Consider the following 72089-nt stretch of genomic DNA (forward strand, 5'->3'; position numbering starts at 1 on the left):
TTATTACAAGTTGAAGAAGAACTGTAATTTGTCTACATATAGTCATATGTTCATCTCTACAAAATGAATAACAAGAGACAGATGCAAATTTTGACTGCAATTCCACATTTCCATATCGTTCTGGTAGCAGAATAGAAGGCAGAACACTGGTAATTCTTCAGAAGAAATGTTCAAACAAATAAAACTATCACTGTAATATGAATTTCTAATGATTAAATATTTTCTTGTGAAATAATTAAATATCAGTAAGACAAAAATGATTTCAGAAATCTAGATTATTCAGTGTTTACAGTAACATTTCAGACTGAATTTTATTTAATATATGATAACAAGAGGATTTTCTTCCAAAAGCCACTTATTGTTTTTCAAATAATATAAATATACTCTACAGTAAGTATGATTATTCTCACAAGTGTGACTTTGCTTCATTTTACTATGGTCCAGAACAAAATTTAAATCAGTAAACACATAATGGTATGCATTTATTTCCAGTTACAAAGTTAGCTTTTTCTTCATTAAAAATTATAATTTTCATCCAGAAAAATTAATTTCCACATAGCCTTTAGTATCCCTGTTCTTTTGTCTTTATAGTAGTATTTTAAAAGGCCTATTCAACCATTTCCAAAAGTGTCCATTCACCATTCCTACTTCAGAAGACCTAGCATTATACCCACAGCAGTAGAACACGAGTTCTACATTTTAGAAAATGCAGTTTTTCATTTCCTAAAATTACAGTACCAAGTAAGTAAATGTTTATCTTTCTTGGTTAGAGACATGTCCCTGGTACTATTTTTCCTTCTTTTCTGGGGCATATTCTCACTTGTTTATTTTTTTTTAATGTAGTATAGGTTAATCTATGTTACTTCTTATCACTAGCTATGGTAGGAAGTACAGATCCTGTCAAAAAATTTCCAGTTACATGTAACCGAGGTTGCAAACATGTATAAGCATCATATAAGCTTTAAATTGGTACTGATGAGACAGCTTCATTATTTTCTCTTTGTACGTCCTTCTCTTAGGCCTCACTCTACTCATTTTCCTCGTTACTGGAACTTTGAGCAGGTAAATTGCTTGCACAGCTTAGTCTGACTTGGCAAGGATTTTCTCCTAGCACCTTGAAAGCTTGTACTCCTTCTTGCAGCCAACATTTGCAGTAGTCATTTGGTATTTAGAAGCTGGGACAAGGCTGAGTGGCAGACATATTTGATTCTCTCAGTTACTGAAGTAGTTCTGTGTAACATGGAGACTTTTTGCTAAAGTATGCTCTCTTCTAGATAAATATAGACTTTTTTCTTGGCCTAAGTAGTATGTGAGCTCTCAACACAAATGTATGGCAAATTTTAAATGATTGTATAAAACTAAAAGAAAGAATCACAGTGAGATATAACAGGACTTTTAAAATTAAAAGCAATAATTAGAACAGTGTTCATGTATTATCAATGTCTTACATTTTGTTTCAGACTTAGCAGTAATTTCTACACAACTTTAGCAGGATATACATGTTTTTATTTGCCTCCTGAGGACCAATTCTTCTTTATAAAACTGTCAGCATAAACAATCTCACATATTCTTGTAAATAAGCATATATTCCAGTAGTTCATGCATACCTTAAATAGATTCCACATCTATATATTCCCTTAAGCCTATTTAAAACCGCAAAGTGCTCAGAGGTACAATTAACCTAATGGTCACTTTTGGGTTTGAATTAAATTTAGAGTTCAATTTGAAAAGAAAGCCTGTCTAAATTTTCTTTATGGGTCCCTATGCAAGGCAATGTCTTCTGCATGCAGTGGGCTTATAAACTTCAGTTCAGGCCATTTGGATCAGTGAGGTCTTTAATTAACACAGAAAAGGTCATGTGAGTGCCCAGGAGCTGCCCATAGCAGATGCTTAAGCTAATCATTATTGAATCCAATCATTATTAATCACTTAAGTTTCATTAGGTTTTATAAGAGTTGAAAGGAAACAGCAAGTTTTTGCATACAGTCCATTGAAGACATTCTCTCTCTCTCTCTCTCTCTCTCTCTCTCTCTCTCTCTCTCTCTTCATTAACACTTATTAGGTCATCAATTCTAATGCTATCTCGTGAGGCCCACCTATTGTTCTTTCTGTGCTCCTTGTGTTTGTGGAGTTTTCATATGCTTGCATGGAATACAGCATATATTAGTATTCCTTAGTCTTCACTAAGGAAAATATTCCCATTTGTCATGACAGAAAAAAGCATGTCAAACCCAGCACCTGGGGAATTAAATATATAGCTCAGTTTGAGTGAGCTCCTTTTCTCTCCAAAGTAATGGCTATAAAATATTACCAAATTTGGATACAGTCATAAAAACTTTTCTCTATTTCCCTTATTTAAGTTTGAAAAAACACCTGGCTAAAATTATAGTTGGTCTTTTTATATTCCTTAAGGTAATGTGTGTATTAGTTTATTACCTTTAAATGTATATGAAAAAGCCTTTAATCAAAAGTTGCAGAATTGAGGCAAATTTAGTTACTTAGTTCTGGTCCAAAAAAAAATCTGTGGATGATTGAAGGCAGACAATATTAGAGTCTCATTTGCCTAAACTAGATTTTGAGTTAGAAGAATGTTGACAATTAAACAATGGCTATGCTGACCTCATTTCTTCTCCCCTGGCATATAATCTAATCAAGCATATATTTAATCAGTTACTCATTTTGTATCAACTTGTTAGCCAATATCTTTATTCTATGTATTACTTGTTTTATGGCTATACCAGCCAAGTCCAAAGAATTCCAAAACTATCAATGAGTTGTAAGCCAATATTGAAGTAACACATTACAAAAATTAAGCAAAGAAAAAAAAAAATACAAGCATTTTGTGTTTAAGAACAACAGCAAAATAAAAGATTATAAAAACATTAAACCTCACCAGGAAAAAAATCTTATAGAAAATATTTGTTAATTTGTGTTAAGTGATTTAACAGCAAATTGCTTGTCCTACATGAAGGATGATTTTTACATGCAGCAGAGTAAAATGCTTTAGCAGGCCTTTTAAAGTCACTGTGCTTCAGCTGTTAGAATTTAAGTCTTTACATTCATAGTATAGGAGGATATAAATTTAAAATTTTAAGATCAGTTAGCCAGAATAAATATATATGATATAATATGTAATAGAACACCAAATCAAAGTTAAAAAGAGAGTGAAAAATTATTTTGTTGTTGTTTGAGTTTTGTATGACAGAGTATCACTTTGTAGCCCTGGATGTCCTAGAAATTACTCTTGCAATCATGCTGGCCTTGAACTCATAGAGATCTGCCTGCCTTTGCCTCCTGAGTGATGGAATTAAAGTGTGCTTTACCATGCCCTACCAAGAATAAAGGATAAGAGAAGATTTTAAAAAGTAATGGATTTTGGTATAAGAGAATTAATAACAGATATATTGAAAAAGTACCCTTTATCCACAGAAAATTATTTACATGTGAAGTGAAGGTACGTTTCTAGTTCAGTGGGAGAAATTTAGATCTAAATTTCATATAGAAATTTAGTCTTTCATATAAAGACTATTTTTTTCTGATTTAGTGTTTTACAATTCTATGACTATTAGAAAAGCAGAAATTTATAAAGGATGCCTTACACACTCATCTGCTAACCTCACAGTAAAAAGTGATGTAAGGAGGGTAAAAAACCACCATAAACTGCTTGATTGAAGTTAATTATAAATTGGTGAAAAGTGAAGAGTGTGCTATTTTAAAAACTTATTGACTTTCTTAATCAAAGTCACTCAGTAGAAATTAAGGAGGAAAATTAGCCACATCAAGACATTGGGATTGAGTTAATGGTTGTCTTAGTTTGTATTCTGTTGTGATAATCTATTCTGACAAAGGTAATTTAAGAGAGAAAGGGTTTTCTTGGTACAAAATCAAGATTACCTTTTATCATATCAGGGAAGGGACAATAGTGGGATTTTGTGATAACTGATCACATAGCATTTTGTTGACTAGAGAAGAGAGTAGTGAACTAATGTAGGCTGGTGCTCAGATGGCTTTTTTCAGTCTTATAGAATCCCCAATCCCCTGCCCACAGAATAGTGCAACCCACCATGAACAAACCCTTCTCACTTCAATTAAAAGACATATCAAGCTGATATAGACAAGTCTTCCTTACTGAGACTCCAGATGAATCTAGAGCTTGTCAAGTTGATTATTAAAATTGTTTGTTCATCACAGTAGTAAAATAATAGAACAATTTCAAAAGTTTCAGTGGAAAGGTAGGATAAAGTCAATGAAAGGTTAATTTCTCTGAGTTTCTTATCTATAAATTGAGTACACTGTAACCTAGACTAAAAAGGTATTATAAGGACTAGAGAGAAACTAATGAACTATTAAGAATGGATTTACATTTGTTTTCAAGTTACTGAATTCAATCATCTGTCTATCCATGATTATCAACAACTTCTTATGCTCTTTTTGCGCCTTCCTTTTCCAGCAGCAGGCTAGCTCAGCAAGATGCTAATTAAGTCTGTTTGACTACAATGATTCCATTGGCTTCTTAGTTACTACTAGTGAGCATTTGAGATCCTGACTATTCAGGTGGATGATGCTCACTTGGCCAATATATACAGGTACATACACAGACACATACATATACGTATACATTTCAATAATTTTATTATATTAGATATTGGAATTCATTCTAAGACTGGATCTGTCAACTTATTCCTCTGTGTACTGTAACTGAGCTTTTTGCAGGTAAAAGATGAAGCATAAAGTACACACAAAGTAATGCAGTTTGCAGAATTAATTTTTCCTCTTCAGTGTTTGACAGGTACCAATCTAGGTGGAGATACTTGGTTCCCAGTATCCTTGCTACTTTGAGTGATATGTAGTTTGTTTGGAATTATAAATCTTTTCATTATTGTTTTTTACCCAGATATTTTTTTTTATGCTAGCGATTTTTTACTCCCTTAGGTAAACTGATAATGGAGCCCTTCACTACTGAATTAATACTTCTCAGAATTAATCAAGGAGTTTGAATTTCATCCAAATTTAGAATCATGTGTTATTGGATGTTCCATAAGTAAAGTCCTCTTTCCTGGATTTGGTGACAACTCTGTGATTTTTTTTTCATAATTCTGCACATCAAACAAGATAATGACAATCTTTAGTTGCCAAATTCTCATTAAGGATGTCTGTATAATAACCACCTTGGAAGATCAGGAATTCTTTTTCTTTAAAATATGCAAAACAATCTCTCCTCATTTTTCTCCAGGTTCTAGAAATTACCTAGCTTTCTTGGCTGATGGCCAATATTCTCTAATCTTTAAGCAAGAAAAAAGAACATTTTCTAAGTTACCACATCCACATGTAGGAATCATTCCCTCTGTGTATATATATATCAAAACATCATTCATCAAGCCTATATAGTTAATCTACAGTAATCTCTCCATATCAAAATCTTGCACTTAATCATATCTCTAATAGATATTCTGTTATATAACAATGATTTTATAGTTTCTGGGAATACAGGATTGGATATTTTGGAAGAAGAACATTATTCTGCTATGGGAATTGTGTGTGGTTGTGTGTTTGTGTGTGTGTGTGTGTGTGAGTGAGTATGTGTGTGTGTGTGTGTGTGTGTGTGTGTGTTTAAAATGTACCTCCAATGAAACTGGAACATCCTCTACTTCAACCAGTTATATTTCAATCAGATTCTCAAGTCAATATCCTTACAATTTTGCATATATTCAACATTTTAGTTATGCTGCTCATAGACTGATAAGTTTCCTCAGTCTCTAAGTTCAATGATGAACCAAGATTATGAATTTATATGTTGTCACTACAACTACTGAGCATAAGTTTGAACAATGAACTTGATATTTTTTTTCTAGAATTATGACATATTTATATGTTCCAGAATACATGGAGTATAGGAAGTTACATGAAGATCAATATCATCTCTTCTATACTGAAAGAAAAAATGCAACAGCCGTAGCCATAGCTACACTTTGATAGTAAGATGTACTATAGTTTTCCATTTATTTTGGACAATACTATAAATTTTATAATGATTTAGTAATTCGTTCCTATCTCTTCCCTTACCCCCTTACCTCTTCTACTTGTACTCCTCTTCTAAATGTGATTCCCATCCTACTTTCAAGTATTCTTCCACTGAGTTTAATTAAGGATACCTGCTCAAGCATCGATGAAGTTGTTGTTTTTTAGTGTTTGATACTCCAACACTTTTTCAATGTCTTATCTATCTAAAACCTGATTCTGGTTTGTTACTTTCTAATTTATGGTCATTTGGACATGGGTATGATATATAATGCAATAGATCTCTACAGCATCGGTGATGTGGATATGATGTCCTGTAACAGAGAATGAAATCTCTGTAGCAAGCATGACAGAAAACATAAGTATGTAATCTATTTTAGTTATCTTTTAGACATCATTCATCAAACACTTTCTTGTGGCAGCTTTATAGGCTTTTCAGTCTTTCCTGAAGGTTGTAAGCAGTATGGTGGCAAGATATCTTTAGATGATCCATTTTCATTGTCATCACCATATGGGATTTGTCATCCAAGAGTGGGCTGGAAAGTATGAAAAGAAAAAAATAAATTATTCTTTTTCATTGAATCTGCCAAGATCTTGATAAAATGTGTCTTTCCTTACTACTTTAATTTGCCTGGCTTGTTTTAAACACACGGTAAACTTGAAGATGTGAAGTTATAGCAAGATAACTAAAGGTGTAAAGAAAGAGTAGCAATAAGATTACTTTCTCCTTCTATTATTATTGGGTTTGCTTGAGCCAGAGATTTATAATAAGCAAGATAGAGGAACAAAAGCATTCTTTGAATTGAACTGCAGTGAGATCTTCAAAATTAATTTCTTTTTGATGTGAGGAAAATGAACCTTCTAAATGTGCTAGTGTTATATAAATGATTTTTTAAGATGAAAAGGAAAGAAACCTTTTCACCTGCAACCTTATTCATGCTAAATAGTTTAAATGAATGCAAATTATCATTGTTGATATTCAAGAACTATCTATAGAGCATATGCAAATGAAAAAACAGTGATGAAAAAGTAGATCATAAAACTATCATTTGAATGAGTACCTTGTTTTAGTTCATATTCCTAACCTTAACATTACTGATATTTGAATTAGACAATACCCTATTGTGAGGACCTATCCTTCTATGTATAGAATATCAGTAAAGTCTTGGCTCTCTTCTAGTTAAATATGAGTAGAAAACTTCCTCCTCAAGTGATGACCACTACAACTGCACTCAGACATGATAAAATGTCCTTTGGTGGATAAAATAGCATACAATTGAGAATTTTAGAATTTTAGAACTTGATGATTTTCTGAAGCATTTCCCTATATTTTGTCTAATTCTAAAGTCATATGAATCACTAGAGAAGTTAAAATCAGTTACAAGTGAAGAAAATTAATCATGGGAAAGTAAACTATTCAAATAACAACTATTTAGCAGTGTAATTATGGCTGTGATACAATTAATCTTCAAAATAATTTTTGTTTATTCCTGCTGATTTTTAATTTTTTTGTGTACCAGAATCAACATTATATATCACAATACCCCAGGATGCTAACAAAAGTATGTAATTCCAAAGGTCTAGAGTCCAATGATTGTTTTCTACCAAACTCCTTGGAGATGTTGCTTTTGCTGCCGTAGAGAAAATATATAAAAATTATAAAGAACCAGAGAATATTTGGTTAACATTTTGAATTTGTATAATCCATGTAAAATAACAAAACATTTTCATGGTTCTAGATAAATTCCAGAATTGACATATTATTTTGTTACTCCTGTTGAAGAGAAAATGATGTTGTGATAAAAGCAGTTGATGAGTCTAGAAGATAAAATATCAAAATCAGATTTCAAATACTCCACTCAAGCACTTCTTTGCAATATCTATTATAAAAAATGGTCTATATTCTACTACCACTGAGGCATGTTACTGTATTGAAATTAGGATGAAAATGACAATGATATCTTATAGTTTTCTTCTCAGATTCCTGAGTCCTGTGACTCAATAGAACATAACCATCAGTAAATTTTAGTTTCTTCTGCAAAAATCTGAGCTCTTGACTTCATTGTCAAGTTGGAAAGTTTAATTTCTCATCTTTTGAACTAGTATGTTCTAGTTCTACAATCCCTCAGACCACAGACTGTTTCACCATTTAATACTTGGTCAACCATGTAAAATAGTCAAATTTTTACCATGTAAGACTTGATAAATAATAATAGATTTTCTTCTTTTCCTTGGCAGAAATAAAAGAAAAAATAATTTTAAAAAAGAGCTGCATTCTTTGTCTATATATAAGTATGATTCTTTCAATATCTTTCCAATGTAAAACATCTCTGTTTTTGCCTGAATATAACATTAGAAACAATTTTTGTAGTTTTGCAAATCTCTAGCAGCCTTTGTGAGTCAGTTAACCATAAAAATGGAAAATCTAATCATTTAATAGATCAAGAAATTCTCATGGGTTTATGTTTGTCCTTCACTGTGACTCATAATGAGTAATTTTTTTTTAAAGGAAAATACCGTACATAAAAAAAGGGGTCTCAGAGCAATGAAGTGTCAGAAATTGTGAGAAGACCATTACTAAACTTTCTGGAAGATAAATGCGAATTGTTAGCTTCTTTTGTAAATTATCATTTATCTCTCTAGTGTAGACATGTCACAATTAGCCACAATAGGTTTCAATTTCAGGAAGATATTACCTAGAAAAATGGCAGATAGCACAAGTGAGAAAACATAAAATGATAGCATTATTATCTTGTGGGTTCTTTATAGTCATCAGTACTATGTTCATTGAAAGTATCGCTAAGATAATGTTTAGTTACATATAATATGGGCATTTTGAAGAACAGTGGTCAGCAGTGCTGACTATAAGGCCATAAATGACTCAGACACGTCCTAGCATTGCCACACATACTTTGTCTGACATAGAACAAACATTATTTTTGTTTTCTCATCTTAATCTTTTAATTTGTAAACTGCAGAGAAGATATATTTGTACTTACCTCTTAGCTAATGTGTTACACATGAAGAAGCTGTTCATCATCTTATAGGATACATTCTGTTTCTAAATAAATACTGTGTGTGTGTGCGTGTATACAGCAATCGAAAACAGTTTGTCTTATACTATTATCCAGGCTTAGGGTTAATACGTAATCAATAGCAAATGATATATTCATGGTGTTATACAGTTTCCAACTTCTAGGCAGGGTTTTTTGTTGTTGTTTTTTTGGTTTTTTTGGTTTTTTTTTTAGATGTGAATCATTTCTGTAAGCTTTCCTTTGGTATACTCTATATGCCTACTACAATGCTGCATGTTTTAAAGACAAAAATATGATGCATATCTTGCAGAAATATCAATAAATAAAGTTATCCAGGTTTAAAGTAATAATCTCATGCTTAAAGTGGTAATTATATAATCTATATAGTCTATTTTATAATCAGAAGAATTTTTATAATGCATGGGTTTATTAATTCATTTAAGATAAAATTTTCAGTGTCTAAATATTAAATACAATTCTACTGTATAACTTGAAGTATAAAACAAAGGTTACATATAAAAAGATTATGATAATAAAAAGAAATATGTGCTTAATTTATATCACAGAAAATAGGACTGAAAATTTCTAGTTCTGTCTCAGACATGTGGATGTTTCTTTAATCATAGTCAATGTTGTCAACGGATTGTCAGCTTTGACTGTATATTTTCCTATTTTCTCATGACAGATATTACTGATAATAGGGTTTTGGTAAGAAAGAATTTGGTTATAAGACTGTTTAATTGGGGGGAAAAGTTCCTGAACAGAAAACCAATGGCTTATGCTCTAAGATCAAGAATTGACAAATGGGACCTCATAAAACTGCAAAGCTTCTGTAAAGCCAAGGACATTGTCAGTAGGACAAAGAGGCAAACAACACATTGGAAAAGATCTTTACATCTGATAGAGGGCTAATATCCAAGGTATAAAAAAATGAAGAAATTAGATTGTAGACAATCAAATAACCTGATTAAAATGGGGTACAGAGCTAAACAAACAATTCTCAACTGAAGAAATTCAAAAGGTTGAAAATCACCTAAAGAAGTGTTTAACATCCTTAGTCATTAGGGAAAGGCAAATCAAAACAACCCTGAGGGTCCATCTCACACCAGTCAGAATGGCTAAGATCAAAAACTCAGATGACAGCAGATGTTGGTGCGGACACGGAAAAAGAGGAACACTCCTCCATTGTGGGTGGAATTGTAAGCTGGTACAACCATGATGGAAGGCAGTCTGGCGGTTCCTCAGAAAATTGAATATCATATTACCTAAGGACCCAGCTATACCACTCCTGGGCATATACCCAAAAGATGCTGCAACATACAACAGGGACACATTCTACACTATGTTCATAGCAGCCTTAAGCTGGAAAGAACCCAGATATTCAACAAAGGAAAGGATACAGAAAATGTGGTACATGTACACAATGGAGTACTACTCAGCTATTAAAAACAATGAGTTTATAAAACTCTTAGGCAAATGGATGAAACTGGGAGATATCATCCTCAGTGAGGTAACCCAATCACAAAAGAACATTCATGGATTCACTCACTGATAAGTGGATATTAGCCCAAAAGCTCACAATACCTAAGATCAACACATAGACCAACACATAGCTCAAGGAGAAGGAAGACCAAAGTGTGAGTGCTTTGGTCCTTCTTAGAAGGAGTAACAAAATACCCAACCGGAGCTTCCAGGGTCTGAACCTCCAGCCTGGGAACACAAAGGGAAGGACTCAGGGCTCCACTTTTATAGGTAGCTGAGGATGGCCTTGTCAGGCATCAGTGAAAGAGGAGGGCCTTGGTTCCTCAAAGTTTGGATGCCCTAGTGTTGAGGAGTTCGAGCGTAGGGAGGCAGGAATAGGTGAATGGGTGGGGGCACACTCTTATACAAGTAGAAGGAGGGGTTTTGCGGGGAATGGAAAAGGGAATAACATTTGAAAGGTAAATAAATAAATAAAATATCCAATAAAAAACAGATAATGGATCTGACAATTGTAGTCGAGCAGTTGAGACTTTTTGTGAACAGTTTATTATGGGGATTCCTTATAATCCTAAAGGACAAGGTATTGTGGAAGTGGCCCATGGAACTTTAAAACAATATCTTCATAAAATAAATAAGGAAATTAAAAAAATTATCTGATCCTAATACAAAGGCCTATACTCAACAAAATTGGAAAATCTGGAGGAAATGGACAATTTTCTAGATAGATACCAGGTACCAAAGTTAAATGAGGAGCAGATAAATTATCTAAACAGTCCCTTAATGCCTAAAGAAATAGACACAGTCATTAAAAATCTTCCCACCAAAAAATGTCCGGGGCCAGATGGTTTCAGTGCAGAATTCTTTCAGACATTCAAGAAAGACCTAATACCAATCCTCTTCAAGCTATTCCATCGGATAGAAACAGAAGGAACACTACCCAATTCATTCTATGAAGCTACCATTACACTCATACCTAAACCACAGAAAGACCCAACAAAGAAAGAGAACTACAGACCAATCTCTCTTATGAATATTGATGTAGAAATACTCAATAAAATTCTCGCAAACTGAATCCAACAACACATCAAAACAATTATCCATCAAGATCAAGTAGGCTTTATCCCAGGAATGCAGGGATGGTTCAATATTCGGAAATCCATCAATGTAATCCACTACATAAATAAACTCAAAGAGAAAAACCACATGGTCATCTCACTAGACGCTGAGAAAGCATTTGACAAAATTCAACATCCCTTCATGTTAAACATCTTGGAAAGATGAGGAATTCAAGGCCCATATCTAAACATAGTAAAAGCAATATACAGCAAGCCAGTAGCCAACATCAAACTAAATGGAGAGAAACTTGAAGCAATCCCACTAAGATCAGGGACTAGGAAAGGCTGCCCACTCTCACCTTACCTATTCAACATAGTACTGGAAGTCTTAGCTAGAGCAATTAGACAACAAAAGGAAGTCAAAGGGATACAAATAGGAAAGGAAGAAGTAAAAATTTCACTATTTGCAGATGATATGATAGTATACTTAAGTGAACCTAAAACTTCCAGCAGAGAACTCCTAAACCTGATAAACAACTTTAGCAATGTGGCTGGATATAAAATCAACTCAAACAAATCAGTAGCCTTCTTCTATTCAAAGGATAAACAGGCTGAGAAAGAAATTAGGGAAATGACACCCTTCACCATAGCCACAAATAAAATAAATTATCTTAGAGTGAATCTAACAAAGCAAGTGAAAGATCTGTATGACAAGAACTTCAAGTCTCTGAAGAAAGAAATTGAAGAAGATCTCAGAAGATGGAAAAATCTCCCATGCTCCTGGATTGGCAGGATTAACTTAGTAAAAATTTCTATCCTGCCAAAAGCAATCTACAGATTCAATGCAATACCCATCAAAATTCCAAATTAATTCTTCATAGAGATAGAAAGAGCAATTTACAAATTCATTTGGAATAATAAAAAAACCTAGGATAGCGAGAACTATTCTCAACAATAAAAAAACCTCTGGGGGAATCACCATTCTGGACCTCAAACTGTACTACAGAGCAGTAGTAATAAAAAACTGCATGGTATTGGTACAGAGACAGACAGGATGATCAATGGAATAGAATTGAAGACCCAGAAATGAACCCGCACACCTATGTTCACTTGATCTTTGACAAGGGAGCTAAATCCATCCAGTGGAAAAAGGACAGCATTTTCAACAAGTGGTGCTGGCTCAACTGGAGGTCAACATGTAGAAGAATGCAAATTAATCCATTCTTATCCCCTTGCACAAAGCTCAACTCCAAGTGGATAAAGGACCTTCACATAAAGTCAGATACACTGAAACTATTAGAAGAGAAGTTGACGAAAACCCTCGAATACCTAGGCACAGGGGAAAAGTTCCTGAACAGAACACCAATGGCTTATGCTCTAAGATCAAGAATCGACAAATGGGACCTCATCAAATTGCAAAGCTTCTGTAAGGCAAAGGACACTGTCAACTTGACAAAATGTCAACCAACAGATTGGGAAAAGATCATTACCAATCCTATATCCTATAGGGGGCTAATATCGAATATTTACAAAGAACTCAAGAAATTAGATGCCAAACAACAAAATAACCCCATTAAAAAATGGGGTACAGAGCTAAGCAAAGAATTCTCAACTGAGGAAACTTGAATGGTGGAGAAGCACCTTAAGAACTGCTCAACATCCTTAGTCATCAGGGAAATGCAAATCAAAACAACACTGAGATACCACCTCACACCAGTCAGAATGGCTAAGATCAAAAACTCAGGTGATAGTAGATACTGGTGAGGATGTGAAGAAAGAGGAACACTCCTGCATTGTTGGTGGGGTTGCAAGCTGGTACAACCACTTTGGAAGTCAGTCTGGTGGTTACTCAGAAAATTGGACATAGCACTACCTAAGGACCCAGCTATACCACTCCTGGGCATATACCCAGAAAATGCCCCAACAAATAACAAAGACATATGCTCCACTATGTTCATAGCAGCCTTATTTATAATAGCCAGAAGCTGGAAAGAACCCAGATGTCCTTCAACAGAGGAATGGATACAAAAAAATGTGGTACATTTACACAATGGAATATTACTCAGCTATTAAAAATAATGAATTCAAGAAATTCTTAGGTAAATGGATGGAACTAGAAAATATCATCCTGAGTGAGGTAACCCAATCACAAAAGAACACACATGGTATTTACTCACTGATAAGTGGAGATTAGCCCAAAAATTTGAAACAACAAAGATTCAACTACCAGACGACATGAAGCTCATGAAGAAGAAAGAACAAGTGAGGATGCCTAGGTCTTTCTTAGAAGGAGTAACTAAATACCCAAGGGAGCAAATATGGAGACAAAGTGTGAGACAGAATCTGAAGGGGGTGTTGTAGGGAGACCATTCCATCTGGGTATTCATTCCATGGGCAGTCACCAAAAATAGACGCTGATAGGGATGTCAGGATGGGAAAGCTGACAGCAGCCTGAGAAGTCTGTCTCCTTAGAGGTCCCCCAGAGTTGGACATACCCAGAGACAGATACCCACAGCTATCCATTAATCTGATCAAAGGTTCCCAATGGAGGAGTTAGAGAGTAAATTGAAGGAACCTTAAGTGCTGGTGGCCCCGTGAGGAGAGCAACAATACCAACCAGCCAGAGCTCCCCAGGGTCTAAACCACCAGCCTAGGAGCACATATGGAGAGACACATAACTCCAGCTATATATGTAGGGGAGGATGGCCTTCTTGGGCATAGGTGGGAGACAAAGTCATTGGTACCCTGAAGGCTGAGCACTGAGGGGGGGAATCTGAGGGTGGGGAGGGGGGTTGGGGGTAGGTGAGTAAACACCTTCATAGAAGCAGGAGGAGGGGGGATGGGATAAGGGGTTCCTGGGTGGTGGGGGAAATATGGTAAGGGGATAAAATTTGAAATGTAAATATTATATCCAATAAAAGAGGGGAAAAAAATTGAAAAGCGGTTAGAACCAACATTCTTAATAAAATGTCAGCCCTCTTAAAAAAAACTATTTTGATACTAAAATTTGTTTTGAGAATTGTATATTGCAAAATGATCAGCCTTGGTGTATCTACTCAACAAGCAAGCTGGGCAGACCTGTTCAAACCTCTGAGGTCCGGGAATTTCATCTGGAGGCAGCAAAGACACAGCATCAGAGGATTGTCAATTTGCTCCCCCCCCCCACTCCTCTTCTAATATCTCAACGCCCATAATCAGCTTGAAGAAGCTAATGATGAGTCAGCGCCCCTATTCCCTGGGCTTGGGGACTAAGGTGGTAAATGGTGGGCTGTCTCTCTAGGGGAAAGTAGTGGTTTTGTGGGAATAGAGAGGATTAGCTAGGGTTTATTGCATAGCCATAACCTATTAGTAGAAATCTGTATAATTAATATTAAGATGAAGATATAAATTCTTAAATAGCACCAATTTACTTTGTTTACAAATTTTAAGGTTTTCATTGGCATGAGCTTCTTAGTGATATAAGAGTGAGATGAATATTGTTACTTTCATAGGCATTGTACCAGTATAACACATTTAGGAATACAAAGCTTAGACCGAGTCCTTCTTTAACTTTTGTTAACTGATTTGAGATGGTCAGCCTGTGAGTTAAGGGACTATAGCAAATTCATGACTTGGAGTTTATTATAAGGGTGTTCTCTATGTTTTATTTAGAAATAGCTGAGTGGAGTTAATAGGCAACAGTCTGGATTACCTTACATGGATAGCTGGTTTTTAAAACATCAGAAATCCTTAGAATTGACATGACAAACATTTCAGTATTAATGTTCATTTTCATTAGAGACCTGTCTGCTCCGGACAGCTTCCTATATTGAATTCTAAGAAGAAATTGAGCATCCTTGGAGTTACTCCAGTTGTGGTGAGACAGCCACTAGGCAAGAATTGCCACTTTCCTACTACAGAGAAATTACTGTCCAGAAAAGGACACACTTACAGAATAGTCGACTGATTATATCTGCCTAGACAAAGTAATCAGCCCTTAATAATTCTGCAGCACTAAGGTCTGTCAGATGATCCTGGGCCAGAAGGCAGAAGGACAGATGATCCAACGTTCTGAAGTAGAGGGAGTGTCCAGGTGTTCAGAGGTCTCTATAAATTGGCTAAGTTTTAGAAACTATGATTTGTGCTTCCCACAATTATAGTCAACTCAGTCATTCTGGATTTCTGATGGGGTTGAAAACATATAGCTATTGACTTTAAGAGAAAAGATTTGAGTGGATGGTCGTCAGCTGACATTCATCCTAAAGCCAGGTTCAGAACTAAATGTTTTAGTTAGAATAGATGACAGAGGAGCTGGTTAGTCAACAAAAGGATGGACTGGGTATTAGGACTATCCTGTACCTCACTGGTACAAATTGGCATAGTTATGCTCTAATTGTATTTTGAGAGAAAAGTTTCATTTTAACAGGAAGGGTGATGTGTAGGAGGAGCTAAGGTAGGAGGAGTACTGAGAGGAAGAAAAGGAGTAAGAAGAGGAGAAGAGGAAGGAGAGGAGAAGCTAGGTGATGAAAGAGAAAGAAGGGGGAGACAGGGAGGCAGATATTCGTGTATCTCCACCAGTCAAAGATAGTTGTTATATCTAGGTTGGTCAGTGGGTTACATCTCTGATTGAGCAATTCCAAACTTATAAAGCCTATGATTAACATTATTTTAAAAAAATGTATAAATGCAAAAAGGGGGCATGTGATAGGGGTTTCCTAAGGGACGTGGGGGGAATGGGGATAGGGGATGCCATCTGAAGTGTAAATAAAATATCTAATAAAAAAACAAAAAAAGAAGAACTAAAATATTATTTAGAATTAAAGGAGGGTTAGAAGGGTAGGATAGCTATACCTCATAATATTTTGTCTTCTATTTTATATTCTTTAAATTTTAAAAAAATTGGATAACGATGGTTTTACAACTGTGGAACCTTTTTGGGCCCCTCTGAAACAATTCAGGGTTACAGTTCTGTGGAGGGATGTTATGTCTAAGAGCATTGAAAAGTGAATGTGACTGGGATGCGTTAAATGAAATTCACAAATAAGCAATAAAAATATTTTGGAACAATTAAATAAATAAATAAATAAATAAATAAATAAATAAGGGAGATGTATACACCAGAACATCACAAATTTATTTTAATATTACTCTTTTTATTTTAAATTAGAAAAATTGGATGCCAAGGTACTTTCTAATGAGTGTCTATGGCACCCTTCAACTAGGCATACTTATGCCTAGGTGAAAAGGAAGGATCCACTTACAGGCATATGGCATGATCCCGATCAGGTATCTAATATGGGGAAGAGGGCATGTTTGTGTTTTCTCTGCTGGATGCTATAGGAACATGATGGCTGCCAGTGATTGGTGTGATATGCTGTTGCTGAGACAAAGAATGATTCTGACCTGTGAGCTTGCTGAGTGCCCTGACAAGAGTGATTGGGGAGCTGTATTGGACATATGTTCCTGACCCACCTTTGCTTGACTATATCCCAGATGGGACAAGCTGCCTTGCCTCTAGTTTTTAGACCTTGTGGGACAGAGAATCAAAAAGAGAAATTATAAGGTCTCTTGTATTTTTTCTTAAAGGTGCCCATCTATTAGGATTCAATCATGTAATGGTCTAGAAATCAACACAATATTGAAAATAAAAGTCTACATTTGGAAGGCTGTATCTGGACTTTATCAGTGATATATTTGAAAGTTAGCTGCAGTTCTCTATGATGTTATGATAGCCGGAGATAAAGTTGGGACAGGATCTGGATTTCAAACAAGGGTTAGTGCCTGTTTAAGGCTCTTTTAAGTGTCAAGCTAAACTTGGTTTTATCTCTTCTATAGTATTTATTGTAAGTTGCATTGATTGTATACTTGATAATTGTGTTAGTGTGTTGAAACCTGGCATGTCTGTTATGGGGGTCTATCAAGCAGCTTTTGTCTTACTGCCCTGAATATTAGAAAACATTGATTCTCTGAAAGAAGCTTGAAAGTTCTGGAAGAAGTGAGTTAGGCTTTAATCAGAAGCAAGAGAGTAGTGGGATTAATTATTGCTGGTATAACAGCTTTAATTTCATTAACTGCTAGCACTACTGTTTCTGCAATAAAATTGACACAGTTAATATAATTATTTTTGTTAACCATCTAGCCAAAGTATGTTACTAATGTATTGAGTATATGAAAGGGTTTATATAGTTGTCTGGAACAATGGATTGATGCTTATAACCTATTCAAATCATCTGAAGGAGGTTCAGGGTTCAAAAGTTAGGAGCCATCTCAAGTGTTATAACAAATATCATTGGAGTAGTGTTACTTCTAAAATTTACAATGATTGGCATTATAATTAGAAAAAAGTTTAAAGACATCTGTAGGATATTTGGCAAACTACTAACACCTCTCTGGGTGTTTTATCTTGCATCGTGAGATTATGAATTTAATGAATGCTGCTGTGTTGAGCTTTGATGCTGCAGATAATGGTCTGAGGTCAGTATTTCCATTTTGGTCAAATCTCAGGAATGGCATATAGCTTGATCATGCTAGCCCTTCTTGTCCTGGGAATACTTTAGTTCTTGCTCAATGTTAAAGCTTGTCTTTAACAACATCAACATGTTGGCAGCCAAAGTACATGACTTGAAACTGAAAATGGACTCCCAGACAGAGTTATTAATTTAACAGGATTGCAAGCCAAGACTGGTAAGATTCTGTATAGAGACTTACCAACCTAAGTCGAAAGTGCATTGCTCATGATAATGCATATTCCATGATGGGTAAGAAAGGCTTTTTTGTCAGAACGACCTAAGATAAGCTCAGTCTAATTTAATAAAATGGGGGAGATGTGGAGAGCTTTTGGGGCTGCCTGGCAAAAATCTGACATTGGCCAAGGACAAGGAAATGGACTGCAGGCAGAAATCTAATATTAGGTTGGAACATAAAAGTAATTTCAGGTAGAAATCTAAATCCTAGGATAGAACAAGGGAGAAATTTCATGCAAGAAACCTAAATATTAGGCTAGAACAGAGAAGTAATTATAGGCAAAAATCTAAATCTTAAGTTAGAACAAAGAAGTAGGCTTCTGGCATGAAAATGACTTTGGGCTAGGACAGGGAAGTAGGCTCAGATACTTTGGTCATCTTGATAAGCTCTTAGAAATAGTGATCACAGGAGCAATCATGGGACTCTGTTTATTGTACTGCATGTTCTTTGACTATCTGGATTTATATTCTTGCTTGTTCCTTGACTATTTGCATCTATTGTATTGCTAGCTTCTCAACCTACAACTGACCTTAATACATGCATATAATTTAAACAGTATAAAGGCAAAAAAGGAGGAGGAGAGATAGGATAGGGGTCTTGTGGGGGGGATGACGAAGGGGGCTGGCATCTGAATGTAAATAAGTAAAATATCAAATAAAAACATTTTGCAAATAAAATATAACTCATTGAAATAAAAAAAGGACTTTTAATTGGGCTGAAGAGATGGCTCAGTGTTTCAGAGCATATGCTTTACTTCTATTTAACACATATTCTGTTCACAGCATCTATAATTGACAGCTTACAACAATATGTAACTCCAGTTATAGAAGATACAACTAAAATCCTCTTCTAGAGACTGTAGATACCCGACAAGTATGTGATGAGTATACATGCAGGAATATTACCCATATAATATTGAAGCAAAGAAACCTTTAAAGAAAGAATGTTTTACTGATTAGGTAATGTAGCTCAAACATAGTCTTTCCTCATTTTGTAACTGTGATTGATTTTGTAATGGCAGAAATTCTTTTCCCATAGGTGACACATAGAAAAGAGAATATTTGAAATTAATACCAGACCTGAGGGTCATAAAAAAGAACCAATATTTAAGTTCAAGTGTGTCACATTCTAAAACCTGGAATAATAACATATTTTTGTACAATTATAGGGACACATGATGTTTATTCATACATGTTATATTTCTAAAGGATAAAGCATTTATTATGAAAGTGATTAGAAGTTTTGAGATACTTAAAAATGACTCTGAAATCTAATTTTTGAAATGACAGGTCTAGAAATTATGACCTTGAATAATGTACCCTAAATAAACTTAGGATCTCTTTTCTGATGGTGACCTAGCAAGAAACTTGGAGGACTCTGAAAGGAGGGAGACAAAGTTCCCATACAAAACAGTTTTGAGACTGACTTTCAAGATTAGCAATTGAACCTGTTAAGGAAATAAAAGAGAAATGTAGATCAGTTAAAGATTAAAAGCAAGATTAATGACAGTTATTTGTGTATTGATCTACATTTGCTTTAGAAAGGTGTTTTAAAACATATTCTAGCGATTTAGTGCTTCTTTGCATAATGTTCACATCCAGTATGTACTTTGAAAATTTATTATTTACTTACTTATTTTACATTCCAATATCAGCCCTACCTCTCCTACCAGTACACCTCCACATAGATTCTACCCCTTGCCATATCCAGTACTTATAAGAACAGAGAATGGACTGTTTGAGTGGAAACTAAAACAGGAAGCTATGTCTATTGGCTTCTGCTACTCTCTCTTCTCAGCATTAGGTCTTAGACAAGTGGTATTTTATCATTGAATATGACTGCCTGCCCTTGAAATTTTTGTGATGACAGGTGGGATTTGGAGACAGGAAGTAGGGAGAAACCACTCTGGTTACTTTGTAGCTGATATAGTTTCTATGACTATGTCTTCTACTTTTTATCACTTGACATTTTATCCTAATCAGCTACACTAAGCACATGGTATGTCAAAGTTGCAAAGTTGACAGAATAAACAAACCACCATTTTGACATATTTAAATCCTCTTTACAGTTTCATTTTTGCTTTCTTTCCTTCACCTTCGACAGTCAAGGGTTCCAAAATGAAAATATTTGTGGAATAATTTAAGAAGAAATTGCAGAAATAAGGATGAATCATAGAAGAATAAACAGGATTAAATTTGTTTCTAATTACAATCAAACAATATATGCAAGCCGTGTGTGTGTGTGTTTTCACACTTGTGCACGATATTTGAATGATGCCTCCTGTCCAGTACATGCAAACAATGTTATTTGTCTATTCTTTTAATCCTTGTATGTCAGAGCATAGTAAATTTTCAACACTCTGAATTCAAAGATTAGCTAATTTGTATTAAATTCAATGTTTTCCTTTTAACATAGACAATTCTGAGAAAGAATAACTGTGTTTATTTCTATCTTTTTCTCACTAACGTGATAATTAATTATTTTGTACTATATTATTGAATTACAGTGTTCACTACCTTTGTGTACATATTTATAAATTAGGATGAGTTACATTCAGTGTGGAGATAAAGGAGGCAACTAAAAATTTTAGATTTACCAGGAATTTTTATGATGATAGTCATACTTTGGATGAGTTTTGTGCAAATTTATTGCATTCTTCTCATGGAAGTACTTAATGTGTAAATTGTAAAAGATGCCGAAATTATAGAGCCATCATTCACTGGAGATGGGAAAAGTAAATCAACAAATAAATGTTCAATGGTCTATTTCATTCCTAGTTTAGGAGAATGACAACTACTTATAATTTTTTGGCTCAGACATTTATGGAGAGGCATGAATACCTGAGCAGATGACTTTGTGGTAGTGATGAACTCTTGGTGATTTATTCAATCTATATTTATTTGGATATAAAACAATTATTATATATTATTTAAAAAGTCAAATTTCATTCATCATAATTTAAAAATACGAAGATTTAAGAGACCACATGTGAACATTATAGACTGAGGAGGCCAATATACTTAAGGACTATAATTGATAACAGCTACATTCACAAATTATTCAATTTAAAAATAAAACCAAGAAAATGTCATTAGTGTCCCACATGACAAGGTGATCTAATATTTCATGTATTATTAAAGCATCACCAACATAATATTTAAGAACCATGTTAATTTAGAATCAAATTGAATGACTTAATTTATAAACTATATAAGTTAAACTGATTCGGTTCTGTGAAATGCTTTTCTTTGTCTAGTATTTTCTTGAAGACCTGAAATAAAAATATTTTTAAAAAACTTTCATTACTGTAGAAGATCACCAAAAAATGGTTGTCAGTTTAATTATCCATTTACCTATCAAAATAGCTAAGAAATATAAAAACATATGGAGAGTACGTTATACTAACATGATCTGAAGGAATTTCCTCAACACAGTGATAAGATATATTTTCCTAATGCTGCCTGGAAACTTAACCCAATTGTTTGTGAAATAGATTTTTAAGGTTTTACTCATTTGCCTGTCTTTTTCTCCTTTATTTCACAATCTTATGCTCCTTCAAAGATTAACTGGTGAGTAAATGGAAGATATATTATATGACATTTTTAATATACTTATGGATTTATTATATACAACTTTATTTTTAAGAAACTCTGTTCATAACCGAGGTAACAGGAAATGCTAAATCAAACATTGGATTGAATAATCAAAGCTCACAGCTACTGTTCTGTCCTTGATTTGTTCATGTCTGTATTTTACCTGACCTGAAGTGGTGGCCAACATTTGTCTTCACAATTTAATGGGTTATCAGAAGAATATGAACATAACATTTTTGGCAAGTTCAGCTTACATTTTCCAGAGTTATTCTTATTCAGATCCCTTTCCTTAGGGAAAGGGGTGAGCTTCAAAATTTTCACCTGAGAAATGTTTTTCAGTTGGGCTTAAGGGGAAAATGGTTTGTTTGGCTTCTCTCTACAACACTCTCAGTTATCCAGTTGTGCATTTTGGTATACTGAATTGTGCCCTACTATCTCTATACCAAATGGCTGTCAAGATGTTAACATCCTTATCTTATGATATGAATTTCATATATGAGACACTTTAGAGTGATCTCATTAGTGTGGATAATTTATACACACAGTAGAACAAATTTAAAACAAAAACATATACAGAATTTGTCTATCCTTTAGCTCTCTACAGAGATATGATCCATAACCTTCAACCAATATCTACCAGTTTACTGAATCTGGATTTACAATCTCAAGAAATCCTTGTTATTAAACCATTCTGTACATGATACTTCAGAATGGCTATCTTTGCATCTGAAGTTACATATGAATATGTGTGTATATATGTGTGTGTAATATAAATGTCTGTATCAATTTTTACAAATATATTTATTTATTTACATATTTTACCCATTTTCATTAGACACTTGTGCTTCATTCAGCAAACAACTGGTACATTTCTAGGATGTTCTGTTTTTTAACTATTTCCATTACATACAGATACACACACATACAGACACACAGAAAACCCTACACAGATAACTAAATTCCCTTCTTATAAAATTTTCATTTAGATAGTCTTTCACTTGTTTTCTAGCTAATCAGAATGTTCTTTTTTGTTAATAACATTATTGTCATTGAATAAGTAACTCTCTAATGGTAGTAGAAAATTTATTAGAAATGGGACATAGTACAAGGTGAACTGATTGCTGGTCTTTGAATGGATATCTCTCGAAAGTAATAGAAAATGTATTTATTACAAAGGGAAAAATATCTCAGGATAAATATTACTATCTTGGCCTTTGCTATTCTTAGACAAATTGTATAACTTTCTCATTTCAGTGGCTTTATCTGAACCAAAACAACGACAACAACAACACAAAAATGTTTTTGAGAATTCCAATAATATCACTACTAAATTAAGCAATTTTTATGCATCTGATGATTTATAACCCTGCTTTTTCACCTGTAGATATACTTGGTTGCTATATACATATTTGTTTTAACATGTCCTATAAGCTCCATATATTACCTTGATAACCTCATAAAACCTGCACAGGCTGTTTCTTTCCTTCACATTTTATTTGGTTAATGCCAACAGCATTTATTTGCTTTCCTAAGGCTAGAAACTTAACAATCCTTGCTGAATAATCCTTTGTTTACTATAGAACTGATTCATTGTTAAATCTGATGACCTTTCTCAATTTTCACTCAAATACATTCACAAGTTTTGTGTTTACCATCATTAAGGTTAACCATTAGACCCTAATCACCTTTTCTTATACTTGACATTCCTAGTTCATCTTATATGTCTGTGAGCAGAGATGAGTTAAATGTGTGCTCATTTGCTTTCCCCTCATTCTTTGGATAGAAACAACAACCTTAAGAAACATTTCTGGCCTACAAAATGGACAGAAGAAACATAAGTAAGGGCGTCTTTAACACACAGTCAACTGTAAATTTTTGTATCCTCTTGTCTCATTTGGGAAGATTTCTGAAGACAGGACAAATGGTGGATAGAACCCACACCACAACAACCAACCTCACATGATGTAGTCTGATTTCCATTACAGGAACATGCACATGCTTGTTAGCTACCATTTTCTATTAAGATAATTAAGATAAAACTCGAAAAGCCTTGTTTTAAAATTTGACCTGCTTTTAAATATTGTCTCTGGTTTACATTTTCTTCCCTACTTTAATAAGCTATGATCCACAAATTTCTGTTATTTCTTAATGAAATAAATTTATTTTTTTCTTCAAGAGAATAGTTTATTCTTTCAAATATAAATACTCTTTTCCTTTTAATCTTATCCTTAATGAGTGCAAATTCAGTTATTATATTTTGAGAAAAATTATATGCTCTGTTATTTTGATTACATGTTATCTATTTTTACTTTTTTTCAGAACTGGGCACATCATGTATAAGAAATCAGGAACTAGGTACTTTGTCCTCTTATTCCCAAACAGTTCAGTGGTTGATGGACAGTTGACCTTTAATAAATATTTGCTAAATTAATGTTGAATGAGTAAGATGTTATATCAACACAAACAACTCCAGAGAGGATATGTGGAGAAATAAATTTCTGATGAATTTAGAATGAATATTTTTCAGGGTTACTCAACATTATTTCTTGCCAAAGTAACCCACCAGTTTGTGTATCTTAAATAACTGTTATCTCTTCTAGTCTATTCTGAAGTGACCAATTGCTTTGTTAAATAACTTCTTATAGATCATCCCAGTCTCTTTGGTTCCACTCCCAAGTTAAATCATTTAGTGAAACACAAGGAGACATTCATCCGTTGGCAATCACAGAAAATATGTGTGATCTCAAGGGCACCTCTTGATGCTGTGCACGTCCATGCTTATTCAGACAATTATTTCTGTTTAAACTTTCAATCACACTTGCTAAATCCAAGGAAAGGGTGACCTACTGCACTATTCTCACCTGTTTTGTTGTTGTTTGCTGTGCTTTGTATTGTTTGTTTTTCAGTTGTTTCTTTAGAGCTCTTGTATTCCTGCAGAGAAATTGCTCGTCAAATGGAAGAAGAGCATGGAGACTCCAGTGTCATATACACATATTTACTGTCCAGGAAAGTCCCAAAGTCATCAAAGGTTAGAACCAAAGCTGACAGCTATAAAAGATTATCCTGCTTGGAGAGGAAAAGGCACCGAGGTCATAAAGAAAATGAGCATGGAAAATATTTTTATTTGACATGAGATAATAGAGCAGCAAATGTGGTAGAGAGGAAGGAAGGGCTTTTATTTGTATCTTTCAAGACTGCAGCAGGCTTGTATGAGATATTAACATCCCCCAACTGTAAAAGTTTCTTGAGTAGCTCTGGGAATTGGGAAGTCTGCAATTTACAACTTCTTTCTCCTGTTCTTATAAGCAATTTAGCTGAGCTCGAGATAGCAAGAGCCACTTATGCAACAGAAATCCTGTAGGAGAATTTTAAGCCCATAGTAAAGACAATACAATCCTCATGAATAAAAACAAAGTATTATTAATGCTGTGTTGCTCGTGAAGTCTCATTTCACAACTGATGTAACTTTCTATATTAAATCAGTCCCACAAGCACTGGGAAGAGCCAGGTTTGAGCATCATTTATCACTAGCCACTTTTGGCTTACCAACCATACAGCCAGCCCTCAGTTTGACCCTTCGAAGAGCTTGCCCCTTGTATGTGTGTGGAGATTTTATCCGTAGGAAGGCTGATCTTTTTCAGGATTCAAATTTATTTTCTTGACAAGGTTCATGGCTCCTGTCTGTAGGTGCTTGTGCTTTAAAGTGAGAGCATGCCACTGCAAGGCACCTCCCACAGCTGATCATATCTCTCTGGCAATTTGTAGCACTGGCTCCTTTTCAACTCTTAAATCTCAGGTAATAACTTAATTGTTTGAATATTGAATAATTAGTTGAGTTGCTGATTTCTCCTTTTGAGAAATCACTGAGTAATCCATGTCATGAAAACATGGTAGTGCATTGGATGACAATTTACTGGTTGATAGGCATAGGTTTGGATTTTATCTTGTTCTTATAGTTGTTTTTGCAAATCAGAGGACGAGTCCTTTATCTCCCAGATGGGTGCCTACACTGAAACAGACACTATTGTAGGCTTTCCTTCTTTTTTCTTTTGCTTTGTTATATACAATTCTTGATTTTGCTTTTCAAAAATAAATCGTTTTGTAGAAAGTAGAAATATGGAGACTGAGAAGCAAGATTTTTGCTCATAAACAGAAAAATACTCTTCAGAGTGTTTTGTGTAAATGACAGTTCTCTATTTTAGGCAATGGACGATTCATACAAATATATGAGATCATCTATTTTGACTATGTGTGCCAACTCAGATTTTTCAAATTAATTTACCCATTTATAAATGATTAGTTACCACTACATGTTTGGCAAGTACCTATATATAGGGGCAAAGAAAACAAACTATATAGAGATTTAAATATAAATTTTATTTTAAACTTTGTAATAAAAGCACATTAGAAGTAAAAAATAATCATACTTCAAAATTAAACACATACAAAGAATATATAACTCAATGAACAGCTATACCCTTGGAATAGAGTACTGAAAGTTTTCTTTCTTATGCTTTCAAGTTATATTTATCAGACTACATTATGATTACTCTATTGATGTGATGAAATATCATGACCCAGGAATTTATTGAAATGAAGCTTTAATTGGAGGCTTGCTCACAGTTTCAGATGGTTAGTCCATTATCACCATGGCAGGAGGCAGACAGGTATGTCACTTGAATAGTAATGGAAAGCTTTACATCCTAATCCACAGGCAGCAGATACACTGAACCAGACATGGGTTTTGAAACTTAAAGTTGATCTCAGTGACATTTCACCTCCAACAAGGACATACATACTCCAACAAAGCTACATGTACAAATTCTTCCCAAAGTGTTTCAATAACTGCAGATGAGGCACTCAAAAATATGAGGAGTCATTCTCATTCAAACTACCACACCACAAGGATTTTTCGAACACGATTAGGTAATAGTTTTCACATGACTTTTGGCTCCATACTACTTTCTGTAAAGAGCTTGTCATATAATGATGAAGACCCAAGTTCTTTTTTAGTATCAAAAAACTCGCTATGTTGTGAATTATACTTACAATCTTTTTTTATTAATCATTCTGTTCATTTACATCTTAAATGACATCCACCTTCCCAGTTACCCCCTCCACCAATCCCTTCCCATGATATCCCACTTTCTGGTTACCCCTTCACTAGCCCCCAGTCCCACATATCCCCTCACTTTTGCCTCTATGAGGGTGCTCCTCAAAGCTAGAGCATCCTGGTAAGCTCATCTTGCCTATTATGGAAGCCCTAACTCTCAATGAGAGACTATCTCAAAACACAAAATGAATCTTTTCTTTTTTATTTTTTTATTGGATATTATATTTACATTTCAGATTTTATCCTTTTACTCCATTCCCCCCACCACCGAGGAACCTCCTCTCCCATCCCCCCTTCTCCTACTTCTATGAGTATGTGCCCCCACCTACCCTGCCACACGCTCGAATTTCTCCACACTAGGTATTGAGCCTTCATGTGACCAAAGATCTCCTCTCCCACCTATGCCCAACAAGGCCATCCTCCCCTACATATACAGATGAAGTCATGAGTCCCTCCCTATGTGCTCCCAGGCTGGTAGTTTAGACTCTGGGGAGCTCTGGTTGGTTGATATTGTTGCTCTCCTAATGGGGCCACCAACTCTTTCAGCTCCTTCAGTCTTCTCTTTAACTTCTCAATTGGGAAACCCTTGATCAGATCAATGGTTACCTATAAGCATCTGCCTCTGAATAAGTCAGACTCTGGAAGAATTCCAAGGAGATAGCTTTATCAGGCTCTTGTCAGCATGCACATCCTGACATCCACATCAGTGTCTACCTTTGGTGACTGCACATCGGATGGATACCCAGGTGGGATGGTCTCCAGATGGCCCCTCCCTTCAATTTCTGTCCCACACTTTGTCTCCACATTTTCTTCATTGAGTATTTTGTTATTCTTTCTAAGTGGGACCGAGGCTTCCACACCTGGTCTTCTTTCTTCATGAGCTTCATGATGTCTGTGAATTGAATCTTGGCTATTTCAAGCTTTTGGGCTAATATCTGCTTATCAGTGAGTAAATACCATGTGTGTTCCTTGGTCATTGGGTTAACTCACTCAGGATGATATTTTCTAGTTCCATCCATTTACCTAAGAATTTCTCAAATTTATTATTTTTAATAGCTGAGTAATACTCCATTATGTAAATGTACCACATTTTTTGTATCTATTCCTCTGTTGAAGGACATCTGGGTTCTTTCCAGCTTCTGGCTATTATAAATAAAGATGCTATGAACATAGTGGAGCATATGTCCTTGTTATATGTTGGAGCATCATCTGAGTATATGCCCAGGAGTGGTAGAGCTGGATCCTCAGGTAATGCTATGTCCAATTTTCTGAGGAACCACCAGACTGATTTCCAGAGCGTTTGTACCAGCTTGCAATCGCACCAACAATGGAGGAGTGTTCCTCTTTCTCCATATCCTCGCCAGCATCTACTATCACCTGAGTTTTTGATCTTAGTCATTCTGACTGGTGTGAGGTGGTATCTCAGGGTTGTTTTGATTTGTAATTCCTGGATGACTAAGGATGTTGAGCATTTCTTAAGGTGCTTCTCGGCCATTCGAGTTTCCTCAGTTAAGAATTCTTTGTTTAGGCCCTAATGTATCTTACAGGCAGGGTAGCATTGCCAATCAGAGGGTTAGAGGGTTTGTAGCTGGGTTGGTGTTTGCACTTCTCTGGTAGCATCTAAGGCATCTTCTAGCAACATGATGTCTAGTAATGATATGGGAGGAAGGCTCTAGGTAGGTGCAAGCTTGACTTCTCTGTGTTTAATGTTTTGTGTAGAAATGGTCTTCAGCAATAGGGTCTTATCATAAGTTGTGGAGAGCAAACAATATCCCTAGAAATAGCCTGGTTTGTTCTTGAATGTTTATGAAATGCTTTTGACTAACAACTGAATTATATGAAAGCCATCCCTGGAATTGGAGGCTTGATTTAGTTAAAAGTATATACAGTGGAGCTCCATCTCCCTAGTCTTTTCAGTCTGGGTTACCTCATTTAAGATGTTTGGTTTTTGTTTGTTTGTTTTTAACTCCATCCATTTATTAAGAGCAGTTAATATTTAAAAAAAGAATTTTTTGTTTAGCTCTGTACCCCATCTTTAATAGGGTTATTTGGTTGTCTGGAGTATAATTTCTTAAGATCTTTGTATATATTGGATATTAGTCTTCTCTTGAATGTCGGATTGGTAAAGATCTTTTTCCAATCTGTTGTTTGCCATTTTGTCTTATTGACAGTGTCTTTTGCCTTACAAAAGCTTTGAAATTTTATGAGGTCCCATTTGTCAATTCTTGATCTTAGAGCATAAGCCATTGGTGTTTTCTTCAGGAACTTTTCCCCTGTGCCTAGGTATTCAAGGGTTTTCTCCATCTTCTCTTAGTTTTAGTATATCTGGTTTTATGTGAATGTCCTTTATCCACTTGGACTTGAACTTTGTACAAGGGGATAGGAATGGATTGATTTGCATTCTTCTACATGGTAACCTCCAGTTGAGCCAGCACCATTTTTTGAAAATGCTGTCCTTTTTCCACTGGATGATTTTAGCTCCTTCTTACAAACAACATCCAGACTGGAATTGTGGTTTATTCCTGTTCTTTGTAGTGTGCGGCTCATGACAAACCACACCATGTGATACAGCTTCACATGAGGTTTATTCAGGAGGTTTATTCAGGGCAAAGGTGATGGCAAGAAGAGGGGGTAGTGAGAGAGAGAGGTCAGGAGGCTCTGGCAGTTGCCTTGGCAATGATGTGGATGTCGCCTAGATGTGATATCACTGGGTTTAAAGCCTGAAACCAACCTAACACATATTCTTATGTCAATGCAACTCCATACTTGTGTATATCCTTATCCTAATGAATATATCTGCAAACACATATCCACATGATTTTCAATATATCATAAAATGTATAAAATGCATCAAAGTTATATATCAAGTTCACATACTTAAAGCCTGGTTTTTAAAATATATATATGTATATATATGTAAATATATATATGTGTGTATATATATGTGTGTATACACACACACACACACATATATATATATATATATATATATATATATATATATATATATATATAATGGTATTTTTAAAATTACCTGAAATTTAAAATTAAGACTTAAAATTTGATTTAATGGTTTTTCAAGACAGAATTAGTTTAGTGTAGTCCGGAAACTATTTTTTCTTCTTTCTGTTATCTTGCTAGCTACAAGATTGCTCATATATACTTTATATATACTCATCTGAAAAACTGAAGGTTATATGAACTCTGTCATTTCTACAAACAACCCTGTATCAAGAAGAGATTCTTCATCATGAGCTGTAGGATAATAACAATTGTATCTACTTATATCTAACATCTCATTGCCAAAATATCTTAAAAAGATATTTTGGTTTCTAAGAAAAAAAATAGAATGTTAAAACACATTTACATATTTCACTGTATACAAATATCAATACACAATCTTAGCATCTCATTAATGTGAAGTATGTTTATGTTATTTATGTATAAATTTAAAAAGCAGATGTCTGTTTCAAAATGACTGCTACCACTAGTGGAACCAATAGACTTACACTCAAGGGTCTCTTCTTTCAGGCCTGAGAATTAGCTGATATGTAAAAAAAAAAAATGAAACCACTTTCTACATTTGTTATTATATCTTGTGGTTAGAGACAGATAGTTTTCCTCTGAGAACTGGGGGAAGCCATCACTGTGTTTACATCAAATGCCAAACTCCATAAAATTACTCATCTTTTGATTTTAATTTCATGCTTTCACAGAGGTGCACTCTCAGGAAAACTAGTTTATTCCACTTATCAAAGTGAGATGAATGGGTGAGACTTAACAGGAGTTTGATGAATGAATGAACAGATACGTATGACATTAACATACTTAAAACTCAGGCTTTTTCCTCATGATCTACCACATCTTCTGGTGATTTTTGACTTATTACAAGCCATATTTTAAATCTTAGGATGATCACAGGAATGCTAAATAAAGTGTACTTAAAAGGTGTATTGTTCAGTGTTCAACGGGCATACACAAAAAAAAAGAGAATCTGAAATATATAGAAAGTAAATATCAAAACTATAGCAAAAATGATGACAAAAATAAGGGACTTTTCTTGAAAATTAGTAAGAGTTACAAAAAATATATAGTAATACTACAATCTAACATTGAAATGTCAATGTACTACGGGAAAGAAGAAAAATAGCCAGACTGGGAAAGAAGATACATTGCCTTTAATTTCAGACAGCATGATCATCTTGTAAAAAAAATATGAAGAAATGTAGTCATAACGTAGATACAAATGTGTATTCATTACAAACACAATAGATAAATTAGTTTAACAACTTCATATAGGGCCAAGCAAGAACGAAGTCTCTATATGATAAGGACATATGTCCAAGCTGAAACTGAAAAGATCATTCCATTTTGCAATAACAAAAAAGCAAAGTGCTTCAAAATATATTGAACTGAAGTCAACACAGTCACTGATGTTTAAGTACTCTTCTAAGTAAGCTTTCAGGTATCTCTTATAAGGGCTGGCATTGTATGCGTGATGGCCCCACTTTCATACACAATTTTCTCCTAAAGTGCAAGCCAATTAACTAAGCTATTCCAGTGGTACTATGATTTCAATATACAAAATTTGAAATGTATGATTCCATTCCTTATCTGAACCCACATTTTTTAAAAGAATCTAAGTGGCCAGTAATAACATGACTAATTATAAGTAAATGTAAACTAAGATAAAATGAGATAAATCTTTTTGCTTTAATAAAAATGGGGGCAGTAGTAATTGCTAGAGATTATGAGGATAAAATAAAAATTTCATATGTTTATTTGAAGGAAGACAAAGTTAGGCAAATTACATAGCCACTTTGTAGAGAAGCTTCATAATTTTGTATACGTTAAGAAAGTTAATTTAGTAGATATCCTGTTCATTTATGACCTAATACTTATTCCACAAGAAATTATTCCAGAAAATCTATTGTATTTAAATGCATTGTGATGATCTTCATGATAGCCCTAGCCCGGAAATACCCAAATAACTATTAATTGATGGATAGGAAGGCAAGTATGAGTTGAATCATACTACTTAATATTCAGAAATTAAAAATGTAGACCTCAAGATAAATGTCTGTCTAGCATGTGATAAAAGGGAGATGTCAGCTATAAGCTACTCCATACTTTAGAATTCCAATGTTATACTCAGGAAGAAATAGCATATAAAGACAGGGGCCCAAGGAAATTTCTATAGCAAGAAAACTATTACACATTTTGTTTGCAGCAATAGTGGATAATAAGTTCAAATGATTTCAATTAATTGTACAACTTCACTTTTAAAACATAAGTTATATTGAGGTAGAATACTTATTTACATTAAGCCTTCCATGTGACAAAATGGCTTTGTGATAAAATTTCTATATTCTCCAAGTTCTTATGTCTACTGAATTAGATTATTAGTGTTTACATCTTTAAGGTAAGTATCACAGCAGATATTACTTGTATTGCTTATCTTGAAGAATTTACATGAATCTTGATTTCTGTAGCAAGGGAAAAATAAAGAAAGAAACAAAACTTTTTAGAAGTAAATGAAAATCAATGAAGAACATACCCAAACTTTTGGAAAATAATAAAAATGATGCTAAGAGGAAAGGTCATACCACTGTGTGCTTTCATAAAGAAATTGGTGAGACCTCATACTAGTAAATCAACAGCATACTTGAAAGCTCTAGAACAAAATGAAGCAAACATAGCCAAAAGTATTAGGCTAAAGAAAATAATCAAAATCAGGGCTGAAAAATCAATAAAATAGAAGCAAAGAGAATAATCAAAAAAAAGAAACAAGAAAGCAAAGAGTTGCTTCTTTGAGAGAATCAACAAACCATGACCAAATTAACTAAAAGTGATATAGACTATTCAAATTAAGACAATAAAGGATGAAAAGGGGAATATAACAATAGACACCATGGTAATCCAAAGAATCATTAGGTCTTACTTTAAAAGTATGTGCTAAAAACAATGGACAGTTCTTGATTGATTCCACTTACCAAGCTTAAAACAAGTTAGGTAAAAAGTGTAAATAGACCTGTAACCCTTAAGGAAATAGGATCAGTCATGAAAAGTATCCCACCCCACCCGCTAAAAAAATCCAGGAACAAAGGGTTTTCGTCTGAATTTTATTAGACTGTCGAAGAAGAGCTATGCCAGTACTCTTCTATTCTATTTTATTCCAAAAGTTAGAAACAGAAGGAACAGTATGAAAATTATTTTATGAGACCAGTCACCCTGATATTGAAACAAAACAAAGACTCAACAAAGAAAGAGATTTTAAGCCAAATTTCCTCATGAATTGTGGGTCTTCTGTTCTTCATTGGTCATTGGCCACCTTTATGTGAGAGTGAGGAGAGCTGAGGTGAGGTGAGGGGGGAGGGGTTGGACTGAGACTAGTAACAACAGCCACAAATAGCAATAGATTAACTTTCAGGATCAGCTTCAGTGAGATAGTTCAACGTTACTGTTCCAGGAATAGGCTATATAAGGGCACTAAAGGGTATGATGGAAAGGGCTAATTGATCATAATACAGAACCTAATTATGCAGGTGGAAGCCAGAGTGGGTGCTGAGTTAAGTAGCTCTGCACAAGGATATTGTTTAGATAAGACTGAACCCCTGTGTTCAGGGACACTCTCTAGTCAGGAAGAAAAAGGGAAGCCCTGATGAGGAAGGGAGTGCTCCATTTTTGACTGGGCTCAGAAAGCCATCTAGTCATGGGTACTGTGATCTTAATAGCAGGGTTCTTCTGCTATTTTGCATCAATGAACATATGCTTATCCCATTACATGCTGAAAAGAACCTTTTTAAAAATTCCAATATTTTTTCATAATAAAAGTCTTATAGAGTTCAGGACATACCTAACCATAATAAAGGCAATATACTGCTAGCCAACAACCAACATCAACAAAATAAAGAAAAATTTAAAGCAATTCCACTAAATTCAGGGACCAGATAAGGATGGAAATGCCTCTGTATCTATTCCATATGGTACTTGTTTTAGCAAGAACCAAACAACAACTAAAGGAGATCAAAGAGGATACAAATAAGAAAGGAAGAAGTCAATATAACACTATTTGCAGATGATATGATAATTTATATAAGTGACTACTAAAATTCTATCAAGGAATTCCTGCAGGTGATAAACAGCTTCAGCAAAGGAGCAGTATACAAAATTACCTAAAAATATTAGTAGCTTTTATCAATACAAATGGTAAAGGGGTAGAGAAAGAAATCAGGAAAACAACACCCTTAACAATAGCCACAAATATTATAAAATATCTTGGTATAACTCTAGATCCATATCCATCATTCTGCACAAAACTTAAGTCTAAGTGGATCAAAGACCTCAAAATAAAACCAGATATTCTAAACTTGATATAAGAAAAAGTGGGGGATAATCTTGAATGAATTGGCACAGGAGACAGATAAACAATATATGGGACCTGATGAACCTGAAAAGCTTCTCTAAGGCAAAGAACACATTGAAAAGAACAAAAGAACAGCCTCAAAAATGAGAAAAGATCTTCATCCATCTCATATAAGACAGAGGGATGATGTCCAAAATTTATAAAGAACTCAAGAAAATATTGAAGTAAACCAATTGAATATCTAAACAGAGAATCCTAAACAGAAGAATCTTTAATGGCTGAGAAGCATGTAAAGAAATGTTCAACATCCTTAGAGTAAGATTGGCCAAAGGATGTAATATGCTAATTATAATAACACAGTTTTATGCTCATGTGTCTTCTTGTACATCTTGGTGTTATAACTAGTGAACATATATTTGAAAAAGTATTGAGATTTCTTCTTTCACAACATAATTTCCACAACAAAAAATGATAACTGTATGAAGAAATGCATAGTTACCTGCATTTAGTCACAACATAGAATACATATTCTGGAAACTATCTTGTACACAATGAGTAAAATTTTATTTGTTATTTAAAATGAGAGATTGTTTGAAAAGTTAAAATGTTTTCTTCAAATACTATAACTCTGAATGTTCATGAATGTTTCTTGAAAAGAAAATTGAAGTTTCATTAACAAGGAGTTTGGTCTTCAAATCCAAAAGGTGGTTCAGTGTGTCACAAAGAGTTTTTAGAAGATATTTATCACGTGTAAATCTTCAGTTATGCAGGATAAATAAAAAAAGACTCTAAGCCCACAGTATCATATTGTGTCTATAGTTCAGATGCTTTATGTTGATTAAGATAATTTATTCAGAGGGCTTATTTCATGCTAAATATTCTCAACATAAAATAAGTTAATAAATACATATGTAAATAAAAAATTTGTTAATAAACTGCAATGGTTCTTGGTTTTCCCTTCTTAGATCTCAGAAAACACAAAAAGATAGCAGTGCTTTTGACACAAAGACTTTACTTTCTTTAGATTTGTGAGTGATTTCAGGGATACTTGATGCAGTCTTTTAAGCTGCCCATGAAGGTATCACTAAGTAGAACTAAAGGAAACAATTTCCCAATGTCAAGATGTCACGTTTTACCAATTTTAACTGATTTCTATATACCATGGCAAGTTAAATTTCTAACTAAACTTAATTGAGCCACCCACTAGCAGAAATTGTGTTTCTTTGGAATGCTGAGGTCATTTTTTTTAAGATCTCAAAAAAAATACATTTGAGAAGAAAAAGATGCCTGCAAATGCAATTATGAGATAAAAATACAAAAATTAACCCTCCTGAGATAATAGCAAAACTTATGTGTTTTATTGAACCTAAGGTGGTACATTTATGTTACTGATATGTGCTTACAGTTTTTCCGGAATTGAAGAGTTTTTTTTTTTTTTTTATAATATATGACAGGTCCAGGTTCTCCGCAATGGCTATGAAAGGCTCTGGTTGCACACTCTGAGATAGATATAAATATATGCTGACTATCTTCATGTGGATTACATAATTATTTTAAGCTCCTCTTTTAGTATGTTTTAGAATAGTGCCCACAAGAAATAAATATTTATAAATTGTGCCAAATTTGCTTACTCAAAATATTTACTCCAAGTTATTTTGTTTAAGCAGAGACAGGAGCAAATAACAGATAAGAAATGCTTTTGTGATGAAGAATATCATTTATAGTGAGTTCCTTAATAAATTATTTTAATTCAACTTTTGAAAAATACAAGGTAAACATGGCAACACAATAAAAATACAAATATATAAAACAAATAAAATAATAGTCTGTTAAATTTAATTTTAAGCACAATAAAATAGGAAGGTTTAAAATGGAAATTATATAAACTTGTATCTAACACAGAACCCAGAGGAAGCGGGCCTTCCAGGAGCTCTAACCTGGGCAGTTTCTTAGGTAAGGGGAAAGCAACACAGGCCCCAAACAGGAAGTAAATGGGACCCACTAGGTCCCAGGATTTTACTCCTGGCCCAGAGCACTGATTCCTTCCTGTGGGCCCCAGCTCTAACCACAGTAGTGACACCCACCCCACACAGTTCTGATAACAACCGAAATAATAGAAAAGACAAGCTCCAGTCAGAGACAGGACAGGTAGCACTAAGGAGATTCAGATGGCGAAAGGCAAGTGCAAGAATATAAGCATCAGAAACCCAGGGTAATTTGTATCATTAGAACCTAGTTCTTCCACACAAGAAACTCCTGAATTCCCCATATCTAAAGGAAAGCAAGATTCATATTTAAAATCACTTCAAATGATGATGATAGAGGACTTTAAGAAGGACATAGATAACACTCTCAAAGAATTTGAGAAGAACACAGGTAAACAGGTAGAAGCCCTTAAAGAGGAAGCACAAAAATCTCTTAAAAAATTACAATAGAACACAATCAAACAGGTGAAGGAATTGAACAAAATCATCCAGGACATAAAAATGGAAGTGGAAACAATAAAAAATCACTAAGGGAGACTACCCTGGAGATAGAAAACCTAGGAAAGAAATCAGAAGTCATAGATGCAAGCATCACCAACAGAATTCAAGAGATAGAAGAGAGAATCTCAGGTGCAGAAAATACCATAGAAAATATTGACACAACTGTCAAAGAAAACACAAAATGCAAAAAGTTCTTAACACAAAATATCCATGAAAATTCTAGACACAATGAGAAGACCAAACCTAAGGATAATAGGTATAGATAAGAGTGAAGATTCCCAACTTAAAGGGCCAATAAATATCTTCAACAAAATTATAGAAGTAAACTTTCCTAATCTAAAGAACAAGATGCCCATAAACATATAATGTTAGGAGCCGCGGTGAGCGTGACAATATTCGCCATTACAAGATGGCTCGGGCATCCTGTGCTCCCACAAGTAAACAACTAACTGCGCAGGTGCAAAAGGCAAAAGCGCGCCAAAGTCACTGCCCATCTCAGGGCACAACATGGGGTGATGAGTGAACAGCCAATTAGAAGTGAACACACCACTCTAGGGTACATATAGCAGTGCCTTTCCCGGGCTTGGGGTCTTCCGCTTCTGCTGATACAAGAATAAAGCCTCCCTGTAGTACCTACCCGAACACTGCCTCATGTGTCTCTTTTGCGGGCGAAGGGGACTCGGAAGGGGCGCGGAACAATATAAGAAGCCTATAGAATACCAAATAGACTAGACCAGAAAAGAAATACCTCCCATCACATAATAATCAAAACACCAAATGCACAAAACAAAGAAAGAATATTAAATATAGTAAGGGAAACAGGCCAAGTAACATATAAAGGCAAACCTATCAGAATTACACCAGACTTCTCACCAGATACTATAGAAGCGAGAAGATCCTGGACAGATGTCATACAGACCATAAGAGAACACAAATGCCAGCCCAGGCTACTATACCCAGCAAAAGTCTCAATTACTATAGATAGAGAAACCAAAGATATTCCACAGCAAAGTGAAATTTACACAATATCTTTCCACAAACCCAGCACTACAAAGGATAATAGCCAAAAAGCTCCAATACAAGGAGGGAAATTATACCCTAGAAAGAGCAAGAAAGCAATCCTCTTCCAACAGATTCAATAGAATATAGCCACAAAATAATTCCACCTCTAGTAACAAAAATAACAGGAAGCAACAATCACGATTCTTTAATATCTCTTAAAATCAATGGACTCAATTCCCCAATTAAAATACATAGGCTAATTGACAGAATAGATAAACAGGACCCAGCATTTTGCCGCATACAGGTAACCCACCTCAGTGACAAAGACAGACTTTACCTTAGAGTAAAAGGCTGGAAAACAATTTTTCAACCAAATGGTCTTAAGAAACGAGTTGGAGTAGCCATTCTAAAATTTCCAGCCAGGGAACACAAAGAAAGGGCCTCATGACTCCACCTATATAGGTAGTTGAGGGTGGCCTTGCCAGGCATCAGTGGAAGTAGATAGCCTTGGTGCCTGAAAGTTTGGATTCCCTAGTGTTTGGGAATTTTGAGAGCAGGGAAGTGGGAATGGGAGGATGGTAGGAGTACACCCTCATAGTAATTGGAGGAGGAGGGATGGGGTAAGAGGTTAGGCATCAGTAGAAGTGGACAACAGCCTTGGTGCATGAAAGTTTGGATTCCCTAGTGTTGGGGAGTTCCAGAGCAGGAAGGCAGGAATGGAAGGATGGAAGAAACACACCCTCAGAGAAACTCCCAGAATTATATGCATTAGACATGACAGAGGCAGGCCGCCAGAAGACTAGATTCCAGAATTCAAACAAAAAGTTATCTTGATACTAAAATTTGTTTTGAGAATTGTATATTGCAGAATACACAGCCTTGGTGTATCTACTCATCAAGCAAGCTGAGCAGACCTGCTCAAACCTCTGATGTCCTGGAATTCCAGCTGGATGCAATGAAGACACATCATCAGAAGCTTATCAATTTACCCTTCCTCCTGCCCCTCTTCTAATATCTCTTTTTTTCTTCTTCTTTTTCTCTTCTAATATCTCAACACCCATAATCAGCTTGAAGAAGTTAATGAAGAGTCAGTGCCAGTATTCCCTGGCCTTGGAGACTGAGGTGGTTAATATTGGGCTGTCTTTCTAGGGAAAAGTAGTGGTTTTGTTGGAACAGGGAAGATTAGCTATGACTTATTGCATAGCCATAACCTATTGGTAGAAATAAGTATAACTGTTATTACGATGAAGTTATAATTTCTTAAATGGTACAAAATTTACTTTGATTTCAAATTTAAGGGCTTGATTGGCATGAGCTTCTTATTAATATAAAAGGGAGATTAATATTGTTACTCTCATAGGCATTGTGCCTATATAACACATTTAGGTATGCAAGGCTTAGACCCAGTCCTTCTGCAACTTTTCTAACTGATTTGAGATGTTTAGCCTATGAGTTAAGGGCCTATAGCAAATTCATGGCTCTGAGTTTATTGTTAGGGTGTTTTCTATATTTTATTTAGAAATAGCTGAGAGGAGTTAACTGAAAACAGTCCAGATTGCCTTACATGAATAGTTGGTTTTCAAAACTTCAGAAGTCCACAGAATTGAAGTTACAAACATTTCTGTATTAATGTTCATTTTGATTAGAGACATGTCTGCTCCTAACACCTTCCTGTCTTGGATTCTAAGAAGAAATTGAGCATCTTTGGAGTTACTCTAGTTGTGGTGAGACAGCCACTAGGCAAGAATTGCCTCTTTACATCTACAGACAAATCACTGTCCACAAAAGGACACACTTACACAATAGTCAACTGATTATATCTGCCAAGACAGAGTAATCAGCCCTTAACAATTCTGCATCACTAGGTCTGTCAGATGATCCTGGGCCAGAAGGCTGAAGATCAGCTGCTCCAATGTTTTGTAGTATAGGGAGTGTCCAGGTGTTCAGCAGTCTCTATAATTTGGCTAAATTTTAGAAGCTATGTTTTGTGCTTCTCATAATTTCAGTTAACTCAGTCATTCTGGATTTCTGACGGGGTTGAAGACTTATAGTCTCATAGCCAATATCAGCTATTTACTTTGAGAGAAAAGATTTAAGAGGATGGTTTTCAACTGAAATTCATTCTAAAGCCAAGAAAAAAAAAAAAAAAAAGCCAAGTTCAGAACTAAGTGTTTTAGTTAGGAGGGATGACAGAGGTTCTGGTTAGTCAACAGAACAATGGACTGGGTATTAGATCTAGCTTGTACCTTACTGACCCAAATTGGTATAGTTATGTTCTAATTTTATTTTAAGAGAAAAGTTTTATTTTAACAGGAAGGGTGATATGTAGCAGGAGCTAAGGTGGGAGGAGTAAGGAGAGGAAGAGAAGGAGTAAGGAGAGGAGGAGGAGAAGGAGAAGAGGAGCTAGGTTGCAAGAGAGAGAGAAAGGGGTCAGGGAGTGGGGACATGGAGGCAGATGTTCGAGTGCCTCAGCCAGTCAAAGGTAGTTGGTATATCTAGGTTGGGTAACACTTCTGATTGCAAGGGCATCTGGTTATTGAGCATTACCAAACTTATAAAGCCTTTGATTAACATTAAAAAATGGTATAAAAGCTAAAGCTAAAGGGAGAAAGGGGATTGGATAACAGTTTTTTAAGGAGGGGAAATGGGGAAAGGGGATGGCATCTGAAATGTAAATAAAATATCCAATATAGAAAAAATAAAAACTTTAAATAAAATAAAGGCACATATTAATTGCAAAAAATTAAAGAAAGAAATGTCCAACTCAATATAGATCGCTGAAGTTTTAAATATTGAAATTTAAATTTGAACAAAGGCAATTAACCTGTAGATTCAATCTTGATTTCATAATTTCTTATTTAGAAGACAAACCACTGGGCCACAAAATATCAAATAATTATGAGATCTCACAATTATAAGGAACATACTTACTTTAGGAGAAAAATAGTCAGTTTCTCTGGTAACAAAGAGGAGAGGAAATTCAAACTGTTACAAATAAATCCACAATCTGAAGAATTACTGCTAATATTCCTATTTCAAGACACAGTTATTCTGTGTACCTTGACTTTCCTGTAACTAGCTGTGTAGATCAGGTTGGCCTCCATCCTTCAATAACATAGATAATGTGAAAAATTAGGAAAACCATTATTGATTATACTAATACAAACTTAAAACAGTAAATAGCAGGACACAATTTGTAACATTGCTTTTTTATTGTTTCCAACCCATTATCTTAGTGCATAAAGAACTTTCTTTTCACTAAGCTATTATTTATTTTTACAACTTTGGTTGAATGTCAAAGAAAACTGTTTAAAGCTATGGATAGAAAAATCCTTCAAATCATTGTAAACACTTTGGAAATGACAAATGTTCAACCAGTTGCTAACCGATTGGGTATTGTATTACACTTCTAATTTTATGGGCATCTTGTAATTTGAGCATTACCAAACTTATAAAGCCTTTGATTAACATTTTAAAAAATTGTATAAAAGCAAAAAGGAGAAGGGGTGATGGGATAGGTGTTTCCCAGGGAGGGGAAATGGGGAAAGGGAATGGCATCTGAAATGTAAATAAAATATCCAATAAAAAAGTTTTAAAAAATTAAAAAAATAAACTTGTATCTAAATTTATTCTTGTGCATGAAAATTTACTAAGTTTTCTTGCTATTAATTTACTGGTCATTAAATAAATATATTTATGACTCATTAATGTGAAGAATAATAGATATATTTTCTTTTGTAGTTAAATATCTAGAGAAATATATATATATATATATATATATATACTTTAGAAATCATTCAAATCAAAATATTAAATTTTGAGTGTATGCGAAATTATAAATATAATAAATATTGGCTCAACAAGCATTATTTCTTTTTCTGAGATAGTATCTCACCATGTACCTCTCGCTGGTTCAGAATCATGACATAGAGAAGACTAGTCTTGAACTAACAGCTATCCACCTGCCCTTGCATCTGCAGTACTTAGATTAAAGATGTAAAATAACATGACTGGTCACAAAGAACGAATGTCTTAGTTTTCCTTTTTTTTTTTTTTTTTTTTGGAGTTAAAAAATATCTCATGAGTATATGAGATATTAGACACCTAGTCTAATTTCTTTGTATTAACTTTTTAAATGTTGAGTTTATGTGTTTATCCCACAAAAGTTTGTGATTTCCACTCATTAAAACATAGGCACAGAAAGAATGATCACTTGCCAAGGTGTACTTCTGAAATGCATTCTTCTCACTCCAGCCTTCACTGTGTGCTTCATCAGTAGGTCCTAAAATTCACACACATGGTGCACATTTCCACAAGGGCTTTTATCCAGATCCTAAAATATTCTTTTTATACCTGTCAGCTGCTTGTTTTCCTAGATTTCTTCTAATCTGACATACATTTCACCTGACCCTTGAATGTACACAGTATATGAAAGGGAGATGTTTTCCCCTTATCTTCCAGGCTTCCACTGTTTTCTCCATATAGCTTTCCACAATCTCTCTCTCTTACACTTAGAAAAATATCTGGATTTAGGAGCTCGAAGCTTTCAGTATTTTTAAATGTTGACACATTTATGTCTATAAAAACTTGACAAGTTAGGTGCTATAAATTTTCTAGTTTTACAGATTCCTTTCTTCATTCAGAATGTAATAAAGCATGTCTACTGATCTCATGACCTTCAATGTCATGTCATTTTTTTCTTTTTTTTAACTAATAATTTTATTTATTTACATTCCAGTTGTTGCCTCTTACTCCCACAGTTCCTCACCCCATTTCCCCTCCCCCTTGACTCCAAGGGGGTGCTTCCCCCCAGGCATTCCCCTTCCCTGGGGCCTCAAGTTTCACATCTTTTCCCACTTAGGCCAGTCCAGATAGTCTTCAGGGGCTTGGACCAGCTCATGTGTGCTACCTGGCTGGTAGCTCACTCTCTGAAAACTTCCAGAAGTTCAGGTTAGTTGAGACTCCTGATCTTCTTATGGGGTCTCACTCCTCAGTTTCTTTCATCCTTCCCAACTTCAGTCCAATGACTGGGCTTAAAGTGTCTGCATGTGTCTCAATCTGTTTGTAAGGCCTCTCAGGGGACAACCATGCCAGGCTCGTGTCTATAAGTACATCATGCCATCAATAATAGTGTGAGACCTTGGTGTTGCCACTTCTCTCACCATGAGATAGATCCCAAGTCAGGCTGGTCACTGGGCAGCATTTTCTTCAGTCTCTTCTCCATTTTTGGCCCAGCATTTCTTTTTGACAGCCACAAGTCTATGTCAAAACTTTTGTCTGTGGGTTGCTTTTAAATTAATATTTTCACTTAATTTGCTTTCTATATTTTATTTAAAGTCCATTTGTTACAGATGGTTCATGTTGTGTTTGGCCCATCATACATACCTTGCATATCTTCTTATCCCTAATACGCATTTTAAAAACAACAACGAAACAAGAAATTGCTCTTATGCTTGTGGTGGCTGTGTTTTATGAAGAAAGAAAGAAAGAAAAAAAAGGACATTACAAAAACTGGAGAGCCAGGAAAGGCCTATCAAAGGAGACGACTTGTTTGTTCAGGACCGTTTCTTCCCTAGGAAGAAAATAACATGACCAAAGAAGCAAACACCAAACCATCATAATAACATGATATAGAAGAGAGCCTGGTGTCTAAATCTAATACACTTATTTAGTGTTCTGTTTGGAGAGCTGTGACAGCACCAGCACTGCCAGGGTACTGAGCTCGGGTGTAGGCCTGGGGGATTAAAGAAAGACTCAGACTCAGGTCATTCCTTATGTGAGAATGCCAAAGTTTTGTTTGAGCAGGTTCAATATATATACCAAGCCAGGGAAAGAAAAACACAAACTCAAGGAAAAACAGGAACTCAACTGAGGGGCAATGGGATGTCAAGTGTAAATTCCTTCCTGGGGCACCATGACTACATCAGGATTTTTTGATCTTAGAGAAACCTCAGGATGTTTCTTAGTAAACAGCAGTACACTGAAAGTCTCAGCTAGGGCATGACAGCCCTTCAGGGTCCTACAGAGCTGAGCTTAAATATGCATTTAAACAAAACTAATCTTGTGTATAGCATATCTTCTAGTATGACCATGATTAATGAATAAGTTTTGAAAATGTTAACTTGGAGTCATCAGTCTCTTGTTTAAAGATCTGAGCTGGGAAAACACACATGCTAAGTTTTAAAAAATGGTGACCTGCCAGGACACATAGAGTTGATGGAAGAAAATGTCTTTATACTTTTATGTATCTGTTATCACTCTGTTTTCAAAAACGTTTGTATTCTTTTTAATATCATTTCCATTTAGTAGCAGAGTACCACCTATGTTCTCCTACTGTATAGACTCATTAGACCTATAGACTGATAGAGATATTTTTAATATTCTTATGGTGCCTGTTTGATTATTCTCTGAGGATAGGGAAAATTATGATAGTTTGTATAATCATTGGCAAGAATGTGAACAAATAAAAAAAAAGAAGAAAAAAAGAGAGAAAAACTCAGCTCTTTCTATTTTCTCTGTACTGTTGTAGTGCAAGGTTATGAATACATGTTACCTCACTAGAATAAGGAAATAGCAATGCAGTATGAACTGGAATAGAAATGGATACTAACATGATGTGAGATGAATTGTGTTTTTATGTTTCTATAAAGTGCTATATGCATTTATGAAATGCCATAAACAATGTCAATATGAGCTTGATAGATTCAACAACTGCTCTTCCCTTAGAGGCTCAGTTTGACCCGGTTTTTATATCAGAAAAAAATGATAGCGATGCAAAACACTTTGTCAGAACTGCACAGAACTATAAATGTGAGTGCTGAGGAGAGAGGTAGGTCATTCCAAGAAAAAAAAAAAAAGGTGAAAGATTAAAAGTATTAAACTGAAGGAGGGGCTTGAATAGACCAAAATGAATCTTGGTGACTGAAAGCTGATTCAATATAAATGGAGGTAATTAAACACATTGGAGACATCCAAGCAAAAGTAACTGGATTATCAACAAATAATTTGTTTCCATGGAAGATTTTTTATCTGCACATCTGTAATATTTCATTCTCATCATTTGTTTTCTAAAAGAATCTCCTCAAAACTCAGTTAATCCCTCATATGATCTTTGTAATTAAGTTATTTTGAAGAGATAGGCACTGAATTTTTATCCAGAAACAACATCCAAACCCTCATTTTAATTACAAAGGACACATTATTTTTGCTGCCTTTGTAATGGCTCTTTAAGAAGAATATTGCTTTCTAGGTTTCCAGTGAGCATAAACCCAAGTTTAATAACTTTGATAGCTTCAAATAATGACCACTAATCTAGGTGTTGCTATGACTTACACCAATTAAACATTTGATGCTTCAAGCAGACTTTCATCAGATTCCAACTTTGTATCAACTTTTAAATAAAAATCATTTTTGTTTGTTTATTCTGCTTTGCAGTACATATTAAACATTGTACAGTTGTTACTGTTTCCACAGTCAACATTATGAGTATGAAATATGTAAAAAGGCAGTCAAATTAAATTATGGAAGTCACCTGGAATTCAATCAGCTATCATTATGAATAAACTGTTAAGTATTATGTTCCTATATGACTACTATAGATCAAAAGGTTTATTAATTAAGTTCCAGAGCTAATAAGGGCAAAGCAAAAGTATTTATTTCTGAAAATAGTTGGAGGTAATGGTATCGATCTGTCATCACAGGAGTATAGGGGCTGATCCAGAATGAGTACAAATTTTAGGATAGCTTTGGATGTACAATAAGACTTTTTTATTTCTTTTGTGGATCTTATGCATTAAATAGATCATAAAATCCTATAGGATATAAACTAGATGTGACATTATGGGAAGAAATAGCAATAACAGGACTAGGAGTAGGAGTAGGAGGGAAAGAAAAGAGGTTGAATTTGACCAAAAAGTGTGATATATTTGTTTGGAAAATTATCTTTATAAAACTCATTGTTATGTACAAGGGCTAGATCCCAATTAAAGATAAATCAACAACATATGAGAAAACTGAAAGGTCTTACACACAGACACACATACACACATACACACATATCAGTGAGAGAGAGAGAGAGAGAGAGAGAGAGAGAGAGAGAGAGAGAGAGAGAGAGTCAGAGAGAGAGACAGAGACAGACTTAGACAGATAGGGAGAGTCTGAAAGAGAGAAAAAGATAAGTATGCACATATAAAATGTATACCATAGTACTTGGTATGTGGATTATTGATTTATAGTATTTGGAGTTTAATTAATAACATGTATTTCCTTCAGTGTGTAAATTTTGTTGTTATAAATTGTGGCAAAAGTCACTTAAGGATCAGAAAGTACTGTATCTGGGAATTCTGTGTGTTTGCTTTATTTGAGGCACTCTGTGTGTGTGTGTGTGTGTGTGTGTGTGTGTGTGTGTGTGTGTGTGTGTATTTACATGGACATGTTGGAGAGTTTACATTGGCAAAAAGTAAAATGTGTGTCATACTCAGTTACTGTTCATTTGACAATTTATTTGTCTGATTTGCCAGCACATCCTAGGGATCTCTACCTCTGAATGTTTGACACAAGTGATATGTACCTACCACACATACATTTTTTTTATTTCATCCCATCAATTCTGCAGGCCTAAGTTAGTTCCTCTTGCCTGCAAAGCAAACACTTGAACAATTGAGACATCTCTCCAGCTCCAGTGATTTTTTTTCATTTTTTTATTTTCTTTTTGTCTTTCTTTCTTTCTTTCTTTCTTTCTTTCTTTCTTTCTTTCTTTCTTTCTTTCTTTCTTCCTTTCTCTCTCTCTCTCTCTCTCTCTCTCTCTCTCTCTCTCTCTCTCTCTCTCTTTTTAATTTTTGAAATAAGGAATTATATTACTCTCAAATAGGTGATAAAAACTGGGTAGGCAGTTTTAAGGATCAGCACTTTGAAACCAAGCAGTTCTGATTATTGTCCATGCCCAGAAGGACCCCTGGAAAGTCTACTTGGGTCTTTACTGGAGAGAGTCTAGATATTGCAGAAGTATGTAGTGCTCTGAATGCTTGTTTTGTTAAAGAATCATAACTGTTTGGAAGGTGGGCCTGGTGACACGTGATGTGGGTAGGATAAGAGTACTCTGCAACATTATGCTTCCCAGGTCCTCAATATAGGAAAGCCTTCTAATTCCTAGATGGGGACCTTTACTTGTCCCCATTCAACTCACTATTGGGTTCCAGTCTTGCTTTACAAGATCTTTTTCATTCCTTCCTTCTTCCCATCCTTTTTGCTTCCTTCCTTCCTTCCTTCATTCCTTTATTTCTTTATTCCTTCCTCCTCCTTTTTCCTTCCTGCAAACTGTCTTTATCTCTCTCTCTATTTCTCTCTATATATCTCTCTCTTTGTCTCTCTCTCCTCTCACCTATGGTCATATACTAAACTCTTTTCTAGAAAAACACTCAGTCTTTTTCTGGAATCTTCATTTTCCAAGTTTTCAGAAGCCACTGAGTCTTAGCTGTCTTAGTATCTAATAATTTTCCAGAGCCATGCCCTTCTACAAACCCCAGCTATTATTGCTCACCTGATGCAGGTAATCAGTACAATTTTTACATCTACACTTTACTCTCATCAGTACCAATATGTAGAATATCTCCTGTAACCTAAAGATACAATTTACTTAAGTTACATTTTATTTTTCATCAATACAATGATAATTGTGCATATTTCTGAAATATCATTTGATTTTTAATTTGTAGACACCATGTGTAATGACCAAATTTGAGTACTTAGCATTTCATTTACTTTAAGTCTTTATTTTTTCTTACTGGTTAAATACTAAAAAGATTCTCTAAAACAGTGTCATTTTGATGTTTCACTAGTGCTTGAAGCCTTTGTTCTGAAGAAGAACCAGTGATGCATTAGGCTATATAAGGGTAAATCTATATGCTTATTTAGGAAAAAATTATTACATAAGAATAAAGACATTTGAGGAAGTGGGGTAAGGGGATAAAATCTGAAATGTAAATATAATACCAAATTTTAAAAAATAGATAAAAAAAAAGAAAAAAAGAGAAAAAAGAAAAAAGATAGAAAAAAGGAAAAATAAGAGATTTAATAACACAAAGGGAATGATTTAAAAATTTAGGAGGCAGTTTATGTTAACGGAAACAGCATCATAGAAACAGGAAAATCACACTCTCATAGAAGCAAAAGAAGGGGGGATGGGATAAGGGGTTCCTGGGTGGTGGGGGAAATGGGGTAAGGGAATAAAATTTGAAATGCAAATATTATAACCAATTTTTTAAAAAAGGGAAAAAAGAGAAAAGTTGTTAGAACCAACACCTTTAATAAAATGTCAACCTTCTAAAAAATTATCTTGATATTAAAACTTGTTTTGAGAATTGTATATTGCAGAATACACAGCCTTGGTGTATCTACTCATCAAGCAAACTGAGCAGACCTGCTCAGACCTCTGATATCCTGGAATTCCATCTGGATGCAGTGAAGACACAGCATCAGAGGCTTATCAATTTACTCTTCCCCCCACCCCTCTTCTGATATCTCAACGCCCTTAATCAGCTTGAAGAAGTTAATGAAGAGTCAGCGCCCCTATTCCATAGGCTTGGGGACTAAGGTGGTTAATATTGGGCTGTCTTTCTAGGGGAAAGTAGTGGTTTTATTGGAACAGGGAAGATTAGCTATGACTTATTGCATAGCCATAACCTATTGGTAGAAATCTGTATAATTAATATCAAGATGAGGTTATAATTTCTTAAATGGTACAAAATTTACTTTGATTTCAAATTTAAGGTTTTCATTGGTATTAGCTTCTTATTGATATAAAAGGGAGATGAATATTGATACTCTCATGGGCAGTGTGCCTGTATAACACATTTAGGAATACAAGGCTTAGATCCAGTCCTTCTTTAACTTTTCTAACTGATTTGGGATGGTTAGCCTGTGAGTTAAGGGACTATAGCAAATTCATGGCTTTGAGTTTATTGTTAGGGTGTTTTCTATACTCTATTTAGAAATAGCTGAGAGGAGTTAACAGACAACAGTCCAGATTACCTTACACGGATAGTTGGTTTTCAAAATGTCAGAACTCCACAGAATTGAAGTTACAAACATTTCTATATTAATGTTCATTTTGATTAGAGACCTGTTTGCTCCTGACAGCTTCCTGCCTTGGATTCTAAGAAGAAATTGAGCATCTTTGGAGTTACTCCAGTTGTGGTGAGACAGCCACTAGGCAAGAATTGCCTCTTTTCATCTACAGACAAGTTGCTGTCCAGAAAAGGACACACTTGCAGAATAGTTGACTGATTATATCTGCCTAGACAGAGTAATCAGCCCTTAATAACTCTCCATCACTAAGGTCTGTCAGATGATTCTGGGCCAGAAGGCTGAAGATTGAATGCTCTGACATTCTGTAATATAGGGACTGTCCAGCTGTTCAGCGATCTCTATAAATGGGCTGTTTTAGAAGCTATGCTTCGTGCTCCCCATAATTTTAGTTAACGCAGTCATTCTGGATTTCTGACTGGGTTGAAAACCTATAGTCTCATAGCCAATCCTTGCTATTCAATTTGAGAGAAAAGATCTGAGTGGATGGTTTTCAGCTGACATTCATTCTAAAACCAAGAAAAAAGCCAGGTTCAGAACTAAGTGTTTTAGGTAGGAGAGAAGACAGAGGTTCTGGTTAGTCAACAAAATGATGGACTTGGTATTAGGACTATCTCGTACCTCACTGATACAAATAGGCATAATTATGCTCTAATTGTATTTAGAAAGAAAAGTTTTATTTTTAACAGGAGGGGTGATATGTAGGAGGAGCCAAGGAAGAAGGAGTACCGAGAGGAAGAGAAGAAGTAAGGAGAGGAGAAGAAGAAGGAGAGGAGAGGAGAAGCTAGGTGATGAGAGAGAGATAGAGAAAGAGGAAGTGGCATGGAGGCAGATGTTCGTGTGTCTCCACCAGTCAAAGATAGTTAATATATCTAGGTTGGGTATTCGGATACACTTCTGATTGAGCATTATCAAACTTATAAAGCCTTTGATTAACATTTTTAAAAAATTGTATAAAAGCAAAAAGGAAAAAGGGGCATAAGATAGGGGTTTTCTAGGGAGGGGAAATGGGGAAAGGGGATGGCATCTGAAATGTAAATAAAATATCCAATAAAAATTTAATGGAGATAGGATTTATATAAATAAAATGCATACATTAAAAAGACATTTGAATGTTGATAAATATTCTATAACTTCTATTTAAAATTTTAGGTCAAAGGCTTTTTTTTTTCTTTTCTATCTTTTTCCCTTTCTTAAGTATATGTTGTTTGTGGAGGTAGAGACATAGCTCACCAGTTAAGTACATTTGCTGCTGTTTCAGAGAACCTGGATCCTCTCCCCAGCATCCACAAGAAATTTCACAATTGCCTGTCATTTCAGATCCAGGGATGCTTACACTGTTCTCTGTATTTGGCTGGCACCAGATATGTTTGTGGTTTGTGTGCATATATGCAGGCACTCACACTTAAAATCAAGTAAATCTTAAGTAATACATTAATATCTTTTGTGGTTTTTTTCCCTTAATTTTTTCCTTGTTTTATAAAATTTAGTCAAATAAATTTGAAATTGCAGCTGTAAAGATCTTTTACCACAGGTATTGAGATGGTGGTTTTATACAAGTGTGAGATTTCTCTTCATTTTGAGAGAGTCTTTCGGATGGAGTCAGTAACTATCTGCTGAGGAAATGAAGTATATTAGAAGGGAACAGAACTCTCTTTCTTAAGGAACAGACAAAACACTAGGCTCTGCTTCTATCCAGTTTTCTCAGTAATAGCTATCCCTGTTTTAATGATAACAAATACAATTATGTATAAGTGATTGTAAGGTCACAAAGTAGTCAGCACAGGATGTATATCCCAGATCTGAGACCAGAATCTTTCTTCCTGCTCATCGAGTGAGGGTACATGAAAAGAAATCACAAAGTTCAATTTACTACCTTGAAAGAACTTTAGGCAAAACAATCAAAACAAAACAAACACAAACAAAGAAACAAACAAATCATCTTTATGTTGCCTTTGTAATTGAATTTATTATGACAATGCTATATATAGAGTCTTGAAATGTGTATTATTATGTGTATCATTATTATGGTATGATGCTTGATTATTTTACTCATGTATACATGAGTTAATTTTACTCATATTTTTCCATGCAACTCATTATTTTACACTTTATTTTTGTTATGTGGTGTTAAATAGAATAAGAACTTTCCTTTATCATTTACTGAAATATGTGAAAACAATGCCCAGAGCTAAATTTATTTGCTTTCAAAGAAAGAATAATTTTAATGTCAAGTATAAGTGTTTTCCCCTTAGGATCTGTTTTAATGACCCTATCATTAGGTAATTCATGACTTTTCAATCCAAAATAAAATAAGCTGCCACCCCTACACCAGTATATGAATCCAATCATCCAGGAGAGGCCAATAGGAAAATCCAGATTAAGGATGGTTGCACAGATTGAGAGGAGGTCTAAATTACTTCCTTGGAGAGAAATATATTTTCTCAAATAGTTTTTTTACTGGCATTTAAGAGGAGGTGAAATTGCTTTCTCAATTTGTTACCAGTTGTTTCAGTGGAAAAAACAAAAACCAATAAAACAGCAAAAAGTACTAATACCTGCTTCTATGATTGCAAGTCTTCTTAAATATAATCCATACTTTATTTGTCTCAATAAAACACATATTTTAACTGCATTTTACTTATTTCTTTTCTCACACATAATGCTTTCATGAATGCTTTTTCTAATTATTATTAATGTTTTGCCCATGTATAAAAGAGAGAGCTCTTTTAACAGTTATGTTACTCCCATTACTAATTTTTCCATAAAATTCGTGAGAATAAATACAGATTCAAGAAAGGGGTGATAGACTGTTCAACTGGAAGGCAGATCTTTGGGTAGCACTTTGATCTTTCAGAGAATTATGCACTTAGAAAAAAATTATTGCTTCTTGGAGGCAGCTTTTATGAAATGCAACTTTGAGGACAGAGAGAAATCTGGGGATATGGATATTATCAGATACTGTAGCAGTGGAAGAACTTAAACTTGACAGAGAATAGCCCCTGACCATTTACAGCCTGAAACTGAGGGTGTAATCAAGAGTGCTTGTCCATTTGTTTCCAGATTAACTAAAACTTGAAGGCTCTTACAGGGGGAAACAAAACTTACAATAATGGGCAATGCTGATTGATGCATTCTGAAACATAATTGGGAGGCAAAGGAAAATTATCAGACTTTAGAGGAGAGGGTGACTCTCCTTATCCTACAGTTTCTTAAAAAAGATTAAAGAATTCTAGCACCATGACATAATCCACAGATCCAAATATGTCAAATAACAAGAAAGGCCCAAGGAAGGAGGGTTAAATCTCTCTCAAAAGGGGAAATAAAATAGATATTGGAGGTGGATGGAAAGAAGAGTAGCTCTATGGGGATCAACTATAGCAAAAGCATAGGAGAAAGACACGAAATTAGCTGAGGGGATGGTGGCAATCTCTAGGACCTGGGATGGGGGGCAGGGAGTCCCCTAGATGTCAACTGAGGCAACTCTAGCTGAGATTCCTAGCACTGTGTCAAATAAATTCTGAAGTGGCCACTTCCTGTAGCCAGGCAGGACTCCCTGTGGATGAATATGGACAGTGACCCACCTCCAAAACCTTCCACACAAAATGTGTCCTCCCTAAAAGATGCACAGGGATAAAGATAGAGCATAGACAGAGAGAATGGCCAACCATTGACTGGCCAAAATTAAGACCCATCTTATAGGCAAAGACCAATTCCCAAGATTACTAGTGATACAGAAAATGATAAACAGATAGAAATCCAGCATAACTGTCTTATGAAAAACTCTACATTGCAGCCAATGGAAGCAGATGCATAAACCCACAACCAAACATTAGATGGAGCTCAGGAGAATCTTATGGGAGGGTTAGGGGAAGGATTGAGGGACCCAAAGGGATCAGAGACTCCACAAAAACATCAACAAAGTAAACTAGTCTGGACACTTGGGAGCCCTGAGAGACTGAACCACCCACCAAAGAGCAGAGGCTGGACTTACCCCTTACTCCCTGCCACTTATGTAGCAGATGTGCTGCTTATTCTTCATGTGAATCCCCCTACAACTAGAGCAAGGACTATCTCTGAATCTGTTACCTGCTTGTAAATCCAGTTTTCTTAGCTAAGCTCCCTTGTCTGGCCTCAGTGAGAAAGAACATTTCTTGTCCTGCAGTAACTTGATGTGTGGTTGGGTATGGTATGATAGGGCTGTGGAGGTTGCAGAGTAGGAGTGTGTGTTGAGGGTGGGGGTTAGAGTGATAAGACCCTCAGGGTGGCTTCCCTTTCTCAGAGGAGAAGGGGAGGTCAGAATTGGGGAAGAATCTTCACGAAGGAATACGGGGAAAAGAAGCAAGGCTGATATTAAAACATAAAGTAAATGAAGAAATAAATAAATTAAAATAATAAAAATTCAAATGAATGAAATTTAACTGCTTCCCAATTGGAACAAGTGATTTAGAGCAGCCTTAATGTGTGCTTGAATGGTACAGTGATTTAGATCCTCTCTGCACATCTTACTTCCCTTGATCTGAGAACTACATTTTGTCTCTACACTCACCTATTTAGTACTGGTCATAGTTATGAAACAAGTCACTGTGATCCAATGTGTGGTTGATTTTTATCATTTTACAGGGATACTTCCTTCCCTGAATTTTTTTTTTGGTTATTTATTTATTTATTTATTTACACTCCAGATTTTATCCCATCCCCCATCTACCCTCAACCTGTTCCACATCCCATACCACTACCTGAACCCATACCTCCAGGAGAATGTCCCCACCAACCACCCAACCAGACCTCTAAACTCACTGGGGCCTCCAGTCTCTTGATGGTTAGGTGCATATTCTCTGATTGAATCCAGATTTGGTGGCAGTCCTCTGCTATATATGTGTTGAGGGCTCATATCAGCTGGTATATGCTACCTGGTTGTTGACCTAGTGTTTGAGAGATCTCAGGAGTCAAGGTTAATAATGACTGACAGTCCTCCTACAGAGTTACCCTCCACCTTGGCTTCTTCCAGCCTTTTTATAATTCAACCACACAGGTCAGCAGCTTTTTTCCATTGGTTGGGTGCAAATATCTGCATCTGTCTCTTTCAGCACTTTTGGGGTTTTCTGGAGTCCAGTCATGATAGGTTCCTTTCTGTAAGTGCTCCATAGTCTCAACAATAGTGTCAGGCCTTGGGACCTAACCTTGAGCTGGATCTCACTTTGGCTCTGTTGCTGGGCCTCCTTTTTCTCATGCTCCTCTCTGTTTCCATTCCTGCAGATTTTTTTTTCTAAAAGGAAGATCAAGAATTAATAAATAAGACCTCAGAAAACTGGAAAACTTCTGTAAGGCAAAGAATATAGTCAATAAGACACACTGGCAACCTACAGAATGGGAAAAAATCTTCACTAACCCCACATCCAATAGAGTGCTAATATCCAAAATATACAAAGAACTCAAGAAGCTAACCAACAAAAATCTAAACAACCAAATCAAAAAATTGGGTATAGATCTAAACTGAGAATTTACAACAGAGGAATCTAGAATAATTGAGAAGTACATAAAGAAATGTTCAAAGTCCTTAGTGATCAGAGAAATGCAAATCAAAACAACCCTGAGATTTTCCCTTACATCAATCAGAATGGCTAAGATCAAAACCTCAGGTGACAACACATGATGGGAGGATGTGGAGAAATAGAAACACTTCTCCATTGCTGGTGGGAGTGTAAACTTGTACAACTGCTCTGGAAATCAATCCAGAGGTTCCTCAGAAAATTGGAAATAGATCTACCTCAAGACTCAGCAATACCACTCTTGGGAATATACCCCCAAAATGCCCCAACATGCCACAGGGTCACATGTTTCTATATTTATCGTGTGCTTATTTGTGATAGCCAGGAGCTGGAAACAACACAGATGTCCCAAAACAGAAGAATGGATACAAAAAAAAAAATGTGGTTTATTTACACAATGGAATACTACTCAGCTATCAAGTACATGGACACCCTGAGTTATGCAGGCAAATGGATGGAAATAGAAAATATCACCCTAATGAGGCAACTCAGACCCAAAAGAATATACATGGTATGTATTCACTAAAAAGTGGATATTAGCCAAAAAAAAGTATAGAATATCCAAGACTCAGTCCACAGAACTCAAATAGTTCAACATGTAGAAGGACCCAATTGAGGACACCCCAGCCCCACTTGGGAGGGAAATAAAAAGCAATCAGAAATGAGGAGGGAGGGAGGGATCTGGGAGTAAAAGTGCACAGGGGGAATGGGAGGGAGAGAGAGGAACCTGATCTAGTATTGGGTGAAGGAAAAGGACCGAAGTCCTGAGGTCTAGCAGAAAGAATGAAAACAAGCAACCTCAGGAGATAGGAGGAAGTGGGAACCCTTCAGAATGTACCAGAGACCTGGGAGATGAGAGACTCTCGGGACTCAAAAGGAGGGCCCTTATAGGAAATGCCCAACAGTATGGAGAGGGAACTTATAGAAACCACCTCCAGCAGGAAGATAGGGCATTAAGTGAGGGAGGGGGTTGTTATCCCACAGTCAAAACTCTGATCCATAAATTTTCCTTCCCTGTATGTTGCATCTTTTTCTGGTATGTATGAATGTATGTATGTATGTATGTATGTATGTATTTTGAGCATCATTTAATTACTATATGTGAAGCACACTAGCAGTTTCACATAATTCTCATCTTAGTAGAATTAATTTGCCTTGTGTTTTCTTAGACACAAAGTCAATTATAAAATATTTTTATTTCTAAGTCTGTGCTGAAGAGAAGATAATTATTACCCTATTGAAAAAATAAGCTGATTTTATCTAGGCAGTAGACATTCCAACTTTTGTTAAAGCTTAATAATGGTTTTAGATGATATCTAAATCAGTAAAGAGCTTGCCTGGCAAACAAAACAACTTTGTTAGTTTAACAAAAAGTTGAATATACTATTATGAGCTCTTAACCACAGTATTGAGAAGAAAGGGCAGAGGAAGCAGTCAAGCTACTATATTCAAAAATATTCAGAAAGGCAAGTGACTCTAAACTAATAAACAAACAAGCTAACAAGAAAAGGCTGGTGGCACCTCTTCTGAAGAACAAGAGTTAAAGTTATCCTCAAAAAGAAAAAAGAAATAAAAATTATAGATGGTAGACTAGATAGATGATATATAGATATATAGATAAATACATAGGTATGATTGATAGATACATAGATAAATGCAGGTTATATACATAGGTAGCAGACAAATAGGGGACATAGATAGATAGATAGATAGATAGATAGATAGATAGATAGATAGATATAATAGCAAAATATGTTAAAATGTTAATAAGTAACCTGCTACAGTGTGCATACCTAAAGTCCCAGATACTCAGGAGGCTGAGGCAGGATGACTCCTTTAGCACATGAGTTTGAAACCAACTATCAGTATAATCATATTGTGTGCCAACATAAAAAAGAAAGGAGAGGAAGTTGGATCATGAGAAGGAAAAAGAATCAAATGTTCCTTTGAGGGTGTTTATATTTTCTTCCATATTTTTTATAAACTTGAATATATTAAAAATTAAATTTATAGAGAAGCCAATGTATTGTTATCACCACCTTCTCTAACTTTCAGAAATCATTTATTATTTATTGACAATAGTATATCTTATGATATAATATTGGGCAGATGTAGAAAATTCTATAGGCAAAATGTAAAGAGGAACCTCCTGAGATCTGTAGAAATATTGCCTTGGATCTGAAATTATTCTTTATCCAGAATGATGATTTGTCTCAAAAGCTGAATGTACTAGCTTGAGCCCTTGATGAAAAGAATTTCTGCCAAGTAATTTCACTTCTTGTGCTAGAAATTATTCTAGTCTTCTGGTCACCATATAATATATGTGATTTATGGCACTGATATTTAGACAAAGGGAAAAGAGTAAGCAACTATTAAGTGCTCATCATTAAGTAGGACATCTATATTATTTCCTCTATGGCTCAGGGGACATAATAGGTGAAAGGGTAGAAAGACTCTCAAGAGCCACAGGAAGGGGGTGTAGTATTGGCAAACAATGTGTTTCAAGCATGGCATAGCATTGCACTCTTGAATTCACATCAGTTAAGTAACTGCACAAAACCTGACAAAGAATGAATATCCCAACATCCTGTCACAGAAGAGGGAAGGATTCTGGAAGTTTCACCATTCCCTGAGAATCTGTAGCCTGTTAAAAGTCTCTGATATAGAGTTAAACATTTTTTCTAGTGGCATAAATATAAGTAAGATTTCTGTAGGCAACCATATTGAAATTAATTGTGATACCAAATGTAATAGCAAGAAAATAAGAAAGGGAATAGTTGGGAAAAGAAAAATGACTGGTATAATAAAACAGAAGATGGCAGTTAGGGTTGTCCATTGACCTCCTCACATAAATTCTTTGGCAATAGACCTATATTTATATATCATGTATATGTACATGCATGGTGATAATTTTTAAAAATTTTTATTGGATATTTTAGTTATTTACAATAAAGATGTCATCCCATTTAACCATTTTCCCTCCCTAGAACCCTCTATACCTTCTCTTTCTTTGTGCTTTTATACCATTTTGATTACATGCATGTATTAAAGTCAGTTTTAGGTTGAGAGTCTAGCAATACAATAGATGCAAATAGCCAAGGAACAAGCAATACGATAAACACAAATAGTCAAAGAAAAAGCAAGGCATCAAAGCCAATTACAAGAACAGTGCTGTGATCACTGTTTCTAAAGGCTTATCAAGATGAGCAAAGTATCTGAGCCTACTTTTCTATCCTAACCCAAGGTCATTTTTATGTCTGAAGCCTACATCCTTGTTCTAGCCTAAAATTTAGATTCCTGTCTGAAATTACTTCTTTGTTCTGCAATAATATTTAGATTCCTTCCTGAGATTTCTTCTTTGTTGTAGCCTATGATTTAGACTCCTACCAGGAATTACTTCTTTGTTCTTGTCTAATGCCAGATTCCTGTTTGAAACCTATTTTCTTGTCCTTGGCCAATGTCATATTCCTGCCAAGCAGCCCCTTTCCTTGTCCTTCGCCCATGTAAGTTTCTTGCCAAGCAGCCCTAAAGATTCTCCACCTCTACCCCTTTTTTCTTACATTAACAAGACTAGGTCTGTCTTAGGTTGTTCTGACAAGAATGCTTTTCTTACCTGTCTAGGAATATGCATCATCAAAGGCAATGCACTTCTGCTTAGGTTGGTAAGACTGTGTAGAATCTTACCCATCCTTGGCTTGTCAGCCTGTTAATTTAGTAACTCTGTCAGGGTGTCCATTTTCAGGTTTAAGCCATGTACTTTGACTGCCAACATGTTGATGTTGTTAAAGATAAGCTTTAATACTCTGGTCTGAAATAAAAGTATTCCCAAAACAAGAATGGCTAGCCAGATCAAGCTATATATGCCATTCTTGAGGTTTGTTCAAAATGGAAATACAGAGCTCAGTCCATGAATAATTTTATTGGCATTATCTGCAGCATCAAAGCTCAACAGAGCAGCATTCTTTAAATTCATAATCTCACTATGCAAAGTTAACACACCCAGAGAGGTTTTAGGATTATGCCAAATATCCTACAATTTTCTTTAAACTTTTTTGTAATTATAATGACAATCATTTCAAAAGTCACACTACTCTAATGATATTTGTCATGACACTTGGGATGGCTCCTAAATCTTGAAACCTGCACCTCCTTCAGATAATTTGAATGGGTTTTAGAGAATCATTCATTGTTCCAGATGCCTATATACATCTTTTTGTATACTCAGTATATTAGTAACACCCAGGCTGGGTTAGAGCTCCTGGGAGGCCTGCTTCCTCTGGGTTCTGTGAGAATGGTTACAGAGCTGCTGCTTGGGATCTGCTCAGTGCTCAGGCTTAGACCAGAATGATGATAATTTTTAAATAAAAAAATTATCATCTAAAAATGTTATCCTCATGTACATGCATGTACATCAACACACATATACACATACACTAACACACACACAACTTAGTAAGCTATCTTGGAATTGTGGGTATATATGAGTCTCAGTTATCTAAAATATACTGAACTATCTGCAGATTCATACCTGAAAAAATTATCTTGATAGGTAAAGAGGTCCTTTATGAGGTGAAAAATATCTGCAATGTGTTATAGAGAAGAAAAAACCTCTAAGATATCTGAATCCTTAGAAACAATTGTATTAGTTTAGATTTCAGTCTGGCAGTGAGATGTTTCTAAGTGTTTTTCCTTTGTACACTACAAATATAATATTCTGATTTATGTTTTTCTAGAGACATGGAACTTGCTTTATTCAAATAATCTCTGTGACCCAACTCAAACTCTTCCCTCTCACAGGTAATATGCATCACTTGAATACATGTCTAATAAATCAATTAAATTTCTACCTTTTATTGTGTTCACGTGTTTAGGATTTAAGTAATATTTGCAGAGTATTAGTAATTAAGTATAAAATAAATTGTGTTTACATAAACAGACAAGACATGTTTGCCAGTTTAAAATATTCGTCACTTCAACTCATAAACGTACAGATTTATGTACTGAAGGAGCCTCTAAGAATGAGTGGAACCATGTATACATTCATAGTAAATTTATAATACTGCCCCTGCTTTAGTTAAAGAATGATTATGATGTCAAGGGGGAAGTCTTTATTTCTATCATCATGATTATCACTGACTATTTTCCTAAAAAAAAAAAAAAAATTCCAAGTAGTCAAGTCACACAGTAATATATGTGATACTCATTTATTCTTTTTTGTTTGTTTGTTTCTTAAAATGTAACTTATTACAGAAATGAATGAACATTAGGAGACAAAATATTGTTTCATAGGAGAAACAGAAGAAATGTAGTGGCCTGACTACTACTGTCCTGCTGTCTGAGGAGCGTCAGTTACCTAGAAAGAACAAGTTCTGTGATGCTGAATTGAACCAGTAAAACTTATAGGGGACTAATTTAAAGATTGTGTCATTTTAATATATAAAATTGATTACTAGATTGACTGAAGTAATTATTACTAATTTCTTTTTTTTTCAATTTTATATCATTCTTTATTTTCTTCTTTTTTGATTTACTTAGTTTTATTTTTTTATTTTCTTATTGGATATTTTATTTATTTACATTTCAGATGTCATCCTATTTCCTTATTTCCCCTCCCTAGGACACATCCATTCCATCCCCCCTCCTCCTTTCTGCTTTTATACCATTTTAATTACATGCAACTATTAAGGTTAGTTCTAGGTTGAAGGACTAGTAATACAATAGATTCAAATTGTCAAGAAAGAAGCAAGATAATACACACAAATAGTCAAAGAACAAGAAAGGCATTAAACCCAGTTACATGAACACTCCCTTGATCATTGTTTCTAAGGATTTATCAGGATGACCAAAATATCTGAACCAACTTCCCTGTCTTATGCCAAAGTCCTTTTCATATTTGAACCCTACTTTCCTGTCCTAGCCCAAAGTCATTTCCATGTCTGAAGCCTACTTCCTTATTCTAGCCTAAGATTTAGATTTCTGCCTGAAATTACTTCCTTGTTCTAGACTAAGATTTAGATTTCTGCCTGAAATTACTTCGTTGTTCTAGCCTAAGATGTAGATTCCTGCCTGTAATGACTTCTTTGTTCTAGCCTAATGTATTCCTGCCTGAAACCCACTTCCTTGTCCTTGGCCAATTTCATATTCCTGCCAAGCAGCCCATTTCCTTGTCGTTGGCCAATATCAGATTCTTGCCAAGCAGCCCCAAAAGCTCTCTGACTCGCCCCATTTTTTATTTCATTAACAAGACTGAGCCTGTCTTATGTCATTCTGACAAGAATGCCTTCTTTACCCATCATGGAATATGCATTATCAAAAGCAGTGAACTTCTGTCTTAGGTTGTGCAGAATTTTACCAGTCCTTGGCTTGCCAGCCTGTTACATTAATAAATATGTCTGGGGTACCATTTTTAGGTTCAAGCTATGTACTTGGATGCCAGCATGTAGATATTGTTTTTAAAAAGCTTTAACACAATGAGCAGGAATAAAAGTATTCTTAGGACAAAAAGGGCTAGTATGATCAAGCTACATATGCCATTCTTGAAGCTTGACCAAAATAGAAATACTGACCTCAGACCATGGGTAATTGGTAATTTTATCAGCAGTATCTGCTGTATCAACTCTCAGTAGACCAGCATTGTTGAAAATCATAAGCTCATTATGTAAAGTTAAAACATCCAGAGAGGTGTAAGAATTATGCCAAATATATTTCAAGTGTCTTTAAACTTTTTCCTAATTATAATGACTACCACTGTAAATTTTAGGACTATCATGAATCCATTGGTATTTGGCATGACACTTGAGATGGCTCCTTACTCTTTCTCTTCCACTTTCTCTATTTCTCTCTCTCTCTCTCTCTCTCTCTCTCTCTCTCTCTCTCTCTCTCTGTACATGTGTGCAGGTACATGAGGATTACATTGATTTTTGTTCTTCAGGAGAAAAGAAGTGTAAAATGCCTTGATTTATTCATTTCTTTGTTTATAAAGGGTCACTCACTCTTGTCTACATTTTGTTCAATGTGTGTGTGTGTGTTTGTATGTGTGTCTTGAACAAAATATTCTTCTGTTTAGTCTATTTGCTAGGCATAAAAAGGAGCCACATATCAGCTGTTTTATATATACATTCTGAGTGCTACTTCTAAGGGAGAAACACTTTCTCAAATTAACAAGAAAAATTGAAACTATTTGTATCCTAGAAAACTCAATCTGATTAAGAGTTTGACAGGATCATTCAGTATTACAGTTCTATTCATTTTTTAATATGTGGGTAAAACTAATACCTTAATAGTCAAGATCATCAAGTTTCAGTTTTTATTGTCTCTTTATGTGTTTTACTTTCAAATCTAACTCATGAAAAAGCTGTATCAATTTATTACTTTCTGATATACAGATGTAGATCACTCACTATGGATACAGATAGATCTATTTATGAAGAAGGGCATGTTTTTCATCTCAATAAACCACCTACAGGAGGATATGTCCTACACAATAAATCACCTAAAAAAGGATAAGCCTTTTACAAACACACTCTGACAATTATGTAGCATTTGTAGTGACTTAATAATACACGTTTAACCCATGTTTAATGATTTGTTTTTATTAAAAGATAAAATTCACAATGCTCATAAAGAAATAAATTATGGTAATAAAAAAGTTATAGATAAGATGTTACAATTTGGGTACTGGTTAGTAGAGACTGTTCTTGTAGAGGACTTGAACTTATTTCCCAGATCCCATGACAAGAAACTTTCAATTGCCTGTACCTTCAGCTTCAGGTGTTTTATACAGCTAGTTTCTGAAAGTAACTCTAAACATATGTATATGCCTACCACCTCATATACATAATATAAAATATAAAATTATTTAAAATACATTTTAAAATATATTATAATTTGTTAAAAAGAGAATGTCAGTTACATACAAGTTTTCAATCAAAATTTTAAAACATTCATTATGTTTATTCCTTTCTTGTGAGTTCTTCGTTCAATGTATATTATAGATTTTATAGTTTAAAACAGTCTTTAAAATCTTGTATTACCATTAATGAGTATTCATGGAAGAATAGAGTGATTTTATAATGAGATTTCCTCTCACACATTATGTTACACTGATATTAAATGGGCAAATATAATCAATCTGGCTTTTATTACAAATGGAAGCAAATGTGATAAAAATTTTCTGTGTTTAGTTAGAATTATTTTTTACTGCATTGAGTAATCTATAGAGAAAAGAATCTTATGTTACATGTGAAAATTCAGTGTCAGTGAAACACTAGAATCAGGTAACTGACCACATATTTATGAAGAAGTAATCATATTTTTCTAGTGAAGATATCAAGAAATACCTTACACTCACTCACCTAAATAATTCACTGTTTTTCTGGGAGCTGTGTGTATGTGTGTATATTTGTGTAACATGGTGTTCTATACTATCCAGAGCAAGTGAAAGCTGATAATCTCAGAAAGTTCTTTTTTAGCACTTTAAACCAGTGACACTAGTGCAGGGGACCCAGGTCCTAGTGCAGTGTCTGCTAAGATCTTAGAGGTGGAAAGAGTGATAAATCAAGTGTGATCTCAGGAAGTTTCAATTAATTTCACTGATCCATAATTTTCTTGATTAGTAATGTGTTCTGTGTGTCTATCTCTTCAAGATGTTTCTTCAGCCTACTCATATTCAATTTGAGCTTGGTTCTGTTTGTGTGACTTATCCTTACAAATTTGATGTCCTTCCCTGGACTCTAGAGTCCACACATCTTTTTCTCTCACTTGTATGACTGAAGCTAAAGGCCTCACACTTTTTTGTTGTATTTTGTTCTATTTTGTTGTTGTTGTTTTTGTTATTTTTTGTCATGTCTACAAAATCAGTGCCTTGAATTTTTCTCATAATTATTATAAATAAGTAATAGATGAATGAGATTGTCAGTATTGGGTGATATTTTTCAGTATTAACATCAGATCTGCATTCAGATTCAACAAAAATTAAAAGTAACTTCCCTTGGATGTTTGAGAAGAGTGGTTTTTATTTTCAGAAAACAACTCTTTCCTGCATCATTCCACATTGCTTTAGCACATGTCTTTAGTTCATGGACTCACAGAATCTTATTGCTGCAAAGATATATCCAGAACAAAATACTGTCTCTTAAATTACATGATTATTTTGACAAGCCAAACGAACACATACATTTTCATTTTTATACTGACATTTTTAGCTTGGGATAGGCATTTCAGTAAAATTCGGAGGGACACTAGCATGTTATCCATAGTCTTAAAGTCTTAATGTAGTTGAAACATGATTTACAATGGGTTTTAAAAGTTACATTTGTCGAATTTTATGGAAGCGCCATAAGTATACATTACTTTTTATTTTAATTTTGAGGTGTATGAAAGTATTTTCAACAAGTAAAATCAATGCACCATGTATTTGTCAATTTTTAATGTACTTTTAATACTATGACATTTCCATTAACCACTATCTAAATGCAAAACTAACATTAGACCAAAATAAAACAAAATAAAATAAAATTTGAAATTCCAATTGTTGAATTAAACAATCTATTACTTCCATGAAGATTTTAAGAGGCATATGAGGTTATGATACAAATTATTTTCACAGAAAGTTTATCAAAAATACTTGCAATCCATTCACATGGAGAAAAAAATAATCTAGAATTAATTTCAAATTTCTGTGATCTAATTCTAATCTTCAGAAATCAATCTCCAGAATCCAGAAGCCTGTGCCATGGAAAGTTTAGCACTTAGAAACATTTTATAAATGGTGCTAAATTAACTGCTTGATTTGGGTCTTCCTATAAATCAATATCCTAGATGATTTTCATTTTTGGTCCAATCAGAAATAGGGCAAATCCTGATTCCTTATTGGTAGCTCAATTTTATTAATTAGGGGTCAGTTGGAAATGATTCTCATAAGATTCCCTTCTTTGAGAGTACTGATTGTAGTTCAAGTTTTCTATTTAGAAGATTTTTTTCCTACTAACATTTGCTTAATACTGAAAGAACAGCATCTAAATTTCAGAGTTCATTTTGTTATAGCAAGTAGAAATCTAAAATTACTAAATCTGGTTTCAGAAAAAGGGAATTCATTTACAGAGAGAACTCTAGGCATATGTAGAGATAAAGAACAAGCCCTATGACAGGTATTGACCATACCTTTGGATCAGGCAGCCATGTGACCCAACACTGAAATCTCTACTGTGGGGCTGTAGCTCTCGCATGGGTGTGGGTCCTGTTGGGCTGAGTTGTGGTTCCCACACATCTGTTGCCCCAGATGGCTGGAGTTATGGCTTGGGAGCAGAAGCATGGGAATTTGACTAAGTTCACTCCATGTGGTGCCGGGCAGATGTTGGGCTATGAGAAGCCACTGGACTCCTCCTGGGTGTGGGGAGATCTCAGCCTGAAGTCCAGTGGGGGCAGAACTCCTGGGATGGGGGTCTCTGGGCTGAAGCAGATAGATGGGGAGACCAGTGGTCTCAGTCCTTGGGTTCCCAGATGCCGCTGGGAGCCACAGAAGAACTGAGACGAGGGGGCATACAGGCTGGACTGGTCTGCAGCCGAGAGGGTCGAGAAGCAGCAGCTCTGGCACAGCCCCACTGGGTGGAAACTCTTGGTCACTGTGACTCACTTGTCTGGGTCAAGGTTGGCTCAGCTAGCTTGCTTGAATTGACAGGCCTTCATGGCTGGAACGCAGAGAGGTCTTCCACCAGAGATTAGACAGTGGCTCAGGAGTTGAAGACCTTCTCCATGGTTCTCCACAGCAGGCCCCAATGACACAAGGTAGTTCATGGTTTTAAAAAAATATATATTGTCATGGAGAAAAGTGGATATAGCTGTACCCCATGTCCTCAGGGCGGGCCTGAGGTTAAATACCATTTGTAAGAAGGAGGGTCTGGGAAGGAATGCTTAATTGGCTATGCCCTCTGACTTAGGTACCTCATTAATGTGGAGATCTCTTGAGGCTCTGTGGCCTGTAGTCATTTCCTCTACCTGCAGAGGGGCTGGTAGGGCAATGCCAAACGTGACTGAAAGGTGATGATCAATGGAAGTCTTCAGCCTTGTGTCAGGAGCCTGGAGTCTGGGACCATGGCAAAATGTATGCCTTCCCTTGCAGGAATACCTGTTGGGTTTCCGGCCATCTCTAGCCAGTACTCCACCAGAAACCATGCTATTCTTTTAATGGTCCTCTACCCCACACTCTCCTGTGCACCCAGTCTTTCCTTTGCTTCAATACGTTCATTGTCGATGTTTTCATTGCTAAAGGATAAAGGGTTTTACTGTCATTAACACCAGTTAGGCCAGATATTGGGAAACATTCCAATACCTTCCTCAATGTCTAGGTGTTAAGTAATAAAATATTAAGGCTATTGTGATTTTCAGGCGATGCCAGCCTAGAATCTTTACTTCCCCAGGAATCATTCATTGACAGCCCTATAAGTCTTATAAGTTTCGTGACATTCTGAAATTCCATGATCTACCTACTTCCTTCAAGAGGAAATGCTTCAATTTTGAGGAAACAGATATACAGCAGATACAGATTATAATTCACCTCATACAGATGGACTGTGATATTGTGATTCTGACTGTCTCAAGGTGCTATACATTCTAAGGGTGCATAGGTCTCTGAGAAGTAAGAATTTGTGCATCTTATTTGCATGGGGATTAAGATGAATGAGTGATCATAAACTGTTTAGCCTACATACGTTTTTGCTCTGCATTTGAATAAGATTTGTAGTTTTATACTGAGTGTGGGTTGTTAGGTTTCGCAGGTTTAACTTTCCTGCATGCTAGGTAAAGTTTCCAAGCTCATAAGAATGTTTGAATATTAATTGAGATTATTTATCTATGATGATTCACATGTTCTTTGAAACTATTCATAAATGTGACTCCTACATAGTAAGCATTTAATATTTTATTACTAATACTGACTTATGAAGTGAAACATAGCCAAACAACTATGAAGATCATTAGCCTCAAAGAAATTATCATTCTCAAACATAATAATGCAGAAATTTATCAGATCTCACTAAAAATCCTATTAGCAGTTACATAAAATTACCAGCTAACTTGATAAAACTAATATATTTATAACTCTATTAGTGGAAACTGAATTAATGAAATTGTATTGATGTTATATTTCTTTTAAATCTATTAAGAGAAGAAAATTTAAACTAAAATTAATCACCCCTAAAACCGAAAAAGATTTAGTCCTAGATTGCTTATAAAACATAAGATGTCACATAAGCAGGAAACTAAAACTTAGATATAAGTCCGGGAAATGCAGATTTATTCAGAAAGGACCATATTTCATAGAAATGAACCTTTATGAATAAATTTGAATTATACTTAAATTACAGATGCTAAGTTACTTAAGGAAAATAAGCTTACATATGAATATTTAACTAGTAAGCTGTGGCCCCTTTGCCTTGTTTATCAATTTGAAGCAAATAACTAACAAAAAGATTAGAATACAAATGCGATTTCCATTTTTATACCCCCAGCAAAATTAATACACTTTGTTCAAAGGAAGTTGAGTTTCCAATATTTGAACTCTGGTATTTAGAATCAGTTGGAGCAAAATAGCCACTGTTAGCTTCCAGACGAAAATACTCTGTCTTGGGAATTAAGTTAAAAGGCATATAACAATGCTAAGGTTACTGAAAGTGATTATATTCTACTTTTAAATAAAGGAATGGTATGCAATAAATTTTCTTAATGATATAATTAAATAATAAGTTTATTAGGATTTGCATGATATAAAAGACATAAATAATTGTGATGAATGCTGTTTAATAAGTTTGATATGGTATTTTTCATTTTACACACACACACACACACACACACACACACACACACCAACTTCTGATATTGGACTTGAACCAGTTTATCTAGTAGAGAGAGTAGACACCATAAGGATGTGATGATCTTTGCCACTTACATTTTCTTTAATTTTGTTTTTGGAAAATATCAAGAAACATTGAAGATCTTTCTGGGTTGACCTCTTAGTCTCTGTTGTGCATTTATCCAGCAGTGAAAACACAGGAAGCTGTTTGAAAACAAAAATAAAAATATTGATGAGTCTCTGGGTCAAGGAGAAGAACAAGAGTATTGCATGTGTGTGTGTGTGTGTGTGTGTGTATGTGTGTGTGTGTGTGTGTGTGTGCACAGGCACACATGTGTATGTATTAAACTAAACAGAGAGATTTGAAAGATATTTCATGGAAAAGAAAATGAAAGATATTAGATTTATTATCATTCCTAAACTAAATCCTTATTTTTATTTCCAAATAGGTTTTCCCTCTTATAACAAAAGTATTTTCTTCGTTTTACTTCCTTAGAGTCCACAACAAGCACTCTTAGCAACAGCTGATAAAAATAAGAGAAAGTCACATATTTTCTTTTGCTATCACAGTGAGCTTTTATGCACAGGGGACACATGGCATCATGTTAGTGATATTTGATCTTTATAACTAAGGGAGGGTATCATGTAATCTAGTTGGTAGAGGTCTAGAATTTTGCTTGATATCTGAAGATGCACAGAACAGTCTCCCCAGCCAGCCAGAGCTCAACTTTTGTAAAACACAGTATTAACTTGAGAAGCATTAGGGTATATTTTTTTTCCTGTATATGTAAGTTATGGGTAGTCCATCCATGTATTTTTGTTACTTATTCTTCACTAAGAAATCACGTTATTTAACTAAATCTTTCCCTTTTTATTATTGTCCTGAATAAGACTCATTTGATTATTATGAATAGTGTAAACTGGGATAATGAGTTCGATTTTTTTGTCTCATTCTTAGTGGATTTTATTTTTTGTTTAATTTTTAACTTTTACTTTAGAATTTCATAGATGACTATTTTTTCAAATTTTTATTGGATGTTATGTTTACATTTCAGATTTTATCCCCTTACCCCATTCCTCCAACCACCCAGGAGCCCCCTATTCCATCCCACCTCCTGCCTCCACAAGGGTGTGCCCCCACCTACCCTCCACTCCCATCTCCCCTCCTTTGAATTCCTCCCCACTCGGTGTTCAGCCTTCATGGGACCAAGAATCTCCTCTCCCACCCATGCCTGACAAGGCCATACTCACCTAAGTATGCAGCTGAAGTCATGGGTGCCTCTCTTTTTGCTCCCAGGCTGGTGATTTAAACTCTAGGGAGCTCTGGTTGGCTGGCACTGTTGCTGTCCTCTTGGGGCCACCAACCCTTTCAACTCCTTCAGACCTCTAACTTTTTCATTGGGAACCCTTGATCAGATCAATGGGTGGCTGTGAGCATCTGCCTCTGGATATGTCAACTCTGGCAGACCTTCAAGGAGACAGCTAAATCAGGCTTCTGTCAACAAGCACCTCCTGATATCCATATAGGCGTCTGTCTTTGGTGACTGCACATGGGACGGATATCAAGGTAGAGTGGTCTTCTGATGGCCCCTCCTTGATTTTCTGTCCCACACTTTGTCACCATATTTGCTCTCTTGAGCATTCTGTCACTCCTTTCAAGAAGGACCGAAGCATGCACACTTGGGTTTCTTTCTCCATGAGCTTCATGTGATCAGTTAGTTGAATCTAGGCTATTTCAAGCTTTTGGGCTAACATCAGCTTATCAGTGAGTAAATACCATGTGTGTTTTTTTGAGATTGGGTTACCTCACTCAGGATGATATTTTCTAGTTCCATCCATTTACCTAAGAATTTCTTGAATTCATTGTTTTTAATAGCTGAGTAATACTCCATTGTGTAAATGTACCACATTTTTTGTATCCCATTACTCTGTTGAAGGACATCTGGGTTCTTTCCAGCTTCTGGCTATTATAAATAATGCTGCTGTGAACCTAGTGGAGCATATGTCTTTGTTATATGTTGGAGCATCATCTGGGTATATGCCCAGGAGTGGTATAGCTGGGTCCTCAGGTAATGCTATGTCCAATTTTCTGCGGAACCACCAGACTGATTTCCAGAGTGGTTGTATCAGCTTGCATTCCCACCAACAATGTAGGAGTGTTCCTCTTTCTCCACATCCTTACCAGCATCTGCCATCACTTTAATTTTTGATCTTATCCATTCTGACTGGTGTGAGGTGGTATCTCAGGGTTGTTTTGATTTGCATTTTCCTGATGACTAAGGATGTTGAGCATTTCTTAAGGTGCTTCTCAGCCATTCAAGTTTCCTCTGTTGAGAATTCTTTGTTTAGCTCTGTACCCCATTTTTAATAGGGTTATTTGGTTGTCTGGAATATAATTTCTTGAGTTCTTTGTATATCTTGGATATTAGCCCTCTATCGGATGTAGGATTGGTAATGATCTTTTCCCAATCTGTTGGTTGCCGTTTTGTCTTATTGACAATATCCTTTGCCTTACAGAAGCTTTGCAATTTTATGAGGTCCCATTTGTCAATTCTTGATGTTAGAGCATAACCATTGGTGTTCTGTTCAGAAAAATTTCCCCCATGCCTTGGTATTCGAGGGTATTTCCTACCTTCTCTTCTATTAGTTTCAGTGTATCTGGATTTAAGTGAAGGTCTTTTATCCACTTAGACTTGAGCTCTGTACAAGGAGATATGAATGGATTGATTTGCATCCTTCTACATGTTGACCTCCAGTTGAACCAGAACCATTTGCTGAAAATGCTGTCCTTTTTCCACTGGACAGTTTTAGCTCCTTTGTCAAAGATCAAGTGACCATAGGTGTGCGGTTTCATTTCTGGATCTTGAATTCTATTCCATTGATCTTCCTGTCTGTCTTTGTACCAATACCATGCAGTTTTTATCACTACTGCTCTGTAGTATAGTTTGAGTTCAGGGACAGTGATTCCCCCAAGAAGTTCTTTTTTTGTTGAGAATAGTTCTCACTATCCTAAGATTTTTGTTATTCCAAATGAATTGCAAATTGCTCTTTCTATCTCTATGAAGAATTGATTTGAAATTTTGATGGGGATTTAATTGAACCTATAGATTGCTTTTGGCAAGATGGCCATTTTTACTAAGTTAATCCTGACAATCCAGGAGCATGGGAGATCTTTCCATCTTCTGAGATCATCTTTGATTTCTTTCTTCACAGATGTGAAGTTCTTGCCATACAGATCTTTCACTTGCTTGGTTAGATTCACTCCAAGGTATTTTATATTATTTGTGACTATTGTGAAGGATGTCATTTCCCTAATTTCTTTCTCAGCCTGTTTATCGTTTGAGTAGAGGAAGGCTACTGATTTGTTTGAGTTGATTTTATATCCAGGCAATTTGCTGAAGTTGTTTATCAGGTTCAGAAGTTCTCTGGTGGAAGTTTTAGGGTCACTTAAGTATACTATCATATCATCTGCAAATGGTGAAATTTTGACTTCTTCTTTTCCTATTTGTATTCCTTTGATTTCCTTTTGTTGTCTAATTGCTCTGGCTAGGACTTCCAGTACTTTATTGAATAGATAGGGTAATAGTGGGCAGCCTTGTCTAGTCCCTGATTTTAGTGGGATTGCTTCAAGTTTCTCTCCATTTAGTTTGATGTTGGCTACTGGCTTGCTGTATATTGCTTTTACTATGTTTAGGTATGGACCTTGAATTCCTAGTCTTTCCAAGACTTTTAGCATGAAGGGATGTTGAATTTTGTCAAATGCTTTCTCAGCATCTAGTGAGATGATCATGTGTTTTTTTTTTTTCTTTGAGTTTATTTATGTAGTGGATTACATTGATGGATTTTCAAATATTGAACCATCCCTACATTTCTGGAATAAACCTACTTGATCATGATAGGTGATTGTTTTGATGTGTTCTTGGATTCGGTTTGCAAGAACTTTATTGAGTATTTTTGCATCAATATTCTTAAGTGAGATTGGTCTGTAGTTCTCTTTCTTTGTTGGGTCTTTGTGAGGTTTAGGTATGAGCATAATTGTAGCTTCATAGAATGAATTGGGTAGTGTTCCTTCTGTTTCTATTCTGTGAAATAGTTTGAAGAGAATTGGTATTAGGTCTTCCTTGAAGGTCTGATAGAATTCTGCACTAAAACCGTCCAGTCCTGGACTTTTTTGGTGGGAAGGCTTTTAATGACTACTTCTATTTCTTTAGGGGTTATGGGAATGCTTAGATGGTTTATCTGCTCCTTGTTTAACTTTGGTACCTGGTATTTGTCTAGAAAATTGTCCATTTCTTCCAAATTTTCAAATTTTGTTGAGTATAGGCCTTTGTAGTAGGATCTGATGATTTTTAAAAAATTTCCTCAGTTTCTGTTGTTATATCTCCCTTTTTAGTTCTGATTTTATTAATTTGGATACTGTTTCTGTGCCCTTTGATTAGTCTGGCTAAGGGTTTATCTATCTTGTTGATTTTATCAAAGGACCAGCTCTTGGTTTTATTGAAATTTTGTGTAGTTCTTTTTGTTCCTATTTGGTTGATTTCAGCTCTGAGTTTGATTATTTCCTGCCGTCTACTCCTCTTGGTAATATTAGCTTCTTTTTGTTCTAAAGCTTTCAGGTGTACTGTCAAGTTGTTAATGTATGCTCTCTCCATTTTTTTTTTTTTTTTTTTTTTTTTTTTGTAAGCACTTAGAGCTATGTGTTTTCCTCTTAGAACAGCTTTCATGGAGTCCCACA

This window comes from Arvicanthis niloticus, chromosome 2 (assembly GCF_011762505.2).
Source record: "Arvicanthis niloticus isolate mArvNil1 chromosome 2, mArvNil1.pat.X, whole genome shotgun sequence".
Classification (NCBI taxonomy): Eukaryota; Metazoa; Chordata; class Mammalia; order Rodentia; family Muridae; genus Arvicanthis; species Arvicanthis niloticus.